At 40.0% G+C, this 72,089-nt stretch overlaps 1 protein-coding gene across 1 annotated transcript; it reads left to right on the top strand.

The window, feature by feature from the left end:
• Window positions 1-34,464: 34,464 nt before the first annotated feature.
• LOC121328955 (zinc finger protein castor homolog 1-like) lies at window positions 34,465-70,651 on the top strand. The gene is made up of 20 exons (XM_041274110.1): window positions 34,465-34,555; window positions 35,162-35,728; window positions 43,201-44,059; window positions 44,902-44,982; window positions 45,713-45,778; window positions 48,653-48,743; window positions 52,204-52,368; window positions 54,886-55,058; window positions 55,470-56,305; window positions 59,518-59,650; window positions 60,087-60,150; window positions 61,110-61,288; window positions 61,416-61,538; window positions 61,835-62,122; window positions 62,308-62,506; window positions 63,209-63,380; window positions 66,440-66,588; window positions 66,879-67,098; window positions 67,873-68,211; window positions 69,096-70,651. Exons 1-20 carry the CDS (start codon window positions 34,465-34,467, stop codon window positions 70,319-70,321), a joined length of 6,021 nt encoding a protein of 2,006 aa, XP_041130044.1. The 3' UTR covers window positions 70,322-70,651.
• The last annotated feature ends 1,438 nt before the right edge of the window (window positions 70,652-72,089 follow it).

The following is a 72,089-nucleotide window of genomic DNA, read 5'->3' as shown; positions in this document are numbered from 1 at the left end:
CTGTCCTTACCTGCCGTCACGTTAAGCAAGTCTATTTACAAGCGATTTAGCATGCCCCCCACAACATTTATAAGGCCACAGAAACCGTATGACCCTACATGGGCAAAGAAGAGACTTTTCAAACTGTGTAGTCAGAGACTAATTTAGCAAGTAGTCACTCTGGCAATCTCCACATGATAGGGACACGAGCCTTTAAAGCTTGAGAAAGAAAGGGAACTCTTTAATTGCTCAGAAATGTTTCTTATGCTCTTTTATGAAGATATGTAGTAAGGTATTTTAAATGTTGACAGCCACCCTGCTTGTAATTGTTGTTTTTAAATCTGGTTTCTGCTTTACACTGATTAGTGTTTAATTAATGATACCAGGTTCTCTTATGACACTGTGATGTGGTAAGAACGCCAGTGTTGGTAAACTGGCCCACATGGTCCACGCTTAATCAGCAGACAGCGGCAGGGTTAAAGTTAAGCCAAGGCCAGGGAGAAAGGGATGCTGTTATATGCAGAGCAGAACAGGCCAGTCAGTGCTCTCTCACCTAGCCATAAGGCAGCTATATGCAAGGGCTTCTATCTCCAGACTCTCCCCATTGTGTATTTCTGCAAACACCAGATCTCTTCAGCTTCAAACACATTTATACATCTTTCTCTGCTCCTCAACTTAACCAAACTCATACACCTGAAAACGACCCTGTTCTTCGCATGTTGTCATTCGCTTGCAGCACGTCCAGTTCAGGGACGATGGCTACTGGCAACAGTGTCCCTTTGCTCTCCTGGAGCCGCTTGTTGGTTTCTATCAGGTCAACTGGCTTAGCATCATAATAAGTGATTCCTAAATATAATGATTTTAATCAAAATGGCAATCCCAAAATGGTTGTTCAAATGGAGAAGGATCTTCCTTGTAAGGCAGCGCAATGAAAAAATATATATAACACTGCATTATAGTTTACAGAGGCATTGTTATTAACATGGTGTACAGTATTTATAAGACTTATTTAATTCTTTGCTTCTTTTAAACTCTCTCAAGGGTTTAAGTGTACTGTATTTTGCTCTAATATATGCAACAGTCTAAAGCCATACTGGTTGATAGTGGATAGTTAAGCTTAGGGCAGTTGTATCTTATTGATATCTAGTGTGCTCCCTGTTCTAAGCGAGTGTGTCTTTATTATTGAGATGACAATTAACCAATTGTATTGTAAGAGTTAGTTTCTACCATCAGTACTAATCTGAGTACAATGATTTTAAATAGAAGTGGCTAGCTAACCCTAGTAGGTTATTATAAATCAGTTGCCAGGGAATTTTTTATTTTTATTTTTTGCTGGTACCGCCACTTCTCCTGCTCACCTGAAAAGAAATGGCAGGAAAGCTCTGGGAAAAATAAAGATATAAAAAAATAAAAAATAATCTATTGATCTTTTGTCCTTTTTCGTGTTGTTCCACCTCTCCCATTTATGGTTTAGTTTTATAGGTCTTTTACGTCCCTTATCAAAAAATATTTGATGCAAATACAGCAGAACTGACCTGAAAAGCTCTTTAAGTAAATATTCACACGCCAAGCCTGGCGCTGACCTTGAGAAGAATGCAAAGTTATAATGCTTCATTGTAGGAAAACAAACCCATAAAATAATACCAGGGAAAGTGAGACAGTTTGGGTAAATATAATCAAGAAGGTTGGTTTGTATGTGCCATGATAACAAAGTACACAAAGAAAAAAAAAAAAAAAAAGGAAAATTTTCCATGACCTCATTGTCCCAGGTTTGACTTTTTTTAAAACAGTAATCCTGTCTTTACATTGAATTAAACATTAGCAACACAAACAAAATGATTATAAAATGGTTATTCTGGTTCCTAATTTACAGTATTTCATATCATAAAAAGACATGTAAGCTAAGGATCCCAGATTTTAAAATCCAAAATCCTGGATACCTTGGATATACGTGGACAGAAATTAATCTACACAGGCACCCACTGGTAAAAGGGTTTTGTCTAAAAGAGTCTGTCTATCTCCAGTGTCTGTATAGCTTTATTAAACTGTCTAGCAAGTGCATTAGCCTTATAAGGGGATATACAGCGCATAAAGGCATACATTATTCTGAAATCACTGCCCCCTTTACAGTATTCAATGCAAAAGAAAGGGGTATGTTTGGCATTTAAATTTACATTAACAATTAGACCCTGAAATTCTCTGTTTTAACAGGGATATTTCAAGTGCTAAGAATACAGTGCAGACTAACACGAATTAAATGCTTTTTTTTTTCTTTAAAGATTTTGTGAAAGCGCTTTAATTCAACCTGAAGAAAGCAGAAAGGGCTTTTCATTGTTATGAATAGCAGTTAAAAATGAACCCTGTTTCAAAAATACTATTCGATTGTGCTGAAGTGAACAGTGTTAGCACGAGTGCACAGTTTTGCAGAAGTCACTGAGTTGATCCACTCTGGCGCGTAACTCAACACCTCCCGGGGAAGCGGGCCTGTATTTTTATGTGTTTCAACATGATATACGGCATATTAGGTGGAGGGTTTGGGTTGCGTAGCTCGCTGACATTATCTCTAATTACATTCAACCACAGTTTTATTTATAATTATCTCTTTAGAACACTTGTGATGTGACACCCACAACTTGCCATTATATATATATATATATATATATATATATATATATATATATATATATATATATATATATATATATATATATATATATATATATACACACACACACACACACACACACACTAATTATATGGAAAATTAGCAACCCATTACATTTAAAGCAGTGAAACTGGATGTTTATTTTGTTATCTTGTCGTCATTATTTGTGTTTATAAAAAGCCCTTGTCTAATGATAACGTGTGCAAATTATCCAGCTTGTAGTTCTCTCAGTAGCTCCGGCTTGTGTTAGAGGTTGGTGGGTTTGAAACTTGGGGAGTTTCGTGTCCTCTACGCAAGCCCTGACCTGTCATCATAACCGACCAACAGCTGAAGCCTAGAAGAAAAATGAACAACTACTACCCCTGTATATAGTTAAATAAACAAGCTGAGCCTGTTTGTTTTACCATGGACCCTGGCATTTTCCTGGAAACCAGTTGCTACAACAGGCAAGCTTTACAACTTCATAAATAATAAATACATCATCTTCGGCACTATTTAAGCTTCTGTCTCGTGTAATACAAGAACTTGTTTTTGTTGTATAACAGAAGGGTGTGTCTGAGAAAGTGTATCTAGGGGGGGGGGGGGGGGGGGCTCTGCCCCACCTGTTACAAGGTGCTTGAACAGTTATACAACCCTAGAGTGTTTTAGTAAGGCCAATGAAAACACACAACAAAAAAATCTCAAGGTTAAATGAAAGTATCAAAATTCAGCAAGACTCGATTCCATAAAGAAAACAAGGCTAAGAAGCAAACAGGCAGAACCAAAAAAAAAGTATTTTTTTAAAAGTAAATGTTTGAAATAGTCTTTAAAAAGTGTGCAGATATGGTGAGACCGAAAAAAAAAAAAAAAACCCTAGACAAAACAAAAAATCATCTGTTTGAATTCCCCCTCTGGAAAACATGAATTGATCTTTTTTAGCAATCAGTTGTTAAGATTTGACATTCAGGGATAATGTCTGGCACTCCATATAAAAAATCCTGAGGTTGGGTAATTTCATCCGCCCAATCTGGACAGGACTCGATGAGTTAATATCCCAGTCAAACGATTAAAAATAGCAAGGGTCGAATTTCAAGGCTTGCAGTTTTCTGCCTTTGTAAAATGTTGCAGTCATTTGCTGAGATATATACAGAGCCAGCAAAATACATACTGTGCCTAAGGTATGGAATATATTGGTGTGCCGTGTGTTCTGTGCAGGGAGAGAAGATCCTCTGTTTAGGAGTTTGCATTTTACTGTACAAAATACTAATTTTGTCTTATTAATGCCATTAGTGTAACAGTCAAAAAGGATCAGATCAGATAGTGGACAAAACAGCCATGCTGTCTAACCCTGGTGATGAGAGATTGTCATGGTTCATTTGAGTTATTTAGTTTGATGGCCAATATTTGCATGTCTGTTGAACAATTGTAGCTATTGCATTTTAAACCCAGATTTTAAAAACACTATTTAAAACGTATTATCATACATACAACATAGATTTGTACAACATCTCCCAGCATTTGAAGTGAGGGGGTTCTGTCCTATTTACGAGGGGCTGTGTGGTTCAGTGGTTAAAGAAAAGGGCTTGTAACCAGGAGGTCCCCGGCTCACTCACTGACACATTATGTGACCCAGAGCAAGTCACTTAACCTCTTTGTGCTCCATCTTTCGGGTGAGATGTTATTGCAAGTGACTGTGCAGCTGATGCATAGTTCACACACCTTAGTCTCTGTAAGTTGCCTCGGATAAAGGCGTCTGCTAAATAAACAAATAATACTGTGCTAAATGCACAACGTCTATCAGTGAAAGGGCTGGAATTCTTGCAGGTAGTATTAGTGAAGCCATTTTGTATTGATTTTCAAACTATCAGTGTTTGAAATATAAACCTTGAACAAGTTCATCCAGGCAATATTGGCTGGATCTTCCTGGGCTTCGTATGATTATGGCTGACAGAATTATAGTTATTCAAACTTGGTCTATTTAGTGATATTTTTTTAAATGATCTTTTTTTTATTTTTGATTAAACCAAATTAAATATGATCTTTTTTTTAGCAACTCAAAACCATTAGACACTCTATTTAAATTGAAGAGAGAACAGCATTGTTCTATAAGCTATAAGGTGGTGTTACTGGATCATTTGAAACACTTCTGTAATAAGGCTTGGGCTTTAAAATATTGTATAAATTAATATCTGATAATAATTACAGTTATAGTAAAGTTGCCAGCAAATCAACAACACGTCTGCTGATGTGTCACAAAGGGAATGTGGCATAGTTAATAATGTATAAACCGAAGGAAGCTGTTAATGGACAATATTGTGATTAAAGATGACAACGAACGACATTTCTGTGCCGGACTTTGAACGAAGAGAACGCTGGGAACAAAGCTGTAAAGCAATGGCATTTCGCATTTGGTGCAGTCAGCACAGCCAGCTCTTTTCCCTGTGCCCCACTATATGCTGTCTGATGTAATTTGCTAAAAATTAGGATGGCATTTCAGTGTCCAGTTGCTCAGCTTAACAGGTGTAGCTCCTGCCTGTTTTTTTTTTTTTCGTTAATAACATTTTAAAAGTGACTCACTCGCAGGCTTAATGCCTTGGATTTAGAGCGATGGAATCACAACAGTTGCTACTCTTAATAAAAGAAAACAAAATGGACTACAACAGTTGTTGTCTTGTTAGGTGAGAAATGTGCAACCAGCTGGCTTGGGTGTTCTCGGAAGACTTGTTTTCTCTAATTCCAAAAAAAAAAAAAAATAGACATTTGTGGCAACTGCAGTGAAACAGCCAGCACATTCCTTAGCTGGGTAATTGAATGCTGTGGAGCTAGGGGACAGAATCCAGCTCGGGCCAAGGTGAGGGGTTGATGGCTTTTAAAGTGCTACTCAACAGAAATCCTTAGTAATTTAGTTAAACAGGTATTTTCCATATTATAAAAATCCATCAAATACTGCAAGTCCTTATATTTAAAAAGCTAAATCAATAATTGGCCCTCAGTTTCCTGCAGATTACTGTAATTCTAACTGTGGACAGTATCTGGATTTGTACATCACACCCCATCATATGAACTGAACCTCTTGCCCTTTGAAAAGTCTTTCGGTATCTGTCAGCAGTATATTTCCGTGTGTCGGTCTTCCTGTTGCATGAAAAACATTTCTTGATTCGTTCTCCATTCCCCACTCTCTCACTATCCATCTGTATCTTGTCTATCTGTCAGGATGTCTGTGTCTGTTTCAATTACATTTCGCTTAATACACCTAACCTCGATTAACACGCAATCAAACCCAGATAAATCACATTCCTTAGGATCCTCACCAACCTCCCCTCTCTTGTTGTTTTGCATCATGCATTTTCACATTGTTGCTTTATTTCCGGTAATGTTTTGTCACACTGTGTAAGATCATGCATTAGTGAAGACTGCATTGTTTCTTGGCTATATGACGTTTCTGACAGCTGGAGAGATAACAAGGACGGCATCTTCAGCAAAGGTTTTTTTTTGTGTGTGTGTATCTGCTGTGTGAGATGAGTTTTGACAATTGTGTATTTAAAGGAATGTCTTGGCGTTGCGATAATGTACTATCACTGGTTTAATCAGTGCCTGTCTTTCTTGCTGTGGTGGATTTCCTGTGGCTGGTAAAGACTTTGACCTGTCTGGGAGTCTGAGATGTTTGCCCCCCCAGGGAGTGTAAACTGGCAAGTGCTTTCCACCATTCCAAGAGAGCGCAGCCCTTCCAGCCCAGTGACCCCTGGAGTGCCAAGGGCAGAAATGATCCAGCCTGCTTGCCTGCCCTGCCGTCTGTGCTTGGCATGTGAGTGAGTGCAGGGAGCCTGGAGAAGATAATCGGTGGGGGGGGACAATGGGAAAGTGCATAACAACAATACAAATATGTAACAAATACATCAGATATAATATATATATATATATATATATATATATATATATATATATATATATATATATATATATATATATATAAAATACCAATGCAGAAAAAATAGCATTTGTTTAATTGGATATCTTTAATCAGATCAAGAATGGTTTTAATTATTAACCCATTGTGGGCGGGGGTGATTTTGAAATAAAAAGGTATAAAATAAGTTTGATGTTAAGCCAAGCAATCAAAAGCAGAATACAAAAAAACCCAGAAAAACACATTTTACGTGTGTAACCTTTTATAGAATATTTAACGTGTTTAAAACAACAAAACTTTTTTTTTTTTTTGGGGGGGGGGGGGGGGTGATCTGAAACAGTAATAAGGCACTGATTTGCACCCCAGAGCCTGGTCATGTTTATCAGATTAGTGCTGTAATTGCCAGAGGCTTAAAGTGCCAGTGCATCCCTTCTGCTATCCTGAGTGGCTGTGTATCTCCCCGGTCCTCAGAGCAGCACAGGGGCCCAAGTTAGGAGCGCCGCTCTCCCTGATACCAAGCTCTTCGCTCTTCTGGACTCTGCATGTGAGGATTCAGTGGATTTGGTTAGCTGCTTTCTTTGTAGAGACCTGGAGGGTTAAGATTAACTGGAGATCTTTACTTTTTTTTGTTTTCTTTTTATGCCACTAGTTGAATCTGGAGACAAAACACCTGTTTTAAATGACAAAACTGGAAAAAAAAACTCAACTTTTAAAAATAGGTTGTTTCTTACTCGCTTTGTACCGGTAAATGGCGTCGCGATGCAAATTACGCTTCCTTTTTGAATCCCCCCCCCCCCCCCCCCCCCCCCCCTCAAAAAAAATGTTGCTAGTTGGCTGTCACTTTGTTACAAATAAAGATGTGAGAATACTTTTGTTACATTTAGAATTGTACAAAGGTGCTGTTTAAAAACAGAAACTGTAGGTAGACGCTCCTCTGCGTACAGGAATAATTGTATTTCAATAGTCTCTTTTAGCTACTGTGACAAAACAGATAGCATGTTCATTTATCAGTGCACTAATTTAAAGTCCTATAATAGAAACATGTATGTGCGACAGCCTTGGAATGGTCAGTTGCCCAGGGCCCAGTATAAATATATTATTTTTTGTATACTCAGAAGCTTGGTTGTGTTGTATGTAACTCTTGTTTTAATGGAGCAGCTAGTCATGATTTAAGCCTTTCCCCAAAAAAGCATAACAAATGTAATATTGGCAGATGTGACTGACTTCAACTGATTTAGCTGTGAATTTTTGGTTAGCTAGCCTGTGGGAAAGATTTAATTTTTTTGGTATTGGGACACACCTACAGATAATACTTAATGGTTATATATGTATAATGAATCAGGTGAGGTTATAAATTTGTTATGTTGCAATCCGTGCCGTTTTAGAATTATTTTTGCAACGCAAACAGATTTAGTAATTTAAAATTAATCACGTGTCATTTTTTTCAGATCATCGCGCAAGGATGGAGTTATTTGGTGTATTGTGTAAATGGATGATTGGATAAAGTTTTTATCAGTTGCCATCGCTCTTCTGAGAAACAGTGGTCTGCTACAGTAGTTATCGCTGTTACTGAAATTCTATGCTCCATCCTGTTTTGTAGACCTATAGATAACCTTATGTGGTAATGTTAACTGAGTAAGATTAAATCATTGTTCTCTATAAGAGTGGACCTAATCCAGTTGTGAGTCATAATTTGTACATTTTTGTCAGTTTTTATTACACTACAGCTTCTGTCATTTTTTTTTTTTTTTTATCGTAGTGAAACATACACAAAACCCTAAACCTTGCAAAAGATATCTACTGCCTTTTACAAAACTAGTATATACACGTTTTGCACCCAATGCTGTGTTCCTTTTTGTTTCCAAATGCTTATTGTGGGTGAACATAGCATAAAAATAACGCGTTACATCAATTAAAAAGGCTAGACTGAGAAAAGGTCATAACAATTTCTTGAAATAATATTTTATATACATGTAAAATTCAGTTCTTTTTTTTCTAAAATCCGAGCTGTTTTTTTATGTGTGTTGTCCACCTTGAACAACATTTCTGTGTAACTTCATTGAATAAACCCCGGTGTCTAGACTAGTTGTAATAAAGTCTCAATCTAACTCCTGATGCGTGAGAAATGCAACACTGTCTCTTTAAATGAAAAACAGTTTTCAGGACAAAAAAGTTTTTTTTTTTTTTTGTTTTGTTTGTTTTTTTTTTCCCCCAGAGAAAAATAGGGAATAACGCTGATTGGTTTTTTAGACAGCGTCACCAATGGTCACTAATACACGGGCGAATAAATACCCACTTACATCGCCTAACGTTACCGGTGATTAGATAACACGACTGTATTGAGAAAAATTGTAGTGTTAATCTCTAGTGCTGACATCACTCTTTTTAACATGCACAATTAAATCACGGCTAAAATCATTTCAAACTCTCCCAGAGTCTGTCCAAAAGATTTGTCTCTCTGGGAAAATTAAAGGGGGGGGGGGGGGGCATTTTTAAAAACCCCCCCCCATATATTGACTGAGGTCAGCAAAATGTTACTAGTTCAGTTATTTGTGATAAAATGGTTAGATTTTATTTTTCTACCAACAAGCTTCAGTCTGCCATCGTAGTGTTGTGTGCAGTATGTGCACTTTGTTTTATTTTTGTAGAGAATTAAGATAAAGACTTCAGTTATAACTGTACTTTTATTTTGAGCTGGTTCTAGTTTTAGATTCGTATTTTACACAGCTCAAAATGGACTTAGTTAATAAATTGCATAAATTAAGCAACTGGACAGAAAGCATTGGCCAATTAATGTATGATATATTTGAAAACAGAATGGAAACCTTTTTAATGTAACATTTTGAGTGCTGATTTCTGTGCATTTTGCATTGGGTGAAAAGCAATGGCAATCCAATTTTAATTACAGTATGTGGCTGACTTGGTTAACCAGTGATCCTATTAAGCACCTGTTGTACTGCTTTCTGGTCCCCTCCTATAAAAGCACAGCTACCTTGACATTGCAGACTTCTCCCTGAGAGGAGTATGCTGGAGCGCTTTTAAAAAGCTCAGTTCTGCAGCACTTGTGAGATGTGACAAGATTACCCAAGCTGTACTGAGCATGACTGGTTTTCATTGAAACAGGCTACACAGACTGGTGATAAAAGTTGGACTATAGACTGGTATTACTCTGGCAGGACAAGCCTGTCGATGATGAACAATTGCATAGGCCAGGTCACAGCAACAAATCATAGATAGAAACAATTTGGAGAGGTTAAAATGTAACCCTGCAATGCTCATTCTGTATCACATCGCATACAATGCTTAGCCACTCCTCTGTAGTATTAGTTTTTAAATCCAGCCTCACAAGCCACCATTTTTTATATGCAGTGCATTATCTGTTGCCGGACAGGGAGGGGGAAAAAAAAAGGGTGTTTTGTACAAAAAGCTGAATCTAGTTACATAAATACAATTGCTTTTCTCATTTAAAAAATGCTTGGGCATTACAGAGTTAAATAAAGAGATGGAATCTATATATATCTACAACATTTGTGAAAATTCAATAAATAACCCCTTTAAACAGGTGTTTGCTTCACCCTTTCATCTGCCTAAACGCTTGTGTTAGAATGTGACAGCAACACAAACACAGCTGGTTTTGTACCTTGATTACATCTGCACACATAGGCTAAGGATGAAATTCAGAAATCCTGTGTGTCTGGGACAGGAATTAGACTCTGGAGTTCTTTCTTTTACCCACAGTTATTTTTGAGCACATGGAAGTGTCGCCAGTCTTGGAAATGTATCCGCCTTTACTTAATGCTAAATGATGCACAAGCATCGGGCCGTACGTGTAAAGAAACAAATCCGTTCTGAGTTTATACCAGCTGATTTCAAAGTGTGTAATACCAGCAAGCTGGCCAGGTTGGAGCAGGTTATAGCTACACAGTTAGAGCAATCAAATCCTGTTTCATTTTTATGCGTATGAAAGATCGAATGTACTTTTCTCCTTTAAAAAAAAATTAACACCAGAAAAAAAAAAAAAAAAAAACAAGCAATCTCATCAAGCGAGAGCCGTTTGCTTAGCAAGAGCTGACAGTCTTTGTGTATGTAAATGAAGAATTTGGACTAATGGAGTTGAACCATTTCTAATTTTGTGATGGCAAGAGGATTTTGATTGAAAGTAATTAAGCAAGCTAGCTGTAAAATTAATTAAAGCAAAAGGAGGGGAGGGGGGATTTTTATTGGATTGGATAGCGATATAGCGGCTGTCAGACAGGGGGGATGAATGGGGGTGACCTGAATTCGCTGCCCTCCTTCCCCCCACCCGGGACGTTTATGTCACTTTAATCTCCTTAGAGCGGCTGGTGTGCATTTGTTCGAAATAATCAAGAAAATATGGTCAGAAATTGTCAGCTTTCAGATCTAATTTACCTGACAGCCTTGTGTGTGTGCATGGCAGATTTTTTCCTCTTCTCCTCTGCGTTCTGGAAAATGCTTCTGACAGTTCTGAGTGGAGTCGCTTCCGCGGGGCAAAATCAATGGGGTTAAGAAGGTTTCCTTGCACCCCTCTATCTGCACACCCCACTCACGTTCCCGACACCCTGCACTGCACAAGAATGAAATGCACTTCCCTCACTACAGCCTCAGCAGGTAAATAAGATATAGTTAATGTAATGGACACCACTTAGCTACTGTTAACAACAGTGTACCTGTGGAAATACATCTTAGATCTCAAGGGTTTACAAAATGACTACTGGTGAAAGATAACACTTTAAACAACAGCTTCTTAATTTAGATATGAACAGCACAGTCGTGCTCTCTTGTGTTCTTCAGCTTCCATATACAGTAGTACTGGGCTTGTGACTTGTGACCCTAGCTATTAGCAGCTGTACAGTACTACACAGTATGTGACTGTTACGAAACTTAACCCTACTCAAAAAAAACAGGAATTCGATCACATGAATCAGTAAAGAGGATAGTGGTCTGGGAGGAATGCCTGTACTTACTACTAGATACATGTACTTGAATATTATTAAACGCAATCATGTAAAATAGCTGACAGTTATGTTTATTTACCTCATCCCATTACTCAATATGTCTATTGATTCAGCACTGACAGTAAGTTATAAGACCCCCTCAATTTAAATGCTAACCTGCAGCCCCTGATGAACCTGTTTTCAGAGTTTGACTAGTCTGTAAGGTGGTGGCTCATGAAACTGATTCATTTTGTCAGCCCATCCCTCTTGCTAAGAAGCCTGGAATTCTACCCATCCTGAACATGTTGGCTGCATTTTTCTTGGACCCCTAACGAGGTGCTTAATTAAAGTGTATTCAAGCCAGCTCTGTTGTAACTCATGCATATAGCCAGCACACCAGAATGGCTTGAAGGGGTGAGGGGCTGCTGCTAAGACACTTGTTTATATTGAGACTATCATTACAATTAATACACTGTTACTGCTATTACTAGAGTATTATTATTATTATTATTATTATTATTATTATTATTATTATTAGTATTAGTATTATTAGTATTATTATTACAGTACAATATTCTTATTTTTCTTAGAGCACCATACATATCATGACAGCAGCTTTCCTTCAACTCTTCCCATATCTAGTCCTAAGACAGCTCCTCTGTAAACGCATCCCAACACGGTGTTACACGGTTAACAAACCTGCTGGCCAACACACGCTAATACTCTGTTATATTAATAGCAAGCACTTTATACAAGTGCATGTGAGGGAGAGAGAAAAAAAAAAAAAACACTTTTCACATGCAGAACAGCTTTTGATAGAAATTAGTTTCGCACAATATGTAAATTTCCACAATTGAAAAAAAGGGGTCTTGAAGTGACAGGTTGATATGTGATTAGACAACAATTAGAGGACTGGAAATAAGCGATGGCAGCGGGTCAAGAGCAGTGTAATAGTGATCTATCTATTAATAGTAATAGACTATTGAGAAAACGTCTATGGGAAGGTCAGCAACAGGACCCAAAACAAATTAGTACAGAGAGGAGCCGTAACGCTGACTGTCAATAAAGCGACTGGATTAGCTGGGAATCGACAGGGCTGCCGTGGAGGGAAGGTAAAGGCTGCAGCTTGGTGGACTGTGGACTAGATTTCAGATGCATTTAGGATCCTGCTTCCATGGGGGTGAGGTGCCCATGAGGTCATGAATCGTGCACAAAACATACTACTCTAAAGCTCCAGCTCAACCAGCCTTTGCATTTCAAGCAATTATAATTAACAATACAAGAGGAGTGTAGAGTAAAATAAAACAGGTACTATACCTTGTTACAGCCCTCCGTGGCACACATTATATTTTCATGTTTAGCAACACAGAATAGCAAACTCTCCACCACCAATGGTAAGAGATGCATTAGTAAAATGAATAATTCCACAAAGGTAGGTTATTGGTTTCCTGGTAATGGTATTAGTATGCTGTTTTACAGTGTTGTGTTGCCAACGGCGATGTGAAACACTGCACAGACTCATTGTACTGGCATTTTTGTCTTTTTTGGGCACCAGGTTTGAATCTGGAAGAGATCAAAAAAAAAAAAAAAAAAAACTGTCCTGATGGCATTCTGTTGGCCGCCAACCAAAAGCAATGCAGCCTCAACTTCAAAAGTGGAAGGACCTTGAGTTGCAGCTTGTGTTATGTGTCTAGCGATGCCTCCTCCGAATACCCACCTTGTATACAAGCTGCTTATCTAATAAGGGGCACATTGGATCCCGGTTGGATCTGGGTAATTTGTTCTTTTTGCTTTCTTGCTCTAATGTGCACACACATGTATTAAATGGAAAATCCTTTTTCTCCTTTTTTTTTTTTTTTTTTGCAATTTATGCTAACGAGATATGGTCTGACCTGATCTTAGCCTGGTAGGATCATGTGAACTCAGTAAGGTTCAAGGACTCGGCGAGAAAGGGCCATTTACCCATGCGCATGATGAAAAAGGGCACAAGTTGTCTATGGAAGCGGATGGCTCCAGCTATCTGTTACTGCTGTAAGATCCCATACACAGCCTCACCCAACCTCTTAACCCCAGAGTGACCTGAATGTCAACGGAAAGGCTCCAGTGCTTGTCACTAAGCTACCTCAGTAAGTGTCATGGTCCTTCAAGGGCGTTGGGCAGCATTGCAAGCAGTCAGGGCACTGCACGCTGTCATTAGATGGTATTCAAGAAGTTTTCTACAGAAGATATTTAATAAGTGTGTGGTGAGAGGGTTATTCCAAATGAGAAAGAGTAAAGCAGCTTTGCAAGATCAAGCACTAGCACTGGAAATAACATCCTTCTGCAAGCCCTGACATGCCTTTTCATTTCTTTAACCCAGCTACCAAATAATCATTTTGACTAGCACTTGATTCAGACGTTTTAAGTTACGAAATCTTTTTGTAATACCGAAAGAAGCTAAACAGAAGTTTCTTCACCAGTGTCTGGAGTGGTTTTAGGCCCCAGGTATTACCTTAGCTGTAAACCTTCAGTGGATCAGTTCAGAAGGCAAACTTTTGTTTGTTTGACTGCTTGACTTTGCTTGACCTTAGAGAACCAGAATGCACAGGATTTCTTATATCAGATATTTGGTGAGTTAGCTGATTTATGCATGCCGGCAACCCAACACAATCCAGCGCCACCTAGCCCCCTCTGATGGCAGCTTTAAGCACAGGCATTTGAACACAGGGGTTGGAAACTTTCTGTCAATTTCTTTAAATGAGCAGAACAGCTGAGGTAGACCCTTCCAGGGCTTGTCAATTCGAAACCAGTGCACAAGTATTCTCTTTCTGTGAACCTGTTTGGGGTAGGTATGTAAATGAGCCGATAACCCCCCCTCTTACGTTATCCAGCTACACTTGCAAAAGCCTGAATTGATTTTTTTTTTTTTTTTTTTTTTCTGCGTGGGCTGACTTCTGGTAAACTCAGACTTCCTATGGAATTGGTTAACAATATACTTAAAATAACACATCATTATTTTAATGTGCTTGGTATTTTTTAATGTCCTAAAAGTAATGCAGTAATTCAAGCTGTCAAGTTACTTGTTTTAAACCAATACATATATTGATTCTGTCATTTATCATTTATGTGCTGAATCAGTGTAGATTCTGTATTAAAGCACATGTTTGTCACCAATACCTGCTGAGGAGCGACTTTCAAAATGCATTGCGTGGTTTTTAACATCAAGTGTATGGATGGAGGGTTTGTGTAGGAAGGGATGTCCTTCCTCGGTTGCATAAACAGAAAGGGGATTGTGAGATCTGTGGGACCTTTGATTCGGACACGCACAGCGTTCAATGGCAGCTATCACACCAGCCCAGCACACATGTACTTAATACATCTTATTAAATTCAAACAATTTACTTAAACATTCTCAGCAGCCTGGAATCACCTTCAGTCCTTATTCATTTTCACCTGTAAATGGAATCTGGGTTGGCTTTATTATGGCGAATCTTCATTTTTTTCCTCCCTACAACATTGTAGCAGAGGCAATAAAAATCACACATCCTTAATTAGATGACAGCTAGTTTAAAGTCAAGAAAGGTGGCCATTTGTGAAGAAAACTGATTTTTAGGATGGTTGGATAGCTTCAGGTCTGAAGTACAGTGCTAGTAGTACAGTTTAAAATGCCTGGGGATTTTCATCAATAAAAAACAAAACTCTTACTCAGTATGAGCAAAAAAAAAAATATCCCCGTATAAGTCCAGCACCTGGTATATTTAATCTAAACAACGTGTACTGATACTTAAAATGAACAGGAACACATTAGTTAGACCCCATACACTGCAGATGCTTTATTTAGTTTTTTTTTTTTTGCTGTTTTTATTTCATTGTTGTACGCTCTTTCATAAACCATGTTTTATTTGCTTTCTCCTCTTTCCCGAAAAAAAAGAAAAGCATTTATTGCCTTTACCAGGGTGTGTTCATTTAGACTGGCTGATAATCTGTTAGGGCCTACTTGTCACATTTTAACCAGGGACACCAGTAGAGCAGTGGCTGGTAGATACCCCTCCTGGGGACAGTTAACCATCAGAGCTCCCTCGTCTGGCCCTGCTGCAGCAACCCAAAGTGACATAAAAAGGTAGAGCGGAGGGCCAGACCAAAGCTTGGTTGAATCCTTGTTGATAGTTTTGGAGATATTTAATTTCAGAACAAGCTGCTTATTAAGTGCTGTCTTCATCAGTGGTCAACCACATTAGGTTCTGAGAGGGAGAGAGGTGGAGGAGGGAGAGGGAGAGAAGGATTGAAAACTGGGGTCAACACTTAAACGTTTTAATAATTAACTTCAGTCCAAGCTAATTGCACTTTTTAAGGCCTTTAAATAGAGACCTGATGGTTTATAACTGGCTACTACTGGGGCTGGCTGAGTAAAGACCTGATCGCAGCAATTATTTGTTGTGCAAAAAAACAAAATGGAATGTTGCACTGGATGCTATCCTTTTGGTTAGAAAAAAGAGGACTACTGCTCTAAGGTTAAATCCTGTGAAACTCTGAGACCTATAGGACCTTGAGCAATAGAGCTAAGAGAGGGAGCACCAGAAGTGAGCTGGTTCATCAAGTGATTAGTGATGCCGAAGGGACCAGTGCAGTTAGGGAAAGTCACCATTATTCACATCAAGCATGCCCTCCCCCACACACACACAGTCATGCCAACAGCAAACCCTCTAGAAGTGGCACAGCCACGCCACCCTTAAACATCCCTTGAGTTTTGTTGTGTTTTTAATTACTGTTTAAACTTGATTATAAAGTCGCTAGAGCAGGAGGGGCCCGTTAGTGACCATTTCTGTGTAAACACGGCGCTGATAAGGGATCTAGAATAACATAACTCATTATTCTGTGTGAGAATGTTTAGTTTGGGACACAAACTTGTTATTTTTATTGGGCTGATACCAGCAAGGGCAGGGGGGGTGGGGGGAGAATCCTATCCTATCAATGCATCAACATTCTGTATTCTATACAAGCCTGTAATAGCATAGTCTCATCTGAAATACAGCTTCATCATCAGCATGAGAAGTTGTTATTATTACTTGTCGTATGTTGAACATGCACTGAACGTTGCTTCCCCATCCTTGCCATGTTGCTTGGCAGTATCTTTAAGTGTTGTTGTGAATGTACAGTTTAAAACAGGAAAATTTTTCAAGGGGGTGGGGTGCTTAGCAATAACATGACATGGCTTTTAGAGAGCTGGGTTGCCTAGTTTTAATAGTAGCCTGGCAACAAGATTTCCTGACAGACACACCTGCACTCAAATAAAAACAATAAGATTATAGATTAGCTCATTTTACAGGAGTGTTGCTAAAAATGGCCATACAAATCTTTGTTCAGGTAGTGCTTTATTTGATCTCCCCCAAGCAGACTTAAAACAAGAAGATGTTGCGCCACTCATATAAATATTGGAGAGGGGGGCTACTGGGTTGCAATTGGTTTGCAGAAGGTGTTTTGAAATACTTGCTGTGTGAAGATGCTGAGCTCCACAGTATGATTTCTATCAATGCCTTGCAAAAATATAAAAAGTAAGAGTGCCACCCTCCACTGCTTAGTGGCAACAGACTAATCAGATGTTAAAGGTGTGTGATAAAATAAAATGGGGGTTTGGTAATCTTGACCTTAAGATCTAAGTGGGAGGCCTCCACAAACACCCAGCGTTTAAGGGATTTCATAACTGGCACTGTGTTGCAACACAGTAGTCTGATTGGGTGTTGGCTACCTGTAATTGGAAGGTTATTAATTTGCGCGCCAGTTCAGCCCGTCAAGGTGAGATGCCAACTGAGCCTTCGGAGATGATGGCCAGTGGGTGGGGAAAGAATTTCTTTCTGTTGATCTTTAACAAGTACAGTTGTTGCATGATCCTTGGCTGGCAAGGTTCTTAAAAGTTCAACTTAGTTGCATTTCTGTTGTCATGGCAAAACTACAGCTCTATCGTCAATTTTGGAACTGAAGAGTTAATTCAGTTTTCCATCTCCAAATACACTAAACAGCACTCCTGTGTTGAACTGAGCAGTGGAAATTGTCTTGCAAGGAATAGGTAATTTAAAACATGTCAAGGCTACTGTTGACCATGCCCATGCATTGTAACTGGTGGGACCCACAGCTAGCCCCAGCTTCAGTGGGATGAGTCTATCAGGAAAAACGAAGGTCCTTATACATAGATATTGCATTTTAGTCTTGGGGGGTGGGGGGGGAGGAGTCATCTCCCCTGATGTTCAGTAGAGCTCAGTATAGTCATGCATCAGCTAATGAGCTGTATATGAGCGGTGAGGTGGTAACTTTGTTTAAGCAAGGCAAGCAAGTGCAGGTTACCTGTGGCTTGTAGCCGTGCCAGCTGCCAGCTGCGATCCCCGTCAAGATCCTCTTGTTTTCGTCCCGTTTCTCTTCACCTTGATGTGGGTCGAAGGGGACACCCGTGGAGGAACTAAAACTTTTCATGAAACAAAAAAAAAACCTTTTTGCCAGTGTCTGCTAGCACTTGAACAGTTCCAATATGCTGATGTTTTCTTTTACACACTGTGTTTCCTAAATTGCCTTTGACGGTGTGCATTGGTAATGAAACTTTCTGTCCTTGCATGAAGGACAGCTAGTCCGTTTCAGTTAAGTCTGGGTCCATCTTGCCTTTCTGGCTCGTGCAAGACTTTTTTTTTTTTTTTTTATTATTATTATTTTTTTTTACCGTGCCCTGTCTTATGAATAAATGAAGCCTGTAAAGCATTTTTTTTTTCCATATTTGTGTAAATTGCTTTAAAAGCATTTTATCAGGTCATAAAAAAAAAAAAATGCAATTGATCTGCCGAGCCGAGCCCATTGGACAGCTGTGTATTTTGTTAATAGCCACTTTGCTCCGGGCGGCTTATTAAAAAATTTATACAGAAATGCTAAAATTGCATAAATTATTTAAATCCAAAGTAAGCAGTTTTTTTATTTTTTATATTTTGGGGAGGAGATAGCGAATTACCACATTGCACTTCCACACAAACACACACACACACACACACACACACACACACACACACACACAAAGTATATCTTTGTTGATGACTTCGTCTCTGCAACCATGGAATGTCACCCATATCCTGGTTGATTGTACTTTCGAGTTTTATGATGTTTTTGCATTGATTTGTTTCCCCGGCGCAGCTGCCGACCTCTATTGAGGGACGAACGTAATCAGCGCTGACGCAAATTAGATGGTTATTCGTTTCGAAAATTGACAGAAAAACAATAAAAAAGATGAAATGCTCCCAAATCAATAGATATAATGAAATTCAAATAATCCGAGAGATGAGGTCTCCATGGCAACTGATAATGTGGAAAAGAAAACAATTTAATAAAGGACAGACACGCTTTGAAAACAGATTGGGGGGGTGAGGAGAGAGAAGGTGGGGGGTTGTGATGGTTGGTTGGTTGTTGCTGCTGTGAAGGATCTGTGTCTGTCCCAAGGACGCTGGCATAATTAGAAAAGCTTTCAGGATAGAAAGTGCAGATTCAGGTTTTAATACACAAAATTATTTCAAGGGCAGTGAATTGGAAAACCATTTGTTGGTGACCTTCCTGAGGGGCCCCCTGGTGCAGGGCATGGTGGAGCTGCGTGGCTCAGCAGCCTGAGTTATAGCATATTTGTATTTTTATAGTGACTCAGGGATGGCTATGGGAGGGTTGCATGTGTGTGCGGCTAAGGGGTCCCAATCGCTGACAGCTGGAATGGGGGGGGGGGCGAGACAGGCAGAGGAGGGGGCAGTTAGGGTGAAGGTTAGGTTGCATTTACAGATCAATTATTTGACGAGCAATAGGAAAAGATAAGAAGTTCTAGTGCTTTGAACAAAGAAGGATGTAAAGGGGGAAGCAATGATCCCTTTTTCCTGCTCACATTGAAAGGTATAGCAAATAGGAGCCATGGAGGTTTTGTTTTCCTATTGTAACTCTGCTTGTATATGTGTTTCAAGTTTTTTGGGGGGATAACAGATAGAATGCAAAATTCTACATTTTCTTTTTATCAAAAATGTGCTTTAAATTTACGAATACTGGATGATGCCAGTCTAGCCTTAAAGTACTATTTGTAGGATCAGGGTAGCTTAATATTGCCTTGCACACTTTTGTTAGGTGTATTATTTGTAATGCAGTAGTGAGCAGCTGTTGAAACACAAGGGTTGTTATTTTTTGTAATTTTACCAGGAGTGTTGCGGGCCGTTCCCAAAAGAAATAGGTTTAGTTAAAACCTTTAAAACACAGTTTGTAGAGTTTCACCCTGAAGGAGTAGATTGAGCTCTGAAAAACATGTAGTAGCCAGAAGTCACCCTGCAGAGTTACCTGTTTCATAGCTTGACTAGGTCCTGTAAAACGGTGCGCTAATAATGTGCATTAGTAGTGTCTCCCCTAGGATCTGATACATAACGCTGCCCAAGAGCATCATTATTAAACACAAGAAACTGTTTAGACCAGCCAGCAGCAACCATTGACCTAAAACAAACTAACATTTACAGGTGCAATCAGCAAAGTCCTAAACATACTGGACAACAACCAATGCATTGAGAACACTTTATTATTCTATAGCAAGTAGACTCTTCACAGAATACAATGCAAGCATAGGATTTTACAAAGGAGTGTATTATAGAAAATGCATTGAAAAAAAATATTATTGAATAGCAAGAAGCAATCCAGGAGTGTTTGTCAATTCAGTGACTTGATTAATTATTTCATCTCTATTAGCCGCCTTGTCCGCTGAAGAGTTTAGGAGGGATGGGTTTCATAGCACTGTAGTGATGCCGGATACCTGCTTGTGTGACTGCCTGATTGAAAGGTACAACATCATAAGAGAGCCAGTGTATGCAGAGCCTGACTAGGTGTAGACATTGTCACACCAGCCTGTGAAACTAAGCCCAGAAAAGTGGTAATGAAACTTGAAATTCCCCATCGAAAAATAACGGAAAGCTTTTAAAAATTGCACTTTTGTGTGAACGGCTGAGCCATTTCTGCGTGCTGTAATATTTTTTTTTTTCAGCAGAACACCCTTTTGTATTCAATTCATACAGTAACTGCAAAACAGAAATAGCATCAGCACACCAGCAAAAAAATACAATTCATCTGCAGTGTGTCGTTACAGTCACCTGTTGTTAACAGTCAGTAATTCCCAGTACTGAAATATTTTCAATAGCAGCGAATGACAGAGGCACCTTGACTAAGCAGCCACCTGTCTTAAACAGCCATGGTCCCTTTGGTGACTGGTTATTAGTATTCTCACACAACAGCAGCAGGCGTGTGAAGGCATTGTGACACTCCTGTAACGCAGGTTGAGTGTGTCAATTTAAGAACTGGGTTAAGTGGCTCTTTCCCCTGCTTGTTGTTTCCACACCAGCTATTGAAAGCAGGAGGTGAAGGACCCCTACTGGTAAAGCGGGCAAACATGTACAGCCCAGACATCTGTGCTGAGAAAGAGTATTAAGCAGAGTGCAGGCTAGAACAGCCACACAGAGAAGGGAAAATGCCTTGTTTCGTTGAGAGAATTCCACCAGAAATGCAGAGAGAGGTGAGGCAGAGCAATCTGGACTGTCTCGTACAAGGTAAGGGGGCTTCACGAGCTGGGCTCAGCTGGGAATTGAGTTCATTACATGGTTAACTCGTTACTTACTGGCTCTTGTCGTTGGGAAGTAGAAAGGGGTGTGACATCACAGCGCGATGCAGTGTGCTGGGGTATAAACAAGTGCACTTTTAGTAACATACAAAAATGAAAACCTTAACGTATTGCTAAGAGCTTAGAGATCAGGAACCTGTAAATGTATTTCTGCTTTGGAGCACCTAGAGTGAACACTTCTTTAAGGACTGTATCTAGACTAGGCAAGTGATCAGTATTAGTACAAGATTTTCCTGTACCTTCACCCAAAGAAAACACTTTTTTATTAATGGAACAAAGTCTCCTTGACTAAACAGTATGTAATGCTGGCAGTTGATGATAAATGATGATAAAGATTAAAACAGAAATGAAAGTGATTAAGAACTCAGTACAGTGGTGTTCACGTTGTATTTAGGAAGCTAAGTCATAGCAAGACCACGTTATTTATATTCATATTAAGGATGTAATTCAGAATTTGTTTGGAAACTGAGTACAGGCCGTTTTGGGTTGCAGTAGCTAGCTTTTTGTGTCTGCATGTTTTATTTAAATTTGTTCTGGCAGCTGGCTCTGTATATTTGAGGATTTCCCTCTGTGTTTGTATAAACATGCACTGCCAATAGTGTGTACTTGACTTGAGTTTTTATTACAAGAGAGTTTGTAAACGTTAGCTAAGTTCCTGTTAATGAGGCGTCTCTGTTCTCAAAATTGCTAAATCCGAGCTGAGCACAAACACACACACTTCAAACACTCTAGCTTGCACAGCATGGGTCATATTAACTGTTGGGTGTCCAGGCGGGGTGGTGGGGGGGGTGGAGTGGGGTGGGGGATAACTCATTATTGAGTCAGTTCATTGAGTAGAAAGTTTTTGTTTTCAGTTCATGTTGTTTGTTTTTACGGCAAATAGAGCAGGCCTCGCCTGAAAGGTGAAGTCAGAATTGAGTTTGGCTTCTGTTGCCTTGGTGATTTGGCATCGTTTCCTGAAGGGATTGCACTGGCTGCTTTAATGCATCAGTCTGTGTGTTTTTTTTTTTTTTTAAAAACAAACCATTTTTTTTTTCACTCTGACCCAGTGTGAGATTGATGACTGAATTGTGGAATACATGTTAACAGTAACGGCTGATTTATAGAGATACTTAGGGTAAGTGAGGCTGCATAGACTTCTAGGGAAAAAAAAAAGATATAGGCCTTTTAAGCTGATGTAAAAACAAAGCTTTTTTTAAAGCTAATAATTCAGATTGCAGCAGGGAAAGGAATACCACTTTGGGCCTGTGGAGTTGTTCCATGTGTTTAGTTTCACAATGCTGATAGTGGCACCTTTTTATAATTATCATGTTATGTATCGTTTTGATTTGTAAGGAAGTACAGTACAAGCAGAACACACACATTAAGAATCGATATCCTTATTTGTGTAAGGGTGTTTTTTTCCCTTCTGTATATAAGCTGTGTTGTAATGAAGAAACCATGAATTCTTTAAAAAAAAAAAAAAAATTGAGCGGTTGAACTAGCGGTTGATTCACGGTTGATTCACGGTTGATTGAAGAAGGAAGTTTTGTCAGAACATTTGTTGACCTGCATTCTTTTTTTTAAAGTGTCGTAAAGATGTCACAATCAAGTTTTTAAAGTTACATTTAAAAAACTGTGCATGTTCTTGGGTAAAAAAAAAAAAGTTTAACGTTTATTTTTTTCTAGAGAAAATGCCATTTAAAGAGTTTTTGTGAACAATATGACATGATTCTGTAGTATATCCAAAACATTTAGAACAAATAGAATCACAGAGCCCCAGTTCCACAGAGCTTTGAAACAAGGGAAATTGCATCTTTAACGAGAAAAATGTGCTCATTTCCTCTTAACAACCTTTTTAGACTGAGTGAAATGTTTGGGAGGTCCACAAAGGACAACTTTATTTCTTACTTGGGATTTAGCAGTGGTTCAGCTCCCCTATAAATCCATACAGCCGTATAGTATCTGACAGTTTTGTCTCTCATTGGAAAAATCATAATTCATCTTCTAACTCTAAGGGCTCCTAAAATCCCAAATATGGTAGGAGGCTTTTCTCTGCCTTTTGGGGTAAAATGACTTCAACACAAGCCTAGAATGGAACTTTTTCTTCTGATGTTGTTGTTATTATTATTATTATTATTATTATTATTTATTATTATTATTATTATTATTATTATTATTATTATTATTATTATTATTATTATTAATACTACTATATATATATATATATATATATATATATATATATATATATATATATATATATATATATATATATATATATATATATATATATATATATATTACAAAAGTCTCACAACCAATTAAATTTAAATTCTATGGTAGAATTCGGGAGAAACACAAGATCTACTTTGACACCTGAATAGATATCCTGGTAATATTCCTCAAAAGCAAACGCAACACCTTTTAAAATCTCCTCAAAGAAAAGCCCCATGCGTCAACACCCCATCCTAGTAAATCCTGGTTTTCTTCTAATTCAAAGCCGTGAAACGCATTGCAAGCAGGATTCTATTACTCAAGCCAGGGTAGAGTTCTGGCTGTCCGCGTGCCATCCTGTAATATGCAGGCACATCCTAGACACTGTACACTGCCAAGCCTGCTGCCATTGGAAAACAGTGTCTTCCTGGCTGATACATTACATCTGTATCTGGCGTGTTTTTACTTTGAAAGCATGACCTGCAGAATGAAAACGGTTTGCAGGAAGCTTGCAGAGTCTGGAAAGTTCATCACTGAACCAAGCTGTAGTTTAGCAAGGCCCTCCAGGGCTGCTTCAGGCAGTAGCTATGTAAATTACCACAGTCAACAGGGAGGCTTCACCTGTAAATATGTTTGATAAACTTCCCAGAATGAGCTACTATCGTCAGCCTATACATCAGCCCTCATTTTCTTTTCTTTTTCTTTGGAAATTTGGTCGTTTCATAGGGTTCAATGTAGTTTATGATGTAGTTGATAAGTGAGGCACAAAATATTAATTTTAAATGTATTGCATGGGTGTGCTATATATGTATACCTAATGCTTTATGAGTTGGACCCACGCTGTTCTTCATCTGGCGCTTTGCATTCAGGGTGTGCTGTACTACTTAGCATTAGTTTGAATTATTGAAAAACCTTTACGGAATGCTTCGTGTTTGAAATTCTATTAGGTGACAATCCTGTTACATTTCTAGCTGGTTTTGAAAGCGGAATGTTAAAAAAAAGGTGCTTCGAGATATTAGCATCACTGTCAGCATGTGTCGGTAGTACAAGCTGTATTTTGGAGCCTTTCCTTTTTGATCTTTACATCAAGTCTTTTCTCATTTTCAATCTGGATCTCAGTCGTGGGTAGTAAATTAACCCCGTCCGCTTAAAGACGTTTCTGAAAACGTACTGTTACAGAGAGTCACCCATCAGAAAGACACCGATGTTTACTGTCGAAACATCATTATTTATTAAACTTTAAAGGAGCTGAGAAGGAAGAAAGCGAAAAGTTAGACCGTATCAATATTTGGAAAGCATTTTTTTGGGGTCTAAATCAGATGAGACATGTTAATAACATTGTGTGTTATGGAAACAGAGAAATACTGCATTCCTTAAAAAGGATTAGGAAAGCTGCTCCACCACTTCAGCCATGCACAGGATTGTGCACAGTAGTTTAGTCATAGCTCTCTTAGTTTTTGGTAACTATTATACGAAAGGATTTGCCTGGAAAATAGCTTAACAATTGCCACAGGACCCGATTATTTTCTAATTGAACTATCCGTGCTGGATTCCCTCAGTTCAGCGGAACTCTGCAGTACCTGCATTGTATGTCAGTGGGGTATCAAACTGATTTGGTATTTTTCAGTACCGTACCAGTCAGTGGCTACCATGTCAGCTGCCTGTTTGTCAACAGAGTCACAAAGCCCGGGAAGCTGTTGGCACTGTACAGAAGTGAGGCTTATTAAACAGATGTAGTAGGTAGGGTAATTACTGGCTATGCAAAGAAAACGGAGGATGATGAAACAGGCTCTTATAGGAATAACACAGAGTTAACGAGCGGATGACACACTAAATCTAGCAGAGAAAAGGCCACTGTGATGTCAGGATGCCCATGATCTTACATGTTCTGCGAACACTAACACTGTATACTATGTATCTATCCCAGAATACAGTAAATTCCGCCTTTTGCAATGGAAAAATAAAATAACGCTGAATCTAATAGTGTGGACAGCAGCTTTTACTGCTGCAATGTTTCAAAGGAGAAAAGTTTTCAGTGCTTTTATGTTTATTTGAAGAACTATTTAAGCATTGCTGATCTGAATATGCAAAGTTCCATATGGTTTGATTTACACAGGGACTAGGTGTGTCTAGAAGGTAATGTTATGTTGATTTTTTTTTTTTTTTTCTCTCTGTGATTGCCATAATGATAATAGGTGCAGTTTAAATCTTCTTCTTGCCTGCTATTAAACTACAGGTGCAAACTATAGCTCTGCCATAAAATACTATGTGGGATCCAAACTGGGATTATATTTTTTTTATTTCAATTGGTGCCCTGGCACAACTGTGATTAAAAGTGAAAATTCTGACACATTAGGATGCACACGGGAAGTAACCTTCTCCAAAGCATTCATTATTAGATGCATGACAGACCTGAATATTTATAAAATGTTCTTAAATAATTAATAAGAGCAATCTGCTACAGTAATTCATCAGATTTGCACTTCAACAGAGTATCTGTTTTCACTTAAAGAAAAAAAGAATATTAACATTCAAGAAATTTAAAATGGGAAAGACACAAGCCTCAGTATTTGTCAAGCTGTGATAAGGATGCTGTTTGAGACTCTGTTTCAGTTATCGATTTGCTAATTTCATTTTAAAATGTCACCCTGGCTTTAAGTGAAACGGCATTCTTTTCATCAGTGATGGCTATAAAAGCAGGCGCTGTTCAACAACGTGTAAGGATGAACTTAATCAACTCTGTTTTAATGTCCGATCTGCTGCCCATGCTGGTAATGCTGCATTCGTTTAAAATAATCAGCCTGATTTCAGTAGATATGGGAGATGCTTCTCAGCACACAGTATTTTCACACTTGCATGGTATTTCTGAGAAAGAGGTAAGGAGTAAACACCTTTCTGGTTAATTGAGAGATGATAGCATTACTGAGAAGAATACGTCTTTTTAAACTTAAAAAAGCATTTTTATTATTATTATTATTATTATTATTATTATTATTATTATTATTATTATTATTATTATTACTAGTATGAACTAAAATTACATTTGAATTGCAGATAAATTGCAGAATGAACTGCAGTAAACCACAGGAGGGTAGTAGCTAGACTTATTTCTGCACTGATTGGGGATTGTTATAATAGCATTCGAACTGTGCAGGGTGCTTTACCCGCAGTCTCATCATAATACACTATTTCTAGCAGGTTACTGGAGACTCCTGAAAAAGACAGTAATCGAAGCATTATCCTGCGACACTAAGAGGTTTTCATTACAGGTCTATTAGTCCTCTTCCATTTAGGTACTGTACAGTGACCTCGAGCCAACAGTCAGCTATAAAGTCTGGCTGGGAGGATCCCCTGGGTATTTGGGAAGTCCCCTGTGGAAATCCTGTGTGGAGCCCCAGTGATCGTGGGACTCGCAAGACGATGCTCACGGGCTCATTGCAACACTAGACAGGATCGGGAGAAAGCAGCCCTGTACCTCTCTAACATGTCATTGAAGTTAAAGCCATTCAAAGACTGTACTCACAACTCTGTGCACATTTGAAAGTGAAAGCAGATATTTCTATAGTGATTCAGGTACTATTTCTGTAAACCACAGCTGTGTAAATTTAAATTAATAAAATATTTTACAAAAATTTCCCGTTTGAAGCCTCGACTCCGTTCGGGAGCTCCCCTTTTTTAAACCCGACAGGTTAAGTTTATTGTTTAAATTCTTAAGCATTTCCACATGTTTTAACATTTTAATTATCGGCCTAAACATTTTAACCCTTGTCAAAAATACATGTGTCAAACGTCAGCTTACTGTAGTTTTTATACAGTGATGTGTGTACAGGGTACGGTCTTTTATTCAATTTTTTTTTTCAAAGGATTTTCCATATACACGTTCTCTACATGTTTCATGAGCATTATTGTAGTATATCATTATATAGGGTTGAGTACCAGTATGCCGTGGCAGGTTGAGGACACTTTTATCTCTTAGAAAGAAAAAGCCATAGCACTGAAAGCATGTTACTGTACTAACAGTCTGGGATCGATGTTATGAGCAAAACATCCTGTCTGCAGAATGCGTGTTTTTAGTTTGTGCATTCCTGTTCATCTGATTTCAAGGAGAAAGTGTAAGGATAACATCTCAACTGAACAGTTAGATAAAAAACTGAAAGGTTTTTCTTTTAAGTTTGAATTCAAATCAAAATCGACAGTTTCCAGACCAGTGAATTATTATACAGTGGTGCTGACACTATCTTCTCTGTGTTTCATATTATCACCACTTAGCAAATGCAGAAACGTGCTGTTCTTAACGTATATTAAGATTCTTCTTTATATTTATAGTTATTAAGAACTATTGTTTAAACCTCCGAATTTGGAATTGTGCAGAGAAATATGAATGTTTTAAAATTAAGAAAACAGTGTTTCAAAAATAACAAATTGTTCTGTTATTGCTTGCTTAATTTTATTGTTTAAACCTATACAAGCTGAAAAAAAAGCAGCACATATGCTGAAACTTTTTGAGTTCCCTTTTTCCTGTAGTAAAACGTTTTTTTTTTTTTCTGGGAAGAAAGGGGCTTGTCTTGAAACCCAAAGTGAATGCTTTTTAGGTTTCCCTTTAAGGTTAGTTGAGCAGCCAGTTTTCACGTTGACGATCTGCAATATGACGGTGCTTTTATATCAAGGCTGACGTACACAACCACTGGCTAGAAGCCGATAGGCATTGCTGGTTCCTATTAACCAGTGGTGCCAGGGAATATCAAGTGAGCGTTGTGCTTTGAGTGCGAACCACGTAGTGTACCTAGCTGTGCTGAACCAGCCAGGGAAGTCTTCACTTCTAATTGATAACTGATGGACCGGCTTCTGTTGGATTTTACTCTTGAGATTCCATCCTAATGACAGTGGCTTACTCAGCAGCTCACTCAAGAACTGGTAAATGAAAAATCAAAAGATAACGAGTTAGAGTGACAGCCCTTTTTACTTGGCTGTACTGTACTGCACTGTGATGAAGCCCCACTCTGCCACCAGCCTGCCTGGCCACTAACTAGGGCTCCCCACGACCACTCAGCCAGTTAATAGAGAGATATTAGCTTGGGAGGGGACTTCAGTCGCTACCAGTAAATCCATTTTTAATTTCTTATTGAACCACTTTTGCTGTTGTCCATTTGTGACACATAACTACATGATGGCACTGTGCCCTGTGCTCATTCCACTTCATGTGTGCTTTAATATCATAACTTTATTATTGTCTGACTGGAATTCATATTTCTGTCCAGCTAGTTAATCCCTTGTGCTGCATTAAAGTGGCATAAATAAAATAAAAAAAACAACAATAATATGTAAGAGCAGTGGCACAGTATATAAAGATAAACTACAGCTTGCATGTGTTTGCTGAGGGATGCACTTCACAAATCATGCAATAGCTCTTCCTACATGAAGACAGGCAGTTCCGAGACTGAAGATTGAAGTACCAGCTGTTAATCTTTTAAATGCGACATACATTTTTGGCTAACCAAGGTAGCAGTAACTATTTTGTTGCTGATGAAGCTCAGGTGAAGTTGAATCAAACTCAGAAAACTTAAAAATGAAAAGTAAGCCTGTGAGCTACTTACAGCATGTTACATGTATAGTAACTCTGTGGTCTTTTATGTCAGGGAGATGGCTGACTAATTAACTTGCAGATAACAGGCAGTCACAATACCGCTATTAGTATTAGAGCGTTTATCCTATTGTTTCTTTTTAATAAGCATTGTCTTCTAAAAGGAGAATAGGCTTTTCACTCTGTGGCTCGCTGTCACAGTGCAATAGCAGGCTAGTTAACTCATTGCTGCTTCCTGTGTCCCCTGCTTGCTGCGTGTTTGTTGTTGTTTGCCGTGAGTTTTGCACACACAGACTGCGAGGCTTGTTGTCCCTTGATAGCTGCACAGAGCATATTGCATTAAAAAGTCAGCCTGGGTTCCCCAAGGTCATTGCAAAGACAGAATGCAGCATGCAAGGTCACATTCTAGACTAAAAGCAATAAGTGCTTTATTGATAAAAAAAAAAAAGCAAGCAAGCAGACAATGCAGCTGATGTATTAATAATAAAATAGATTTTTTTTTTATGGCCTTTTTAAAATGTTTAATACAAAGTATCGGTTTTTGTTGAGCATTTCAGTTTACTACTTAGTTGTTGTTTTTTTTTTCTTTGTTAAGATGAAAGCTGTTTCATGAAACCATTCATATTTTTTTTTGCTATTATCTGACTTTAACTTTCAGGGATATTTTTTTTTGTTGCCCACATCTTGGCAACATGTTTCAAACGTTACTTGTAAATTAACCCAGTTGTATTCAGATTCTGATCCTGTGTATCAACTCTGTAGAGCAAGATAATTGTTACTTTTAAAAAGGCATTAAAAGTTAAATGTTCAAACAATACAGTAGAAGATTACACCGGAGCTGTATGCTCCCTAAAGGGACGTTTTTAATAATATCAAGCCATCTGCAAGAATTTCCCACACTTTAACCTTTAATAAACCGAAATAATTTAAAAGACAGAAGTCCCTTCCAGACTCTTGACTGAGAGAGACATCACAATGAAAATATTATTACATACCCAGGGCTATTGAACCTGCCAACCAATCTGCAGAGAGTGAAGATACTGTATCGCTTGTACAAACCTCTGAGCCATTTGAATTGAAACACAAGGGAATATGTTATAAATGAACAGAAATTGCATTTTTTTAAAAGAAAAAGATGCATTGCAATTGGTATGACAAGCCAACAGCTAATGGAGATTGAGAGGCGAGTAATTGCCCTGATCTAGTGTGTCGTCTTTATCCTTCTGAAGTAAATCTGACTGGCAGAACAGTAGGCTTTAAGTTTTTCTTTGTGTCAACACATCACTTGCTTGTTTGGCAGTTGTTGCTGTTTTTTCTTTCTTTTTTAAAACAGTAGCTCTCTATCTCTCTCTCTTTCTTTTTTTTTTAATGTAGTTAGAAATGGCATTGTTTTTAATTATCAGAACCCAGAAATTATTATTATCGCTTCTGACGCGGCAATTAAAACTTCAGGTCAGGCGCGCAACGAGCGGTGATCAGCAGTGAAGCTGAGAAGTTTTAATTAGACGATCAGAACCATTAATGCACAAAAAAAAAGGTGTGCGCAGGGAAATTAATGCGAACGTCTTAATCAGGGTTACCGACTCTGAAGAGGAGTCAAGTGAACAGAGAGCAAAAAACAAATCATTTCCACACCACTGGGACAAATCTCAATTAAATATGCATGCAGAAAATGGAAATTTTAGCATCAGCATAGACTGTTTAAAAAATACTGCAAATCTCACGACAGGGTCATGGGACCTGCTTATTGTTATTCTTGTGTAATGAAAATGAAAAAGAGGCCAAACGTAGGGGTCTGGGTTATGCTGTGTATTTGTCCAGCAGCCTCTTTCTGCTTTGCTAATTCTGGGCTGAAATGCAGCCCAGAAATGCTTTCTTTTTTTCTTCCTGAAAGCTGTAAATTAGAGAAGGAAGCTGCACTGAGTTTTGACCCAGATGCTACAAGCAGCACACAGAGTTCTTAAATGACACCTGACAGCCAGAGTCAAAGTCGAGGGGTGAACAGTGACAGTGAAACTGGAACAAGTAAACGGGGTCTCTTGACAGGACATTAAGAAGACGACCAGACTTTCCCAGATGTTTTTCTTTTTAATTAACTTTTTAAAAAATTCTTATTATAACACTGAAGTCAAAGAAGCCCTGCATTATTTCATTTTAATTTTAGAAGACTTACACTGCAATATAGTGCCCATCTTCTTCATTGGGGCATCCCTGTACCACCAAAACTCCAGCCCACACACCCAATTTGCTGGGACTTTTGGCTTCAATTAGTTACATTTAATTGTAAACAAAATTAGCTGCCTCATTCAGTTACACTAAATGCTGCTCACCCCTTCGTTGGTTCTCAAACATTCCCACGCCCCTGTAGCACCGCTTAATTAGGGCTGAATAGATATAGTAATGTACTCGACATTCAGCTCAGTGTGTTTAACTGGTAAGAGCCCCCCTGCTAGCTACTGTGTGCTGATTTATGAACAGGGTTGCGTGTGTTTGGAACGTGGCTCTGTGTGTATAGACTTTGCATGAATTAAGAGAAATGAATAAACCTTGCATTAGATGTTCCAGGGGGAGAATAGTCATTACTGGTACGTTTTTAAACAAGTGCATTTCTTCCTAATGTTGTGCATTAAGGGAAATTTGAAGTCCATACAGATATTAGTCGTAATCATATACAAGTAGTTTCTCCAGTAATCTTGTGATATTCGCTATGTAACGATATTTATAGTCAATAAACTATCCAATAAAGAACCGCAGGACGTTATTCGTATCATTATAACCTAAGGGCTCCCGCACTAAATAAATTGTGCGTAAATCTGTTCTTTTTCATCCTGTTTTCTTGGTTTTATTTACAGTAGCTTAATTACAGTTTTTTGGGTTTTTTTCAGCTGAGGTTTCAAAGTCATGTTATTTTTTTTTTCAGCCTGTCTCTCGAGTGCAAGGCTTGTTTTAGGAAAAAGTCAGAAAAATCTCAGGAGGAAATCCAAAGGGTTGCTTTTTCATGTTTATCCCAACTGATTTTTACATTGTGTATAGTGCACGTTAGCAACTGAAGTAAACACTGGGGTGTAACCATAGTAATTGCTATTGTGTGCTCTATAGTCAATACAGTAATGACAACTATATGATTAAACTGCATGCTGATTCTACAGCATGAGCTGTTTTAACCAAAATAGCAGTAATAATAATAATAATAATAATAAATAATAATAATAATAATAATAATAATAATAATAATAATATAGGGCCCTGTTCATAAAACTGTAAAGACTATTTTTAAATAGTGCTTTAAAATGTTAGAATACACTAGTAAACTCATTCTAAAACAGGTTGAAAAAGGCTTCTGAACTGCAGACTTAATTAATATAAATGTCTTAAAAAATTGTGAATAGATCCCATAATAATATAGCTTCATAACCCAACTTAAATTCAACAACCCCTTTACAATGCATCCTTGCTTTAACACAAATGTGAGTGAATGAGTGAATATTTAAATTGAGGGTCAAACCATACATAGCAAAATTATTTTGCTTCACAACAACGTGAGTGTGGGCAAGCAAACAGCTTAGCTTAACCAGTTTGCATTTGGTTTAACAGTACTGCACTTCTCTTTCAGCTCAGCTGTAAAATGCCTGTGTTAACATGGGCACAAGAGAAAAACAGGATTCCTTTTAGCCTCAATTACTTACAATTATGAACTGCAAACAATCACAAGCCCAGATTTTTTTGTTTTGTTTTCAGACAATGTGCTGATAGTTCCTCCACGTGCTTGTTTGTGAAAATGGGCATAGAGTTGCTAATGGAAAGAAAAAAAAAGCGTCTTGGAGGTCATTTCCTACAAGGAAGGCAAGATTGCCATGCAAAGGAAATCAGTAGTTATAAAGCATGAAATACAGAAAGCTGTAAACACAGAACGACCTTTGCTGTTACGCACAGGTGACCTCAATCTTGCTTCTGAGGTTTTCTGAGAAAATACTTTAAAGTTGATGTCTTCCACTTCCTAATAGTTTTTCCAGCTGATTTTTTTTTTCCAAATTGCTGTCCTCTAGACAGTGACCTTTTAACCCTGACACCCGATTGTCTAAAAAAAAAAAAAAAAAAAAAAAGTACAATTATCATCTGTTTAGATACGGCCTGCTAACAACCAACACGATTCCAAATCATTGTTTCAAAGGGAAGTCATAGATGTAAATACAGTAACTGAGAAAGTGTGTGCTGGGAACTGAATAGTTTGTAATTAGCAGGTAAGACTGAACCAAAATTAACTTAATCTGTTTTTTTTTAGAGCAAATGTTTCTTCATCCCTGCTGCAAAATGGCTAATGGTGTGCGTCTCAAGCAACAAATAACATGGCTAAGCAGAATAAACAAAACGTTCCTTGCGGGACTGAAAGTTCACGCAGGCGTGGCTGCTTGTTATTTCGTCGGCCTTCGTGCATTTTGTCTCGCTCAACCCGGGTACGTGGTTTCACACTACGCTGGATTGTGACCCGGGTAGCCAGAACCCGGTTCCGGACCTAGGTAGAAGTGCCAGTGTGAAAGGGGCTTTAGAGAGAGAGCGAGAGATTTATTCTTACATAGTATACCATATATAAAGTACACTGAATTCATTTAAGGTCTGGAAACTTTTTGTTGTTGTTATTCAAAGTGACTTTTTAAAAATAGCCTCGAAACACCAGAAGAAAAAACAATTCCAGGGGATTTAATGTGATATATTTGGCTCTTGAACTTCCAGGCCTTGATGTGCTATGAGTAATTTACAAGACGATAAAGATCTGAACTTAGAACAGGCTAGATGTTGCCCAGGAAAACACATTCAAGGTTGGCGTGGTATCAGCAGACAGTTCAGCTAAAGTGGATCAATTAAAAAAAAAAAAGGAAAGAATAGCGAAGTTATTGGACCCGCCTTTCCAAGAACAGGAATCATCAGATAATGAAACGTGTTGGGGAACTTACTGGTGTCGTGCAGGTTCTAGGGGATGTAACTGGGAACAGCTCTAATACGTGGGGGTGTGGTAGTTCTTGGCGTGTAGAAAATTAAACCTTTGTTACAAAAAAAAAAGGCCGCAATGATTAAAGTAAAGACTAGAAGACTGTAGAAATAATGAAAACAAGAGGGAAGCAACCTCAGTAACTCCTTATGAGAATATGTCACACACAAGATTAAATATACAGACCACCTTAAGTTTAACCAAAAAAAAAAAAACTTTTGAAACTGCTGTCTTTCTCTTCCTTTCTGTAAATATTTAAAGATTCATTACATGTGTTTTTTTCTGCTGTGTGGGGTTGGCTGCAGGCGTAGCGTTTATAAATAATATCGCATTTCTCAACTGATGGAAGACTAATAGCTTTTCTCTACCTTTTTGGATCAGGAGGTAGCGAACACAGAGAGGAGCTGAAAGTGAAAGCTGCCTTAGAGTTTTTTACGTAAACTGATATGTAGAAGGCAGGAAGGCTCCAGGTTTCAAATATAGCATGTATTTATCAGAGCCGTCTGAGGCAGGGAAAAGGTATAATGTTCAGGAGGTGTTGCCGTCCGAGCCCTTGTAAGAGGTTGGAGAGGTGCTCGATGGAGTTTGACAGGCGGCAGAAGTTTTGTTTGAAGCTGTCGGAGTTGAAGCTAAGCAGCTACGTTATTGGCAGATGTTCAGCTTCTCTTGGTAAAGAGAATATAAAATGTCACTGTGTTTTTATAAGCCTGTCATGTAAAGGATTATATCATGTCAGAATGGCTGCTGGGTACATTGTTGGGGGTCTGATTTATATCTAAAATGTGGTTTTCAGCTTGATTCTCCCTGGAAGGGTTTTAAAATGACTAGGCTGAAACGGCCAGGAAGGTGGCTGATAGGAGCTGCCGGGGATCAAAATAGTGGCTGGAAAATCTATTTGCTTTGTTGTTGTTGTTGTTGTTGTTGTTGTTGTTTTTGTATTTGTAATCAGGTGTTAAGGGGTTGTGCAGCTTCCAAGTAAAAATGTCTCTTCGCATCTGGAGTTGTTCTGAAAGCAATCCATTTCACCATTTAAATGGGATTGCTTGTAGGACAGTAGGGAGTTGGTAATAAGTACGAAACTTTCTTGGACTAGTGAAATATTCTAACAGATGATTTAATGAAGCCGTGATAAACTGGAAAGCTTCAGCTGCTAGACATTGGTTGGCAACGACGACAAACCGAAAATACATTTTTCAAAAGTGTTGTTTTTTTTTTTTTTGGCTTACAAACAATTCTAATTGTATTATCTTTTTTTTTGGCTACCTCCTTCAACAGCTGAAAGAACTTTATGCACTGAAAAGACCTCAGGTAAATCCAAGATGGCCGCCAAACGGAAAGGTGGCCTAAAACTGAACGCTATCTGTGCCAAGCTGAGCCGGCAGGTGGTCTACGACGATGTCTCCCAGCCTGGAGAGGGGGACCTGAGCATACAGGAGAACAGCGAGCGGGATGGCTCGCACCACGAAGACCTCGACAGGTCCGAGGCTGAGTTTCCAGACGGGCTAAACGATATCCAAAGCTTCGAGGAGGACAAGCGGCGGAGGGAGGCCATTGAGAAATGGGTAAATGGGGATTATTCGGACGAGCCCCCCATGGAGCACAGGGAGGTGAGGGTAAGGAAAGCCATCGCTGGCGAGGAGCGCCCCCCCGAAGGGGTATACATGGTACAGCCCAAGGGCTGCAGCGATGAGGAGGACAATGCAGAGGACCTGGAGGAGGTTCAGGGGTCACAGGATGGCAGTTACCACGATGACAGGGATTCCGAGGAGGCTGCCCTGAAGGAGGACAGCTACAATTCTTCTAGCGAGACTCCCGCTAGGCAGGTCCCCTTTGCTTCCCCAGGTACGTGGTGCATTGATTTAACACAAGTAGTTTGCAGTGACTGAGACACCAATATGTAGTCTGGAAAACTACAGCCATGTGGGTTAGTAAATACCTCTGCTCCACATTAGCAGCCTATTCAGACCTGATTCAACAGAATTGCGCTGATTGGTTTTCAGTATGCCGGCCCATAATGGGTTTGTTTTGGTTAAAGCTTGCATGACCACTAGAGCGCTAAATTCATACTCAGTGTATTTAATCATGAAATGGTGGGAGCTGCTACTTCCTTGCATTGTAGTGGAGTTTTCCTTCTTGAACAAGTGCACATCTGTGTTTATCTTGTTTCCTGGGAATTGGTCATTCCAAGAGCTTAAACTAAAATCAGGTACACTTATCCTAAAAACAGTTTGTGATCTCGCATGAAACACTAACAGAAAAAAGCTGCTTTCAAAATCTGTTTAAAAAAAAACACAATAAAAAAAAACGAACAAAAAAAAGCAGTAGATTCATGAATTCATTACAGCTCCCCAAGAAATCAATCTGCTGGATTGAAACTGACAAAGAACCGTTTACTTGCAAATTTTTAGTAATTTTATCTGTATTTCTGTAACTGTTTTGAGTGACAATTGAATTGAAACATTGTGTTAACAGCCCCATAGAGACCACTAACAGCCTGAGTGCATGCAAAGTACACAGGCACTGCATGACAAATTCAATTCTGAATCCAAAGGCAACTGGGAGTGCAGTCTGTTTTAAGAATAGCACACACTGGTCAAACATTATAAAGTAATACTAATTGCGCCAGTCTGCAGTTTAAAAGCATTATAATCCAAACTCATAACAAAAATGAAACCGTGATACCATCTTAGAAGTGATTCAGTACCGCCCAAATGTAGTGATGCAGGGTTTAATCAGAAATTATAAACTTTTAAAGGCGATAACACCGCACTGCATTCCATAACACTGCACTGCATTCCATTGTGTTTCTGTGTAACACTGCACTGCATTCCATTGTGTTTCCTGTGTAACACTGCACTGCATTCCATTGTGTTTCTGTGTAACACTGCACTGCATTCCATTGTGTTTCTGTGTAACACTGCACTGCATTCCATTGTGTTTCTGTGTAACACTGCACTGCATTCCATTGTGTTTCTGTGTAACACTGCACTGCATTCCATTGTGTTCCTGTGTAACACTGCACTGCATTCCATTGTGTGTTCCTGTGTAACACTGCACTGCATTCCATTGTGTTTCTGTGTAACACTGCACTGCATTCCATTGTGTTCCTGTGTAACACTGCACTGCATTCCATTGTGTTTCTGTGTCACTGCATTCCATTGTGTTCCTGTGTAACACTGCACTGCATTCCATTGCACTGCATTCCATTGTGTTTCTGTGTAACACTGCACTGCATTCCATTGTGTTTCTGTGTAACACTGCACTGCATTCCATTGTGTTTCTGTGTAACACTGCACTGCATTCCATTGTGTTTCTGTGTAACACTGCACTGCATTCCATTGTGTTTCTGTGTCCAACGCCAGGAGAATGCCTCAAAGATTGGGCCAGTAAACGGAGTTGGCAGTATTCATGACTCCTTCCTTTTGTCATAAAATTGCCCTCCCATCCATTGAAAAAGTGTCCGAACCCAGATGATTTGTCCTGCCCGGATGTCAATCTTTTTAATAGCGCCACGACATTCTGCCACACTGCTGGTATTCTCATTAATAGGACACCAGGCTACCAGGTGTGAGATCAGAATGAGTATTGGGGTTTGTACCTGGTTCCAGATTTTCAACCTTTGTCAACAACAACACCTCACCACAGCACTAGCACAAAGAAAGTGATCAGAATGTGTGTGTGTGTGTGTGTGTGTGTGTGTGTGTGTGTGTGTGTGTGTGTGTGTGTATATGCTTGTGTCCTTTGTGGTTTTCTCAAATGCAGCAAGATGGTATTGGAGATAGCAGATTGCATCTTCTTTACTGTTTTCCCATCAATGTATACATTTTTTGAAAGTTTCTTTTTCACACCAGTTAATACGCAGTAGCTGTGGCCTGTCTTATGGAAGTGGGACCAACGGTTCTCAGAAAATACAGCATTTTACTCCGGGAAATGTGTTCTCTGTGGTTTTTATTAGTCATGTTTTGTTTATTTCATGGTTAAAAACAGAAATTCTGTAAATGTAGTTTTTTTGTTGTGAAGCACACAGCACCTCAGTGTTGGCGTTCGGTTTAAGCGAGCAAGGCTATTTGGTTTAAAAGCTTTACTGGCAGGGGCTAAACGTGAGAGAGAGAGAGATTAAATAATTAAGAGGACGCACTATTTTCTGTAATTGCAATAGTTTTTCTCTCTTTGTGCTGTTACAGCGAAGTAGGGCACCTATATTGCCACATTTCAGAGCAGCTCAAAATTAAGCCTGATTGTTTTTTTTTTTTTTTTTTGTTCCTGTCTTTCAAAGGCTGATTCAGTGTGCACATAATTATGCATATAAACATAGTGGCTTAATTATCTCTCACAACATCAGTGACAATGTAATTAACAAACATTGCAAGATCAATGAGAGAAACTGTGACCTTCAAAACATTTAACTCCTCACATAAAAACGCTGTGAGGATGTCACCCGAACTGTGGAATATTCCTTCAATAATTTAGATATTGCAGTTTAGAAAGCACAGTGGCAATTACAGAATAAAACTAGGAAAACAATGTATTTTGAGAACAGCTAATTGGCGTGCATGATTTGACTGTAAACCCAGAGCCACAAAAACAATATTGTTTATATGTAATAGACTCTGTGATCCTTAGCAGCTTCCCACTAACTGAATGAAAGCTCTTCAGATGAGCTAATGATAAATAACCGTGAATGGTGTCACTATATTATGCATTTTAACAAATCAAAGACTTTCATAATGTTGCAGTTTACCTGAGATTATTCTCAAATATTGCTCAATGTGTTTGTTTCTATTGCAACTAATTCTTTGCCAGGTATCAAGGACAATATGTGTACGTGGCTTATGCCCATGTTTGGTCAATAAAAGGGAGATGTAAAGCCCATTTGTTATCACGTTGTTGAAGAAAAATGTGCCCTAATTGCTTCAAGCATAGACAAGGCCTGCGCGTTGCATGGTGGAATTTGTCCACATGAAATGCAATGATTAGTGGCACGTCTTTTTATACTCCTCCAGTGACGCTCGCGAGCCACACAGGCCCTCGCTCCTCAATCCAGGGATCTCTGTGTGTCTGGGGGCACCAAAAACACACACACACACGGTATCATGAAATATGATAAGGTTAAAAACATACATGCAAGCAGCCTGTAAATGTACTACAGGTGGGGAGGAAAAAGGTTTGGTACTTATCTTTTATATAGATTTCAAAGAAAGAAAAAAAAACAGTATTATTATTATTATTATCACAAAACACAAAACTCACTTGAAATGAGCTGAAATATGGCTTCAGTATAATTGCCTTATTTATAAATGTACCCAGTTCGTCTTAAAAATCGATCCAGGTCAATCTCTTCTGAAACGTTGTTATGAAGGACACTGCCACTTTCACTTTGCTTTGTCAGTTGGTAATGGGGGTGTTCTGTATTTCACTTTAGATGGGGATTCATTTAAGGGACTCACGATTTCCCCTGTACAAAGCAAGTGGCTGGTAATACTGTACTGTAGATGCCAAAGTTCAAACTACAGTGTGTAAAGTGCCTGAATTGCAACATTTAAATACAAAATCTGAGACGCCAGCTCAGATCGTTCGGAGCGGAAATGGCTAGCATTCACTTCCCAGAGTGCCGCTGGAACCACAGGGAAGTCTGTCTGCATCAACAGTAGGGGATGAATTCCTGGGTGAAATCTGAGATCAGCCGACACGCTTTTCATGCAGGGTTTTCAAAATATTTTGTCAGCCATCAAAACTACAACTGCTTCTTGAGTTACCCAGTGAAGTTACTCTTCGTACGCTCTACTCAGACAAGGCCTGCGGGCTCTCTCTCTCTCCTTTCTCTCTCTCTCTCTCTCGTCTTTTTTGTTGGGTTCCACCGAGGCAGGTTAATGACAACTCCTCCAGGAAAAGCTTCACTCAAAACCCCCTTAGCCTTCAGTCAGAACTGTTGCAACTTTAATTCACAGAAAAACCTACAAGTGTTGCAACCTGTTGTTCCAACCCACCTGGTTTGGCACGTCTGAGGTGCTGCTAACAATGCAGGGCGATGCGGAACCTAAAACACAAGCTTTCTTCCTCCTATTAAATACCAAGAAGAAATACTTCCACCCTCTTAGAGATATAACACAATTATAATACTGATAAGTATTATAACCTAAACTGATAAGTTTAGGTTGAACCAAAGTACAGGTGAATAATAACAGCAGTGCCACATACTCACCTCATTATACAGTACAGTGCAGTGTATATATAGAACAGACACACTGATGAAAAGAGGGAGTGTTGCCTTGCTGTAAGACAGAACATTTAAAATATAAGGAAGATATTTTCTTTGCTTCCTCAGAAAATATGCATGAGGAGAAGAGAGTTGAGGATATTGGTATGGTCTAGATTAACTTTTCACACCATTTTTTGTGCACATATATATATATATATATATATATATATATATATATATATATATATATATATATATATATATATATATATATATATATATATTATTTATTTTAGCAATACCAGTTTATTTAAATAATATAATTCCAAATGTTGTTTAACTTGGAAAGGGAGACATCTATAATGTATTATACTGTAGGTTTAAGTGTGTAAAACATTCAAACTCTGCTACATTTTTCCATTTTTAAAAAAAAAAAAAAAAAAAAAAAAAAGGTCTCAAATTGTGTTTACTTTAACTCCATGCTTACATTTGTGGTTAAACAGAGCTGAGTAATAACCTACCTGCAGATACTGAATCAAACCATATATGGAATGGTGGTGAGAAAAATGCCCCATTGCATTATTATGAGTTTGTGGGTTCCTTCCCTGTCCAGCTTTAACTCAATCTAAACCAAGTGTGCTGGGATTACAATTACTGTTGGTACCTACACCAGCCAGGACACTGGGGTTCTGCTGAGGTGTTAAAAGCACATCCATTGTAATTGGAAGTAGACTGTAACTGTTAAAAAGCTTAATAACATTAAGAACCGCTACATTTGTTTGACAAACACCCACAAAGCATTCACCGCCGCCAAACAGCAGGCAATCTAACAAAGTGCTTGTTTTAAAACTATAATTCCTCTCAAATACCTGATATATTTCTTTTCAATTTTTCATGTCCTTTCGATCTGACGGGATCTCATTTCATACTGATGTGCCACCAAGTCAAGTGAGCGTGATGCCATGATGGAAAGTCAAGGATTATTTTACAGGCCTGGAGGAGAAATGAAAAGCACAGGAGAGGCAGATTTAGCAAGAACACAGAAATCTGAGACCAAAGATGACATTTTGAGTATTAATTACCATCGCACCCAGCTAGCATTACACCACTCCATCTAGAGCGAATGCTCCTGAAAAATAAAAAAATAAAAAGTCAAATAAATGAAGAGAAGTCTCTTGCAAAGGCTTTTTTTTTTTTTTAATAAAGGAAATGCAGCCTGCTTTTGTTGATTCCAAAATAAAGGTGTGAATCTGTCTTGAAAACATCTAAATGTAAAGTCTGCACAATAGGTGGGATAAGAGATTTGTTGCAGGACTAGACGTTCCTGTTTTTAGACAGATGATGGAAAAATACAGATTACACACCCTCATGTTGGTTGATATGTGTGGAGTGTCTGTACAACATGTGGTATAAAATATAAATATTTGTCCTATCTATCTATCTATCTATCTATCTAGGGCTTGTGTGTGTGTGTGTGTGTATATATATATATATATATATATATATATATATATATATATATATATATATATATATATATTATTAATTTCTTAGCAGACGCCCTTACCCAGGGCGACCTTACAGTTGTAAACAAAAAATACGTTTCAAGAATTACAGTGCAATTAAGAGCAAGATACAAAATGCAGTGACTTCAGTCTTAATAAGAGCAAAATACAGTGCTTGGTTCTAAACAGCAGCAAATGCTAAAACTGCCTCTCTCAATGGTGTACCTCTTTCCTCCTGTATTTCTGTTTTATTTGATGGATTTAGGGAATAGTATAGTCATTAATAATTATTCAGGAATAGCGTAGATTTGAAGGGTGGTGGTATTCAGGCTCCCACCCTGAAGTCTGTTTCTTTTTCTGTTTTAAAACACACACGGTAGCTGTTGCCCTGAACTGGTCCAGAATCGATTTCTGTGTATTGCGATTTAAACTTGACATTGTTCCTTTTCTTTATGTCCTTGATGTAGGGGACAGCCCTGTGTGTTTTTATGGCCTGCTATAATAATAACCTAGATTTTAGTGCACAAGCAAGCGTTTTCCTTTGCCTTATAACTGAGATATTTTAATGGTCCACATTAAGGAGCAATGCAGTAGTATATTTAAAGTAAAACTGTGTATATGCTATGTATGTCCTGCAGTATATGAGAACAGACTGATATTTATAGAGAGGAACTAATAACTTTTCATTCTGTTTACATTGGGGAATTAAGGGGAAGCACCTAGCATATTTCAAACTAAACAGGACCTAAATAACAATAATTAATTCTGGAAATCCCTTATAAAGCAAAAACAAAAGGATCCCATAAGATGAATAAAAATACTCAGCAGCATAGTCATATAAATAAAAATACTCAGCAGCATTATATATATATATATATATATATATATATATATATATATAATATATATATATATATATATATATATATATATATATGACTGTGCTGCTGAGTATTTTTATTTATATGACTATGCTGCTGAGTATTTTTATTCATCTTATGGGATCCTTTTGTTTTTGCTTTATGAGGGATTTCCAGAATTAATTATTGTTATTTAGGTCCTGTTTAGTTTGAAATATCTCCAAATAGCTTGGAAACTCCCTAAAATGGATTCATAATTGATGCTGCATTGTGACAGGGTTCAATAGTAATAGGATCTCTAACTACATTTTCTAGTGAGTTAGCAAGAGCAATACAGTTCTGAAAACTTTGCTTTATGTACTGAGAAGCCGTTGACAAGACCATTTAGTGAAATTGATTTGGGTGACGTTGATGAACTCCTTTTTATTTTTCTTCCAGTGTTAATTACTTTAATTTCCAAAAAGTCAGAAAACCTAAAGTAGTGAGCAGAAGAACACTGCAGGATTGCGTGCACTGTAAAAAACAATAAAATAAATGCCTTTATTTGTGGCTCAACCCATTCATTGCCTTAGTGTGTAGGCATCCTATCTGATCAGTTTAAAAACAGTTAAAGTGTAGCAAAACTGCCATTACGTTACAATAAGCTGCAGTTTTCTGTGATGTCGTTGATCGGAGATGGTAAAGCTAGTTACAAACACCAAATGGTAGATGCATCCTTTTCACTCTGTCTTCCTGTGACTCATTCCACAGGGGAAGCCTCTGCTCTCCGTGACTATGCAGCAAGCACCATGAACGAGTTCCTGGGCATGTTCGGTTACGATGACCAGCAGGTGAGGGATGAACTGGCCAGGAAGATAAGCTTCGAAAAACTGAAAGCTGCTACCTCAGAGTCCTCCCCCCTTTCGAGCGACGAGGTCACCCGGCGGGCTCGCTTCTCCAAGTACGAGGAGTACATCCGCAAGCTGAAGGCCGGCGAGACTCTACCCTGGCCGGTGCACGCCCCCAAACCCGAGGACTTGAATTCCAGACTGGCACAGGAAAAGGGGGCTGTACACCAGCCGGCTGGGCGGCTGCAGAGCCCCGAGGGACAGATTCTCCCATCGGACCCCAAGGGCGTCACCCTGTCTGTACCTCCCACCAGCTCCTCCCAAATGCAGAACCTGGCTTCCCGGGCTTCAAAGTACGACTTCTTCATCCAGAAGCTGAAAACGGGTGAGAGCTTGCGTCCTCAGAACGGCAACACCTACAAGAGGCCCTCCAAGTACGACCTGGATAACGTCAAGTATCTGCACCTGTTCAAGCCTGGGGAGGGCAGCCAGGACATGGGGGGAGCCATCGCCTTCAAAACTGGAAAAGTGGGAAGGCCTTCCAAGTATGACATCCGCAACATCCAGAAGCTGATGCCGGTGAAGACGGAGCCAGCTCTCGTCCTGCCTCCGCTCTCGGGAACGGCAGGGGCACTGGGAACGGCTGCTACTGCAGCCTCGGCCACCGCTGCTGCTGCTGTAGGGGATCAGTCTCCACACCTCGGCTTCAACACCCCTGAGCACATGAAATCCAGCTTCTCTAAGACTGACTCCATCACCACTGGAACCGTGTCTACAGTCAGGTAAGCGTCTATTAGCTGTAGATGTTGGTTCCCTTTAACTTGACAAGAAACTAAAATACAGAGCCATTTATAACTCCGGATTTAGGGAAACGTTATGTCAGTCAGGTAAACTCTGTGGGGAAAATACCTCTTGGTAGCATTCTAGATTGGCATGTAAAAGCAGAAATACATTGTGTTTAAGCTTATAGCAGTAACTGGCAGGTGTTAAGTTAATAGATTTTTGCCAGTGAGGTCAACTCATGTTTAGGACACTGTATATTTAACCTGATCATCATAAACTGAGAAAATGTTTTACAATGCTGTTTTCCTCTACATATGTATATTTTAACCCTTACACAGTGGAACCAGATTCCATTAATGTTAATGCAGGATTCCATCTCTGTAATGTTTGCTATATAATACCCACCTGTTTGCAATGTGCACCTTTGTTTGTCATGCATTGTTCCAGTAATACATTATTTCTACTGTATAATATTCACCTGTATAGAATATGCATTTTGTTGTAATTTCTGTAACTAGCACATTGTATAATGTGGATTAGTGTACAATACAGACTGGGAAACGCTGTGCATCGTATTTGAAAGTATTATCTTAATTGTTATCCTAACCTTATCTCACTAACACTGACTTTAACCCAGATGCACCCTGGTTTGCATTCTGCTAAATAATGATTAAGTGTCATACATATAATACATAATAAGTAGCTGAAGCCCATGAGGCTTTAGTTTAATATACTCAGAATTGAAAGAAGCTACTTGTCCTGTATTAAACATGCACAGTAATAGTAAAACAACATGCATATTTCAACCCAGGCCAGTAACCCACTACCCTCTTGTCTGTAGCATGCACCTTGTGGGCAAGAGATGTGTAGCAGCGGAACCCAGTACAACCAGTCAGATCGGACAGGCTATTCATCACAACATGTAGGTGTGAGTTTACAGAAATAAGTAGAATACAGTCACTTGTGGGTCAAAAGGTAACAGGTGTAATAACAGTCTGGGGATAACCTCGCCACGCACGGTCTAACCTCATCATGACTGGAGAACGGGGGGGGTTTTAGGGAGCTCTCCTGCGGGAGCTGCCATTGTCTATGTCAGTCCGAGGTACCTTCTGCTTTGCAGACAGTTCATATCTTGCCCTGCTTGTCTGTATAAAAACACATTCTCAGCTTGGGGATAGGATCTCTTTTTAGTCCAAAAAAAAAAAAAAAGTTGGCAACCACAAATCTTCCGTATTTTGGCATCCTCAGTATAATTTGATGTCACATTTTGTACTATGTGTATGGCACATGACAGCCGTCACCAGTGACAGAAACGACTAACCCAAGATCTTATTAAATACATTGTGAAGAAAGGGCTAGGGGGCATTCTCTGAAGAGCATTTGACCTTTCACTCGCTTAGATTTGCATAAGTGCACCCACCAAGAGAGCATTAGTGATTTATAACTCGTTTTTCTTTTTATATGTTGGGAGGCCATGCATTATAATGCGCTTACGCTCCCTTGATTCATTTGTACATGAAAACGTTGTTACACCTTAGAAATGTGTATTGATAGCCCCAAAGTTTGAAATTGCATAAATATCATGTCAGCTTGTTTTTATTAACAATGGAGCCGGTTCACATTAATCCTTTTTCTTTTGTGTGGTGCATTAGGAATGGATTGCCAGCAGAGAAAACAGTCATTGAAGATGTCAATCTGTACCAGAAATATATTGCCAGGTATGCAAATCTAGCTGCTTTTTTTTTTTCCAAAATTTAAAATCACTTCTTTACTTGACGTAGTGAAGTTGCAGCAAAGTACAGTACTAACTGAGGGCAACAAATGATTCCTTAAAGATAATTCATTCCTCTCTTAAGATAATAAATAGTTATTACAAATTTCTGACCAACAAAGCTTTTTAGTATTCCTCATTTACTCTGAAAACTATAGAAGCGTATTACATATGTGTTAAACAGTTTTTCTACCTACAACACTGGAGCCAGAAATCAGTGCCTGCACACTGATAGACATACAGTATTAACACACACACACACACACACACACACGCACACACAAAACCTCCTTGGACTGATTACATTTAGCAAGAAGATTTAATTAAGGAATTTTTAATGAGGCTTCTCCTGGCACTGCCAAGAAGTGTTTTGATATTTGCGCTGCATAATGCATAAAATGTATCTAAACATCTCAGCAGTTGATGCACAGGGTGGCGGGAGATAAGCTGCTATACTGTTTCAGTCTCCGGATTGAGAAGAGAAGCACTCAAAAGAGGGCAAACGAAGCCTGCATCTGTGGCTTATTCTTCCCAGGATTCTGATCTAATGAGCGAGGTTGGTGGCACCAGTTAACCAACCCCAACCCCCCTGTTCCAACCTCGCCCTTAAAAATAAAAATAGGTACTTCATGTACCTGGGTGTTTTGATCTTTTAAAGATCACCCTGCAACTATTTAGTTGATCTGTTTTCCACTTAAACGATTTGCTATTTCTAAGCACTTTAATCCAAATGCCTCTATTGTAACATGAGATGCACGGCAATCTGTGTATTGTTGCAAAATTAATATTTAATCTGCGAGTGAATAGCAGCGGACAATTAGGCCTGTGCAGGCTGAGCAGAGTGGGACAAAATAGGAAGAGGGGGGGAATAAAACATAAAACCTGCAACAGCCACCACACCCCCAACACCCACCCCTCAAAACACAACAGCTTTGCTGTTCAATTAGCTTAATGAACTCAGCAAAGTGATCGCTAAAGGCAGCCCTGGGATAATCCAGACTGCTCTGGAAAAACATTGAATGCTTAGATCTAATACTATTTTTTGTTTAGGATTTCTGGTTTTTTTTGTGCTTTAGCAGATGGTGCTTTTGGCAGCAATAGTACAACTGTTTATTTCTGTGTGTTTTTAGCTGTAATTGAAAGTTTTTAATAGACATCATTGACAAGGTTATAAAGAGCCTCTAAACACACACACAGAATGTGTCGCTTTAACTATGGGATTGCAGGGACAAATTATCAATGAATAAGCAGATTTTTTTGTTTTTTTTCACAAAAAGTTAATCGTTAATGATATTTATCTGATCCCTTGTGATTAGCAAACTGTTAACTGGGAAAGCTCAAATACGTTGTGGTGAGACTTTAAAGAAAGTGTTTGTAATAATGTTAGAATAGTGTTTAAAATGAATTGTTGAATGAATGAGTACTGCATATAAATCCAATAGGAAATTATAGCAGTGTGTATACCTAATATGGCTCATCCCATGGTAAAGGGGTACACATGTTTTAACTCAGAACTCAGTACATGGCTGAGTAAAATGTAATTATTTAAATTACATGCAGTGACAATGTTTGACAGTATGGCACTGGATATTGGATTACTTTTCATTTGAGTTGAACTTGCAGTGGTATGTCAAAGCAGCCTCAATTAAAAAACGTAAAGGGCTGAAATTCAATGTGCTATGCAATCATCCAGGCACATTAACATTAAGTATTGCACAGCAGCAGTCGATCTGAACAGATCTAATGCTAGTATTTTCCACACAAACAAGTGGCAAACCCTGCAGTTGCTGTTGGGATGGTGGAGGCAGTGGCTCTTGCTACATCATCAGTCACCCGTTGTGTTTTTTTAACGCTACAAGCCAGCCTCGTATTCTCAACCTGTGCTGTGGAGCTGCCGCAGATAAGCGGACTGGAACATTTCCGCCTCCTTGCCAGCTATTGAAACACTTGCCATTCCAGTTTCCTGGGGGGAGGTAATATCTAAGTGATAGCACTTAGCTTAAAAAGCAGTCATTTAGCCTTCTAACACAGTGACAATTCAATAAACGCTTCCTCTAAACTGCGCTGCACTTTAAAAATCACTGCAACTGCTGGGCGGCCGCTACCCATTGACCATTTTCACTGGGGGGGGGGGGCATAAACTATTATATTTTACTGGAATTCTTAAATCTCCTGCTTTATAAAGAGCAGTGATTGCTGTATAGCCTGGGCAGCACGAAGAGGGAGTGAATGAGCCATTGTCTTCAAACTGACATCTGAAGTTGATAAATAGGCTTGAAAAAGGCGAATTAATAAATGAAACAACGGTTTCAGATATGACAGAACATTGTTAAAGAGGTTGAACTTTGGATATGTGTCTTGCAATAAAACCAATACTTGCAGCCACCTGCTCTTACGAGTTAGTGAACCTCAGAACTAAATATGCAGGCACATGTCTTACCCAGCTGCAAATGTTCGGTCCCTTACCGATGGCAGTGGACACTACTGTATAGGATTGTTTCATTTCAGATACAGATGGGTCTTACTGCAAAGTTTTGAATACTGTGCATATACTGTATGAGAACTACTGTATATGGTTTCCAAGCTAGTTTACACTGTATCTTATCTGTATCTATGTCATTTTAGCACAATTAATAGTGAGTTTTCTATGACAACCACTGTTTTGTTGTGGTGTTTCGTTTTACTCTGGGGCTGTCGTCATTGCAGCCACTCAAATGACTAGACTGTGGTAACCTTATATGACTCCCTGGTAACAGGTGTTAGCTATAACAAAGCTGTAAAGTACATGTTTTAGGGATGATTGTTTGTGGATTGCTTGCAGGTTTTCTGGCAGCCAGCATTGCGGACACCTGCACTGTGCTTACCAGTATAGAGAGCACTACCATTGTCTGGACCCTGAGTGCAACTACCAGGTAGGCAAGGATGTGTACACTAGATATTGCAAGACACATGCTGGACCTCTGCTGAGGAAACAGCACACCCCACAGCAATGCTTCACTGTTTTACAGTCAATGTTGTTTTTTTTTTCTCCTTAGCAGATTTTCCAGTAGCTTTTAACTTTTCACGTCAACTCATGTAATGTATTTTATTCTGGTAAGCGTGTACAGGGATAAGAAGAAGCAAGCCTCAAAAATGTACCTGCTAGCACAATATTCTCTCAAGTTCCTAGTCCATTTTGGTTTGGTTTGGGTGAAGCCACACTATAATTGGACTTCCTGTGTAACAGGTATAAGGACCCCTCCTGACCCCACAGTACTTTTGTGCAGGAAGTGAATTTATAATATACAGTGGTGACTGGATAAATTGGCTTTACCCAAGTCAAATGGAAATAAAGTTTGACAAACAAGCAGAACAATACAGGGACTTGTGAGAACGCTGATGTGCTTGATTAAGGGGTTTGCGTTTACTTTACAGGTTCACATAGACACTGCTTCTGAAATGGATTCCAGCGTGGTTAGTCTTTCCATTTCAGTGAGATATGACTTGCCATTTATTTTTAAAAGAAACAACAAACTTTGCTCTTTGTTATCACAGTTCTTTAGTCTGATCTATAGAAGAGGGGGAAAAAGACAACAGGGTAAGGTTTAAAGAAAAGAGCAATCGAAGGGTACAAATGTATAGCTCCTTAACCTGATAGTTTTGTTTTTAACCAAGCAGCCTATCATAAGATTGTGATTGTGGTGCTATTGAAATAAATAGGCTGAGTGCGTTGCAGTCCATTTCAGTTAGTACTGTTCGATGAGAAACCAGCATGAGAAGAGGAGGAAACACACAATGAGAATGCAATTTCATGAACAAAAATAAGAAACGATTTTTTGTGAAAATGACTCACACAGTTAACAGACCAGTGGTCATGTACTTTATGAGCATGAAAGCAGTTTGTCTAATTGTATTATATTGCATTGATCTATTTGTTTTGGGTGCCACAAGATGTGGTTTAGTTGGCAGGCATTGAGCATCAATTGTTTCCCGGAGACAATTTTTTTTTTGTAAGAAAATAACGTTGAAGTTTTTGGGCCGCAGAGTTTCATGACCAGAAACTGGCAGTTTTGTTTGCCGTGCAAAGTATTCTTATTTCAAGGCAACAAACGGGTACAGTCAAATCTAGATACCGTCTTTATTTATTTATTTATTTATCCCCCCCCCCCCCCCCCCTTCAAGTCCCAGATCGTCTGCTTTCATAAAATGAGTATATACTAACGAAATGGATACAATTACTCAAATCCCTTTTTGACATTCTAATCTGAACAAGCCTGCTTCTATCTTGACAATTACGGAACAGCTTTCCCTATCGGTTGGAATTATTGTATAAGAGGTCATGGCGCGTCAAGCGATGTGCATAAAGTGCTAAAAATATCTGTTACAGTTCAATTACAACTGACAACGGGTAACCTAAGGTGAAGTACATGCATAGTATAGGGACACACCTTAGCTACTGGAACATACAGTCTCGCTAATAAGAAAAAGAACATGTATAGGCATTGTTTGAGCCGGTTATGGATTCTGGAACACGTCCAACATTCCCACTTCTGTTTTAAAAAACAGTAAAAATGGAATAGAGATCGTAGAAACATGACATGGTGTTGGGACAGGTTCATGAAAACACTGCATTAAAATATTAGATTAGCTCAAGCAATGACTCGCTTTATATCGCCAAGTCAGAATTATTGTTACATCTTGCCTTTCCTTGACTGGCCGAGGAAGGTGCAGGCTAAGAAGCAGCCCAGAAGCAGGGCTGGGGTAGAAGTAATTGCCCTGCATCTGCTTTAAATATGGCTGTATTTTGCAGGCATCTGCTTGTGCTCTGGGGTTGTAGTCTGAATGTTTATAATCCACAATCACAATATTAATCCTTTCCTATCCATGTCCTAGTCATGTGCAAAACAAATCTAATAAATAAGCAGAAGGCGATTTAAACCCAGGCAGTATTCAGGTTGTAGTATGTGTGATAAACACAACACCCTTGCTGTATTCAAAGAAGTGCGTCTTAGGAATGAGGCCAGTGCTCACTATACCCGCTCGTCACATGCTTGGTTTGTTTTGTATAGTCTGTAGATTAACGTCTGCATGGTCAGACATTACAGTCCATTGCTACTTAACCTCTGTCGCAAACCCATTTAATTCTGTCTCTATTGGATGTCATGAATCGCTCCAAAATCCTCTTGCTTTAGCATGTTTTGCAGCAGTCCTGGGACTTACTTGTCAAACTGGCAGTTCACCCTGTGCAGTCTTACATCTTGCAGCTTACCTTCTGTATATAACTGAAAATCCAGATTGACTTTTTCATGATGCATGGTTTACATCTGCTTTGCCTTACCGTGTATACAACATCAAGTGCTTGTACAGTACTTCATATTTCAGAAACGGGGAAGGACGGGGTCATTTTTAATGTGTCCGCCAACAGCCATTCCACAGCCAATATAGTGGAAAAATAAGGTGTCACGATAGTACTAAAATGTAATAGGAGCTTCTAAAACAGTGGTCAAGTTGACAAAGCTAAAGTACATTGAAGCAGTAATCAATTCAGAACTTTTTTTTTGTAATCAGTGAGTTTGATCACAATGACAATAGATACTGTAAGGTTTAAGGAATGTAATCAGTTGAGATTGGACAGACACATTGATTTGCACACAGAGGCTCTTGTTTCAGTTCCTGTAACACCAGTGCATGCTTATATGATATCATGTGATGTCATGCATATGCAACAGTGTTACTGGAATTAAGCAACGTTCACAATGGTTAGGGTTTCAGTTGCTGGGAGGCTGTGTGCTCTGGGTTGGAGATTAGAACTGAGAGCCTGTAAAACTGCATAGGAAAAGTGCCCTGCTGGGGGAAAACAAAGGAGTAAAATCTGAAAATCTGTAAAGAATCATATTGTACATACGTAACATATGTATGTACATGCTAAGTGTTATTTTTCTTTTGGGTTAAAGGGTATTTTTTCCTTGCACTTTAAATAAACGCTTACTGCCTGGAATTGGATTTTCTAAACACAAAATAAACACTGGAAACATGATACGGCATCCCAAGCGGGCTATCTAAATTGAGGGATTATTCTTAAAAAAAAAAAAAATAAAACACGTCTCGTAAGCCCGTGCTGGGGAAACGCCTTGCAGTGTTCAGTGTGATCCTCCTTCCAGCAACACACACACCCCCCCCCCCCCCCCCCCCCCCCCCCCCCTCCCCCGTCTTTTCACGAGAATGAATTTCAGAAAAAAAAAAGGCTAAAATGAACTGGGACCGCTCTCCTGGCTTCGCACAGCGCCTCGCACTGCCAGTTGGCTTCTGCCTTACGCAGCTGTTGCCAGAGTGATAAAAAGACCTGTTGCTGGTTCTCAAAACCTGTTGCTGTGTCTGTTCTGTCCCTCGCAGAGATTCACCAGTAAGCAGGACGTCATCCGGCATTACAACATGCACAAGAAGCGGGACAACTCCCTGCAGCACGGGTTCATGCGCTTCAGCCCGCTGGACGACTGCAGCGTGTACTACCACAGCTGTCACCTGAACGGCAAGAGCACGCACTACCACTGCATGCAGGTAACCCTTACACACTGACGCAAACCCCCTCCCCTTCACAGAGCTGCAGAAGGAGGGTGGGGAGGGAAGGGGGTGAATCAAGCCGACAGCCAATCAAGAACAAGAGAGAAAGCAAAACGCCACCAGCACCACCAACACACGCACACAAGGACAGCTGTGGCACCTCTCCGTTCCCAAAGGACTTTGAGATGTTGTACGGTTAAGGCAGCAACTGTTGCCAAGTAGTAGTCATCTCTCTTACCTGAAAGTGTTTGGATATTCATGACCTCTTATAACTCCAACCAATAGGGAAAGCTGTTGTGTAATTGTCAAGATTTTGGAGAATTGGCCCACAGTTATAACCGATGAAAGCCTTCACGCCCTTTTGTCGTTGTGTTTGTGTTTTTACATGCCTAGCATTATACAGTAGTACATCCAAAAAGCATGTTGTGCAATGCCTGCCTTGCTGCACGTTATACTACTATGAGATGGTCTGTATTTTGCAGAGACCGCCAGTGTTTCAAAATCAGTATTATTTTACTGGAATGCATTTTCTTTTATATCATGCATTCTAGACAGAGAGCGTAGACCATCAGCCAATACTCCAACCACTCTCCCAAGCAGATCCCTTTCTGTCTGTTCAAGCACTAGATATGAATCGTCAATCCAGTTTAACGAGCCCTGAGGGTGTACATGTGGTTCATGACCCTATAGGCCAGGGGAAGTGGGTTGGAGGAGTTAAAATATAATACCTGCCTTTTTAAATCAATAACTCTCCCCTTTGATTTTTAAAAGCTACACTGCTGTCATGACTACAAATACACAGAGGGCTTCCAGAGCAGTTTAGAAGCACAGGGTTTAACTGCACCTATAAAAGGAGTTTCAGTTTCTTTCACTTTTTCCATTAAGGCTAAATTACCATTTAAGAGCAGTTTTCATTTGTTTGAGAAAAAAAAAAAAAGGTGTCATAATATAAATAAATTTTAAAAATGTAAGAATGAAACGCTAACCAGCACCTTGTTCCCTTAAGCCTTTTTCTCCATAATTGGCATGGATGAGATTCAGTTAGTTGTTTATATAAACTTAACATTTTTCATGTTTTAGCACCAAGGACTGAGTTGCAAATTATTCCCTACCAGTTTTTGTTTAATTCTTTACGTCTGCTTATTTTCAAGGTGTCACTCCTGAGAGTTAATGTTGGAAAAAAGGGGGAGAGGGTGTAGATTTAAGATCTATTCTTTTTAAACCCCCTCCTAATGGCGTAATTGTTATTAGATGCCTCAGCGCTTGTTTTAACAGCTCTGAGAACGAGCAGATGTTGGCACAAGTTCTTGTGATTCAGTGTGAAAAAACCAGAGTGGCATTTTTTTCATTGTTTGACTCAATATGGTGAAGTTGCCCACTTTGCTCAGGAGAAAAGTGCCAGGGATGATATACATTTGCTCTTTTCAATTCAAACATTTGCTCTTTCTATTAACCCAGAGGGCCTCTAAGTGCTGAGGAACAGAATATTTTAAAAGGCACCAAGTGACAGCTTCCTCATTTGGTTAATGACATAGAAATTACAGCATAGTAAAGGAATATGGTCAACCAGCAAAGATTACTAAGTGGTTTGCCTATGGGTGTCTTTTAAAGTGGCAGTACACAGGTTCAAATCATGACCAGGGGTTGCAGGTTGGAGATACACAAGGGCTAACCACACCAAGTTGCTGGACCTTTAACCTTTTCTATATAGGCGATACCTCAGCAAACAAGAATTTTGTCTGTATGTTTGTTTAAAAATGTATAGAAGCAGGAATGGTGCAGAAATATGCTCTTTTTAAACTGTAGCAGTATCTTCTATCAGTGCTGCATGCTATACAGTACAGAACGCTCCATGCCTTGTAAACGTGACACATTTTATGGTTTATAGAAGCTACACCACACAGCAGATTTCAAAGCTTTTCTTTTTCTGGTGTTACACTTCAAGTTCTCTATGAACAAAAAAAAAAACGGGGGTGTTCTGCTCTGTAACGTCTTTTCAGCATCAAACGTGTGCCGAGTGCAAGCCCACAGTGATGACCTCCTCTAGTGCAGTGACCTGAGGGGAGATTGCAGGGGCTGGTTTAGCTGCAGGTGATACAGCGGTCAGTGTTTACCACGCTTGCTAATGGACTTTGATCTGAGCCCACGAGATCTCCTCATCTTGAGTTACCCTGTAAGAGTGCAAGCCCCACCCCCACTAGCCATTTCAAGATGCAGTTCATCAGATCTTCCTTTAACAAAAAACAGTCATCCATTGCCCAGGCATACAGTGCTTTCTTCATTAAAAGCCTGTGTTTCAAATAAAGCCAGAGTCATTTACGCCGTAATATATTCTTTACTTTACACATCAATTAAAATGACTGGACTGGTAATTGATAAGAGTTAGCATTTAAGGTATTACTGTGATCCTTATGTATAAAAAGGGTTAAACCCGAACGCACAACTTTTTTATGAAGCCCTTGCAGTGTTGTATTTACTCTAACGTATTTTTTTTTTGTTTTTGTCGTCCGACAGGTGGGCTGCAATAAAGTGTACACCAGTACTTCAGACGTGATGACTCACGAAAACTTCCACAAAAAGAACGCCCAGCTTATCAACGATGGCTTCCAGAGGTTCCGGGCCACTGAGGACTGTGGAACGGTGGAGTGTCAGTTCTACGGGCAGAAAACCACACACTTTCACTGCAGGTGAGCCAGCCAAGAGTTCAAAAAACATCTATAGTCTGTAAGTCTGTAAGAGAGCTTCAGTAGATTGTTTAACAAAAGTCAAGTGACTATTCTAATAGAAATTAAACAGAGCTGTTAAAAAATACACTAATAGCCAAGAAACCAGCAACGAGAAAGGAAGGGAACTTTTTTGTTTGTTTGATTCAAACAAGGCGACTGTAAAGGTTGAAATTTATAACCGTTGTCTTCTAAATCGTGTACTGAAGGACTTCATTTCCATCCTGTGACTTTTGCCCTTTATCGTGCATAAAACCGTTTTTGCATGTCGTGTAATAAAAAAAAATATTAAAAAGCAGTTTAGAGAAGGTGAATGTCAGTTGATGAAGGCTTTAATTATTCAGATATATGCATGGGTTTTCTCCTCTTTTGCAGACGTCCGGGCTGTACCTTCACTTTCAAAAACAAATGCGACATCGAGAAGCACAAGAGCTACCACATCAAGGACGACGCATACGCCAAGGACGGCTTCAAGAAGTTCTACAAGTATGAGGAGTGCAAGTATGAGGGCTGCGTCTACAGCAAGGCCACCAACCACTTCCACTGCATCAGGGCGGGCTGCGGCTTCACCTTCACCTCCACTAGCCAGATGACCTCCCACAAGCGCAAGCACGAGAGGCGCCACATCCGCTCCTCGGGAGTGCTGGGCCTGTCCTCCTCCTTCCTGGTGCCCAAGGAAGAGCCCGACGAGTCCAGCAACGATGACCTCATGGACTTCTCTGCCATCAGCAGCAAGAACTCCAGCCTGAGTGCCTCGCCTACCACTCAACAGTCCTCCTCCATGCCCCACATGCTTCCGACGCCCACCACCGCCATCTCCTCCAGCCAGACGGTTAAGCCCACCACCAGCCTCCCACTGGCCGGCAAGATGTCCAGCCTCCTCGCCCAGGCCCTCCCCAGCAGCATGCCCGTGGCGCTGGCTCTCTCCGGCTCCAACCCCTTCTTCCCCATCATCCCCAGGCTTCCGCTGCAGCTCCCTGTCTCCGCTGCCAGCTTGATCTCGGCAGCCTCTTCCAATGCTGCTTCGGCGCCCACGGAGTCCCTCCCCCAGAGTGGATCAGCCTCCGAGGATCCAGCTGCTGCTGTCACCTCCTCGTCACATGCAGTGTCCTCCATCATGGAGAAGATCTCGGCCAGCAAGGGCTTGATATCCCCTATGATGGCAAGACTGGCAGCTGCTGCCCTCAAGCCTTCTGGGAACCCAGAAACAGGTAGGAAATATGTAAGCTGTCTCGCTATGGCTTTACCAAGTGAGCTAAAAGAGCTGCCCACAGTCATAATTGCACCATACAACACAGTACCATACCGTATTACAACAGCTTATTTCTTACTACACGGTTCTGTATTCTAAATCGAATGTGGTAGCATGCATGGAAAACTGGTGACTGTACAAAACTGTAAAAATAAATGGAAAAACATTCAAGGCTTAGCTACAGGACTCCCTTTTTGCAGTAAGTCAGCTCTACCTTGAATCAGTGTCATAAAATCCTATTAGTCATTTCCATTATAACGTACACCTAGCTATGATGTGCAAATAGCTCGTCTCTCAAGGGCACCTACAGTGCAGGTGGATTGTAGTGAATGCTTATAAATCAGCAACTGCTTCGCTGGAATGGGACATGTGTGAGTGGGTCTTGAATGGACATACAGAACATTATATATATATATGCACTGTACGTACAATATGAGGAGGTGTTGACTGGGACCAGCTAAATGTTATAACAGGTGCCTTTGGATCAGAAGGTTGTGGATTGATGCATGTTGATAAGGGTGAAAGAAAAGAATGCCTGAAGCGACCAGAGGCTAGATCCCATTGCAGCTGTTCGGGAGAAGGTGGGTGTTGCCAGTCACATTAAAGCCAAGAGATTACAACCACAGTGCCTAGATACTAGAGATGTGCAGTGTCCTGTACAGAACAGTACAAATTCTATTGCATGCATGTGGTGCATCTGAGAGTGTGTGTGTTTCTGTCAGTCGCTCACTGTCGTTGAGACTGCAGTGCAGCGAGAACATCTTGTCATATCGCTGAGACTGTATTCCCTCAAGGTTTTTACAGTTCTGCAGGCATGAAATGACTGCCGATTTTCCAGTTGTTTTTAATTTGAATTGTATTATTATTCTTCGCTGGGTGTTTGCTTCACAAACATGCAATGACAGCTTGCACAATCCTTAAATGGTGTGTGTGTGTGCCCCAGTGACATCACAGAGAGGTTAGAATGAGGTTTCAGTACCACGCTGGCATGCCCATTACACAGAGGGGGTGTCATCAGGAGGGTACGCTGGTGGGTTATTGGCACCTCCCATAAAATGCTCAGGTGATGCCGCAGCCCGTGTGTGTCTCTCAGGTGCTAAACCTGCACCTTTCCATAACTTCATTGTGTGTCAGTTTCATCAAAATGAAGAGGAGGTGGTTAGGAGAGGTGATGATGATACATGTTTGTGTGATCAAGGTGTGAATATTGACCCTAAGGGACCTTTAGACATTATTTATTTGAAGTTCCTTATTACACTTGTTTTTGAGGTTTGTGTCAATTCTAACAGTTTAGGTCCAGCTTGACTGCAGTTGCAGTATCTTTAGAATTAGCTTGGTTTATGATGTTTTGTGATCTAGTGCAATCTTTTGATCACAGCTGTAAACACTGTCAAACATATTACAGTATATTTCAGTTAATTTGATATTGTAAAGCGATCTCATAAAGGGATCAAGCAAAAACAACCTGGGACTTTTAATGATAGCGAGTTCCTGGTTCAGTCAAGGTATTTGTCGTTTGAGTGGTGTGTTTTACACTGATTCACCCAAATTTTCTAAGCTGTGTTTTCTTTTTTTTTAAAATCCAGACATCCTGAAGGATTTACTAATTAGACATGCTGTTATAATTGTAATCACATAGTAGAGCATTATTCCTGGATATATTCCAGAAAGAACATTGCTTTGAGATCGCAACTTCAATTGTTCTGGATGCTGTATCTTGCTAATACAGCCCAGACCCTGATACGTGTTTTAATGGTTTTCTATTGCCTTCAATACATTAAAACAAACCCGCCATGGACAGGAGATTTCAGGCTCTTCTATTAAGTGGGGGTCTTCTAGTAGCTTAAAAAAATCATTAGAGCTCCGACTCTGTTTATTTAGGATTATACTAACATCTGTTCAGTAAATTTACAATGCCCATCCTTTTTAAAAGATCCCATGTCAAATGGTCCATTTCGTTCACAGTGTTGTCCTGAAGCGTGTTTTACAGCTAGGAACGAGACACTCCAGCTGTTTGTCCCAGGGCTATGGGGCTGATGAGTGACTGAGCTTCTATGTGACACCAAGACATTGTGGATCCCACTTAGGTCTGACAGCTAAGCCACACAGCATGTCATGCATACCCTGTCTTTACACAACCCTATCTATATCTATATCTCTCGATAGAGATAGATAGATGGATAGATAAATGGGGATAAAAAAAAATCAGTGGTGCTAAACAAATTGAAATTACTTTTCCATTATATACCGTAGTTTAATGTCAGTGTCTCTGCAATAAACACATGAGCACTGTGGGCAAACTTTTTATTAAATAACCTCTGGTAAGTGCATAGGTTTTTCTCCCTCCCTCCCAAGCTCGAGTGGTACCTAACGTGTGTTAGAATACAGCCTCTCAAGGCAGCTGTTGACTTGCTGCTTGTTGTAGTTCCTCAGCAGCCTTTTCAAGAGCTTCTGAAGCCAATCACTGCTGATGCACAAAGTATACGATTCAAAAGATCATCACAGGGACTGCTTTCTTATTCTTTTCTGTTTTTTTTTTTTAATAAAATACCACTTACCATCTACAAAAAAGAACAGCTCTCTCTATATAGCCTCAGGGCAAATTAATATTTCAGTCACTTCAGGATTGTGGAAAGAGCCAGAATGCACACATACCTGTCAGCGTTCCCCCTGCCCCATCTTTTTTTTGTTTTAATTCCTGTCGCAAACCACACATCCACAAAATACCTATCCAGGAAATATGAGTGGGAGGTCATGCTTTTTGAACTAATCTGATTGGCTGTCAAGTTCAATCTCAGTATAACAGCAGATGTTCCTTTTAGGCATGCTCAGTTTTGGCGGCCCCGGACGTTGCTGGGGTAACCGAGATAGAAAAAGATGGAAGGGAGGGCGACGACCAGTCTAAATCTGCCACTTTTCCTTAGCATTAGCCCTGAGTTTAATAAATAGTTAAGAGGCAGGCCTGCAAATAAGTTGTGACAAGCGCTGCTGAAAAAGGAATATTTCCCCTCATTCCTCCCATCACCACTTAAAAGCCTGGTAGTCATGAAGGCTTGACATTATTTTGCAATAATTATCACTCTCAGTATTCTTTTTGCTGGGACGGAAGTCAGGTCGGATCTCGTCACAGAAAATAATGCTGACCAACAATAACTCGCTGTCTCTCTTCAGGGATTGGCCAGCAAGCTCTGCCAGGGCGGTTTAATCTGGTTCAAGTGAAGCAAGAGCCCTTGGATGGCCCCACTGTGGCTTCTCAGGATTCCATGCAGGAACAGAGTTTGGATCTCAGCAAGAAGGACCACAGGTACAGCACAGCCCAAATCAGTAACCGTGGCACCCTAAACCACAAATATAGTCAGTGTCTTCAGGCTAGCGGGGTTTATGAGCCATGTGTTGGATGCCTGTGCATTTAACGACGCTCGTGTAATCCTTAACAAAGTAGGGCAAACCATACATGCAATCACTTTAAGTGTATATTCCTAGCATGCATCATTTATTAAACGCATGTGTTGCTTCCTGTCACACTTCTACAGGATGGTCAAGCTGGAACAGATCCTACAAACTACATTTCAGTTTCATTTCACTGCTGATTTGACTTTGAACCTTACCTTGGGTTCTTTCTTTTTTTAATAAGCAGCATGTTTTTTTTTATTGTGTTTCCATGAAGTCTGTGATGAATGTTAACATTTACTGTTCTCATGCAAATCTAGACTAAACATTGTTCATTTTCCTTGTTCCAGTAATGAATCAAACGGACACCCTGCACCAGCAAATACATCTCTTTTATCCTCGCTTATGAATAAGGTAAGATCCATCCATCAAACAGCTTTCATCCCAAGACAAATTAGCAGGACTCAGAGGGGGCTGTTTGTTTTTTAATGTTTCACCGCTAATAAGATGAGTCTGTACCATTTACATTTTCAAGCCATTTTTCATACAGCATAATTCCAGCCCACCACTCACAGATTAATATAATGAACTGATAGAGGGATGCATTGCCAGATATATGGATGTGTTTATTTTTTGATGAGCTTTTTCTGAACCCTGCATTTGATTTTTGTTTATGGACTTTGCAAATTATTTACATTAGTGGGGGAAAAAAGAAGAAAGAATGAAAGAAATACAGCTTCATTTTTTAGTGTTAAAAAATTAACAGCAATCTTGGCCCTGAAGCCGAGAATATTTTAATATTGCATTTTCTGGAAATGAAAATGTATGCACGTTTAATCATATAACTTTCCAGATTGAAATAAATACTGTGTGTGTGTGATGATTTAAAGAGGCATCATTTTCCATTGCCGTGACCACTTTTACAATTGGGTGGTTTACCGTTGCCTTGTTTTGACAAATTTATGAGCGCAAAAAACACTTCTAGGTATTAAAGCATCCTGCCTGGAAATGGCCATAGAAGAAACATAGAAATTCCAACACTGCCCAGTGGAGATTAGCAGATGTACAGCTTATCATGCTGGATCAAAAGATTAGTGTGTTGCATTTCCCAGCTGTTGCTGGAATTGCCTACAGGGCAATATCGCAGCCCAGTAGTCACTTTTGGAAGAATCGTGGGACTGACACTAGCCAGACTTGTTGAGTTCAGCCCCTTCCCTAGAGCAATTGTGGTCTTCCTTGAATCTGGCTGTTCATTGATCTGGACCACCAAAGGTTGTACAGTATAGTACAGCACTGTGCATGTCTACACCTTTACCACACTCACACACGTTCTTTGTTAAGTTCTCTCTAACAGCAGTGATGACCCTGCCTAGTTTTATCTGTTGCAGATGTCGCAGGCGAACGCAGGATTCTTTAACGCAATGAACGTTAAGGCGGAGGCGGAGAGCAGCCAGATGGGAGATGGCTCGGAAATGGCCCAGTACCTAAGCAGAGTGATGAAGACCCCGGCCCAGGAGAAGCCAGTTGAGTTCTGGAGGACCTACCTGAGGAGGTACAGCCTGCCTGTTCCCCAGCCGACACTGATCAAGGCATAACCTTTTCAAAACACAATAGTAGAGTATAATGCAAAGGGTTGATGGTGCAGTTCATAGGAGCCGTATGTGTTTCTTCCCTGCTAGGTTTGACACTGAGGATTACTGTGAGACGCGGTGTGACTTTCTGCATAAAGTTCATTTCCACTGTTTGGTGGAGGACTGTGGGGCCCTGTTCAGCACCCTGGATGGAGCAGTCAAGCACGCCAAGTGAGTTCAGAAATGAGTTAACGGTACGCTAAACAAGTTTTGAAGTGTCGTACTAGAGAATAAATCAGGATCATGCTTACTTCCCTGTCATGTAAACTGGCTCCTTCACCTGGACACTGAATGGCCAATACCTTGATCCTCTAGCCATGCTGTAGCCGCTGTAAGCTTGACTTGTTTTTTATTGTTCAGTGGAAACTATCTGATCCTCCAATTCAAAAGCATCTAGATGCTCTGATAGTATTACAGTGTAATTTGTCGTCCCTGATCTGACAGCAGCTTGTTGCTTCTGTTTCCAGCTTCCATTTCAGAGCCACATTGAAAGTGAAGTCAGAGCCGTCTCAAAACCCTTCCTCAGAGGCAGGGCTCCCCCAGCCGCCCGCCCCTGTCTCCATATCCTCCACTCCCAGCCTAGACCTACCCACCATGAGCCCCGTGGGCAGCTTCACCTCCGCCCCTTCACTCCTCGCCTGGAAGCAGCTCCCAGCCTCTGTACCCAGCCTGGCTGCCTCCTCGCCCTTGGCAACCACCTCCCTGGAGAACTCCAAGCCACAGGTCAAGCCAGGATTCCTCCAGTTCCAGGACAAGTGAGTGAGACAGCAACCACGTTGCAGTGCAGGGCTTGCCTGTTATTAGGACCAATACCAGTGCTGTTAGAAATGACTTGCATTTATACCTTTTTTTATTTGTTTACTTACACAAATAACTGGTAAGAAGTAATCCAGAATCAAAAGGTTACATGTTTCAAGTAAGTACTGTTTTTTCTCCTCAGTGATCCTTGCCTTGCGACAGACTGCAAATACTCCAACAAGTTCCACTTCCACTGTCTCTTTGGGAACTGCAAGTACGTGTGCAAGACGTCCGGCAAGGCCGAGTCCCACTGCCTGGACCACATCAACCCCAGCAACAACCTGGTGAATGTGCGAGACCAGTTCGCATACTACTCCCTGCAGTGTCTCTGTCCCAACCAGGTAGGGAAACACCGTCGCTCCACACAGGGGAACTTAGTAATATCAGCAGACACAGCGTGCACAGCAGTGAAGTGCTGAAGAAGGCTGCGTTCTTGCTGTGCGCGGGTCTTTAGCTGTCTCTAGGCTTCTAGCTGCGGAACCCAGTTTCGTTTGTTTCTTATCTTATTCTGCACATGACACGGTGGCCCTTCTGTTTTATAAACGGGCTATATTAATTCATTGTAATAATCTATCTGGAAAAACCCTCTTGAGATAAAAGTAACTCATTCTCAAGAGTATCGTAGGGAGGACTCCCAGGCAGTTAGAAACAGGTTACAGCACAGTCCTAGCAGCAAAATGCATTTAAAAAAAAAAACAAAAAGATCCGAGGCCAGGCTGGAAATTCACTCTTCAGAATTTGTCTAGAAGGCCCACGGGTTGGTGAAGGCTAGAATCTTGTCAGGGGAATTCCGCGAACATTGTGCTCTGTAATAGAGCTGGGCTTAAAAAAAATGCTACTGCCACATCAGGAGACACTGTTGGGGTTTAATGCTTAAAAACATAAAAACAGGGTTCAATCCAAAGACGTTTGGAGGAAGCTGTGGTGCCCCTTCTGTTCACGCTCAAGCCCATAGAGGCTGAGTTAACCTCAAGTGCATGCACCTCTTTTGAAACTGTGTCCGTGGCTTGTTTACGATTTATGCTTTTATTTCTCCCCCTCAGCACTGCGAGTTCCGAATGCGAGGGCACTACCACTGTTTGCGGCCCTCCTGCTGTTTCGTCACCAACATCACCACCAAGCTGCCCTGGCATGTAAAGAAGCACGAGAAGGCAGAGCGCAGGGCGGCCAATGGCTTCAAGTACTTCACCAAGCGCGAGGAGTGTGGCAGACCAGGTGAGCAGGCACAGCGGATCGATGCAGAATTAAACCACTTCCTTTAAAAACTGCTACTGTAGGTTTTTAATAAAAACACCTGCACGGTTCTATAAAGCAACATACTCTTAATTTATATAAAAAAAAATAATAATAATCCATTAGAAATGTATAGAAAGCTGAGCTATAATTTGGACAGGTAGAAACTAGTTTTACAATTGTTGCATCATTCATGCCAGTAAGGACTTCAGAGACCTAGACTCTGCAGAATGGTTTTGTTATGTAGTCCCACCAGTGCGTGTTTTTTTTTTTTTTTTTTTTTTTTTTCTTTATATCGCAGCATATAAAATAGTGTACTGTTGAAAAAAATAAAAAAACAAGATCAACAATAAGCCCACAAAGAATCATAATATTTAACTTTGATGCTGTATGGGGGGGAAATACAGAATTTACACTTAAAATTAACATGATCTATATTTGTTGTATTTATTTTGGTGTAGCTCCAAAGCTTGTATGTTATATTAAAATAATCTTCAAAAGAATGTAGTTACAACTCTTAATCCCATACAGTTAGAGATTTTATCTATCTATCTATACACACACTCTATAAGCTGCAATATGTACAGTAATAGTTCAAACCTGTCAGACCTTCACAATTAAAAGGAATTGGTTAATTATTGTGCTGCTTTAGCTTGGCATGTATGTGTCGAGACATGTCTGTGTGCGGAATCATTAAAAAAAAAAAAACCCTTTGCTGGGGGTATAAAAATAAACACATTGCTATGCAACTGCTGCTGTCTGTACCTTTCCTTGTACCGTTCAGGATCTGTGGGGAACATTCTTAAAAAAAAAAAAAAAAAAAAAAAAAAAAAAAAAAAAAGTTATCAATAGATACAAAACCTGGTATTTAATCAAATAATGTACGGCTTACCACCAAGTAGAACATGGTATCCATGACAGCCACTGTAAACAGGCCCTGGATGTTACCTGGATCTCAGTTTACAATCACTCCTGCTATTCAGCAGCTACTGTTATTTACTCAGGTTAGCATGGTTAATTTGATACCCTGCTTAAACAAAGCAGCCTGAAGACGCATCATATTGTACCCTGGATGGGTTCCATGGCAACAGGCGGGCCGCCACCTGCCCTTCATGGTCCCATTTCATTTATTTTACTGTGCTTGATTTGTAATAAAATTAGAACTAGCTTGCTACAATATTTAATTAAACTTACGAAAACCAGTGCCTTAATATTAATTCATGTAGCAATCAGAACAGGCCTGTGTGTTATAAAAAGCAACAGGAAAAGGAATGAAAAGATAACATAAAAATTAATATAAGGTAATATTGCATTTATTTAAGTAGAGCCTTATTGCTCATCTGAAGCTGTACATTTATTGATATTAAATTGTTTAAAAACAGAAAGTAGGATAAAATGGTTTCCAAATAAATTCAATTTCAGCTTTAAAAACCTGTTACATTTCTTTTCTGCATTCCCTGATGACGATATACAGAACTGCTGAGTTATAACCAAACAAAAGTAAACATTTCCAGGTTGCGATTACATCTCATTGTTCCACCTAAGAATAGGTTTGGTTTATTGAAGATGTCCTATGTAAAAAAAAAAAAAAAAAAGACAAAGGCATTGTAGGCAAAGGATAGTAGAAATTGTGGTTTGCTATATGAGAAAGGGGGAGATTGATAATTACAGGTAGCTCTAAAATACAAACCAGTTTCAATAAGGAGACAATTTGTGGCATCCTGCACCAAAAGCATCGCTGTCATTTTCTGTATTATTTCCATACATACCCATACAAGTCTGGTGCATCAACCTCACAGCACTCAGTAGCATTTCAGACGTCCGCACTCATGAAAAAAAACTCAGAGAAAGTACTTTTAACCTCCATCGTCAATGAATAAAAAAATAGAGATGAGGAAATTCTGAGCCATCTGAAATGCTGCTGTATATGAATGAATTAAATTCATACAAAATGATTAGTACCTACACAGTGACTCGAGTAGTGCCACAGTCAGAGAGGCCTGTCGCACTGGTAAATGAAACCACAGCCAATCTCAGTGCTGATAAACCTCTTTGCTTTATTATAAGCTGTTGAGACAGGGAACCCCCAAACTCACTTAGACATGTTAATCTGATTGAGCCCAAACTTCTACTGCTGCACACATCTGTGTACCAGTCTCCTGCAAGCTGGCGGACTGCCTCAGCAAGATTGAAACCTTTCCTACCCGCATGCATGGCACGCCTGCAGCACAGCGAGGGGAGAGTGAGGAAACGCTTTCTGATGCTGTGTCGTGTGTCTGTAACCAAACCTTGCGGTGTGTGTAATCAAGAAGAAAAAAAACCTTAACTAAACAAAAACAGCAATCCTAGGCAACAGCTTCTTAGTACCAGTAAATGAGTTCCTGTTTCAGTTAAAACCGCTCTGAAAACACAATTTATTAAACTGTTTACTCAGAATTCAGGGGTCTGGAATCCTGTGATGGAATTTGAAATGTTTTGTAAAACGCCATAAATAATTGCAAGCCATTTATTTTGCGTTTTTCGAGTATGAAATAAAATGGGTGTGAGTCACCAAATATTTATGGATTTACAGTATTTATATTTGTATCCAAATTTTGAAACTAATATTTGAGCCTATTTTTTCCCCCAGTCATAGTTTCATGTTTTTTACAACTGTACCATAGTGAAGTCTGTAAAAGGGTCAAGCTGTGTAGGGATCACATATTAGAATGACTTTGCACTTACAGAATGAGTAATTGCATCTGACTGTACAATTCTCATTTTCAGTTTTAATGAATATTCCTTCCCGTGCTTGGGGTGAGGCATTTAGCACAAATTGTTAGTTACACCTTCTTTCTTTGGTTTAGTACATGACACATTTGTATTTACGAGACAGGTATGATGTACAGCCATGCCTAAAACTAACACAATATTTACGTTCAATTAGGAGGCGTCTGTCAGCTGTAATGAGAATGATCTGAATTGATACCTTCGGATTAATGCATCCACACATTGTGAAATCTGGGAATGCTAATGCGAACGCTTCTCTCTCTCTCTCACAGGCTGTAAATACAACCAGGTGAACAGCCATTTCCACTGTATCAGAGACGGGTGCTTGTTCTCCTTCCTGCTCAAACACCAGATGACCTCTCACTCCCGGAAGCACATGAGAAGAATGCTGGGCAAGAACTTTGACAGAGTCCCATCCCAGGTAGGGGCTGGCTAAGGGCGTCATCTGCCAGCACAAAATGGTACAAGAAATGCACACAATCCTGTATGAAATCAAATATCTGTAAATCCTTTGATATTACACTGGAATTTAGATGTTAAACATATGAATACTTGACTGTTTAAAAAAAAAAAAAAAAAAAAAGCCTTGTTTTGAAGGTTCATCCTCCCTTCATTTCCATACAGTTCAGCTTGTAACTCTGGCAATATATACAAGTCCTATAGAAAATGTACAGTGTACCCAACACCATCTCTCTCCCCCTATCTCTGCAGATGGCGTCACATTCTCAAAGGCAGGAGGAAATGCACCACATGGCAAACATGTCGTCCGGGTCAGTGGGCCAATCCGGCCTGGCCCAGAGTTTCATGGATGAAACAGACGACTACATGGACTACATGGGGGGCGGGAGCCCGCTGGGGATCTCGTCCGAGTCCTCAAACCAAGACCGCAGCTGCAGCAGCACTCCGGTGGGCAACGAGAGCTCCTCAGCAGGTAAGGGGAAAAGGGAAGGATCAGCCTCCGAACACACCCAGCGTACAGAAGGATCACTTCTACCTCCGACATGGCGAGAAGGCTGCGCTCATTTCACAGGGATGTTTTCAATCTTTAAGTCTTTCAGTGTCACAACAAATGTCATAACAAACATTGTTCAGCTGCCTCCCTCCTTGGATTTGCAGAGAAAGTGTAGAAAGATCCTTGAAGAAACCAAGTGGTACGTTGATTTCATCCCCGTGGTTAGTGATCAAATAGAAATTCACACCTGATAAGAGGGTTGGGATTCGTGGATCCCAAATCAAAGCCTCTGGAATATCAGGTGGACTAACTGTTAGACATCCGTCCATGTTCCCCAAAACAAGCAGTAACGTTTTCAAAAGCTGCAGAACATTTCAAAAGTAAGCAGACATTCGACTGGATAGTGATCAGCATCAGGCCGCAGACTTGCTAGTGCAGTGCAAATTCGTTGTGGTGAAACCACCAGAAGTAGGGGAAAGGTGTCAGGGTCTTGGAACCATGCTGCACACTAACAGTGGGCGAGCTGAACAGTTTTCCATCTGTTAAGTTCATCTCTGCCTCTAAGATGCTTGCCTCCATTTGATTTGTGTCTTCTCTGTTTTATTTTTCAAATTATACATTTAAGATGCTTTTTTTATGTTATTTTCATCTTTGGTTGCTTTGGCTGTTTGGGTTTTTCATTTGGTTTCTTTTTTGTGTTTCTTTTTTTTTTTCTTCTCCCTTTTCCCTGCTTGTTGTCCTGTCAACGATCAGTAAACGGACTAGGCTGCCTGGTCACCTATCCTGCTGCTGTGTATGCCATGGCCCCTTCCACTGACGCTACAGCCACCCACAGTGCACTGCAACCTCCGCCGCCTTCTCAGTCACTGCTCCAAACTCCACCTCCATCTTTCCCACAAGCCCTGCTCAGGCCTCCTCTTCCTTCCCTTCCATACCTCCTCTCTCCATCCTGTCTCTCATACTCTCTGCTCAGCGCCACTCTGGGAGCCGCACGGAGCGTTGTCATGCCAAACAGTACGCCAGGTTTCAGTCCAATCATTGCCTCTCCGTCTCCAGTTAAAAGTGATGTCCCAGTAGTACAAGATGCTGCAGGTACTTATCGAACAACATGCTCAACCGTGATTGTGGTGTAGGAGCTTAGCCCATTCTCAGCTCACCCCTCCAATCTGTTTCTTACGAGGTTCAGTTGGGACTGTACACTTTAGTGCGGCATTAGGCTGTGAGTATTTGCAGAGACAATTACAGAAATTCTCCATTAAATGGATAGTCGCATATCCAACACATCCCTAGTAGAACTAACTTCTTAAAGTCTTTTGGCTCAATCAGGCTGAGTAAATGCAAGTTGGAAAAAATATTTTAACTGTGCTGTCTGGGAAAGACCTATTAAGCGGTTGCTCCTGCTATTTACTGTATTACATACATACCCTGTGTTTTCCACCAGAAGTGTAGCTCTGCTGCTGTCCTCCCGATTATCTGATGATTTTAGTTTTCATCAATCTGCCAATAACAGGATGAAAGCGCACCTCATAAACAGCACAACGTTACAGCATCCATTAACAGTAATTCATTGTGATCGCATTTAAAGTTTAAGTCTGGTCCAACGATTCATACACTAGGCTCATCAAAGGTCACATCATAACAGATTCTGACAGGTTAAGGAGGTTTTGTGTGGTAAAATATATATATATATATATATATATATATATATATATATATATATATATATATATATATATATATATATATATATATATATTTGTTTTAAATCTGCTATGCATCGGCTGTAACCATTAAACTACCCATCGCTATATAAAAATTATAAGTGCTACTATAAAGTTTGGCAAATCCAAACAGATCTAACAAGGATGGTAGGTGTGCATTTAATTAGTCTCAATACAAATAAATACAGGACAGCAGCACAGGGCTCACACAGGAAATCAATATCTGTTTCCTTTCCTCCTCCCCCCCCCCCTCAGGCAACACCATTTCCATGCCTACCGCATCCGGGGCAAAAAAGCGCTTCTGGATCATCGAGGACATGTCGCCGTTCGGCAAGAGACGCAAGACGGCCTCGTCGCGGAAGATGCTGGACGAGGGCATGATGCTGGAGGGCTTCCGTCGTTACGACCTGTACGAAGACTGCAAGGACCCGGGCTGCCAGTTCTCCCTGAAGGTGACCCACTACCACTGCACTCGAGAGAACTGCGGCTACAAGTTCTGCGGGCGCACGCACATGTACAAGCATGCGCAGCATCACGACCGCGTCGACAACCTGGTCCTGGACGACTTCAAGAGGTTCAAGTCCTCCCTCAGCTGCAACTTCCCTGACTGCCAGTTCTCCGGCAACAGCACCCACTTTCACTGCCTGCGCTGCGGTTTCCGCTGCACCGACAGCACCAAGGTGACGGCTCACCGCAAGCACCACGGGAAGCAGGACGTGATCAGCGCCGCCGGCTTCTGCCAGTTCAGCTCCAGCGCGGACTGCGAGGTGGCCGAGTGCAAGTACAAGCTCAAGTGCTCACACTTCCACTGCACCTACCTCGGGTGCAAGCACACCGTGGTGGGCATGTCCCAGATGGACTCCCACAAGCGCAAGCATGAGAAGCAAGAGCGGGGCGAGCTGCTCTCCATCTCCCCGAGCCGAGATGGTCCTGTGGCAGGAGGAGCAGTTATCCCCCCGGACTCTCCCAAAGAGGAAGGCTCCCTCGGTATTGCTCCCTGCTTCCCCCCTGCCGCCATCTCCTCTGACTATGACCCGCAGGTGTCCTCGATCAGCCTGGACAGCTCCCTCAACCTGGGCATCGACACCAGCAGCTCCCTGTTCTTCCTGAAGAATGCCGCAGGCATTGGCCTCAATGACTCCCTAGACCTCAGCAAGAAGTCCCACCACGGTGCTCTTGAGGTGGCCACTTCCACCCCCAACACCATCAACATGCAGGCACCTCACGATGAGAACACAGCGACTTCAGGGGACGTGGAGGACGAGCTGTCCCCCGAAGAGGAGGATGATGATGATGATGAAGAGGACGAGGAAGAGGAGGGAGAGGAGGATGACGATTTGAACACAGACTCTTATGAAGACTCCATGCCCGAGCCCGAGAGCTTGGCTGGTGGAAAAGACAATGGAGAGAGTTTCGATGCTTCCACAAACTACACAGATGCTTCCGGTCTGGCTGATAACAACATAGCAGCTGATCCCTAAACATTTAGATAAAATAAAAACAAGAAGAAGTCGATATGTAAATCCATATGAAATGAACAAAAAAACAATAAGTGGCTTCAGTTAACATGTAAAAGGACAAAACACAAACTATTTACGACGGCCCAAATTCATTATTATAATTATGTTTACAAGACGACCAACGTTACTGCTTAAGAAGAAAAACAAAATGGAGCCCGTCTTCACACAAGGGCTGGGCGGAGTGTTACGCGTTTGCTACACATCAGTCGTCCTTTGCGTGTGTGCATGTGTGTTTTTTATTTATTTTTTTGTTTGTAATTTTTTTTTTCCCCCCAGTGTGTGAAAAAAACAATAGGAGGTTGGGGTCCCACACCACACCACACACACCTCCACTGGTATGACATGACAAGGTTCCGTAAAATATCGTCTGAAAATCCTCCCTGACGCATTTATAGGAATAATAGTGACTTTCCCTTAGTTTATATTATAAAGGGAATCAATATACAATTATATAATATATAAATATATATATATATATATATATATATATATATATATATATATATATATATAATATAAAATGATGCGTTAGGATAATTTATTTAATGAAACATGAATGCATTATTACAGGAGAGCAGGCATGTCTGATCAAACCATGGGCTGCATCCTTCCATTGACCCCTGCCTACTTTATATTCTGTTTTCCCTGTATGCTAATGTGACCCCAGTCTGATAAGGTACACTCACAGACAGTAGCATTTCTGAGACTAGTCTACCTTTAAGAATGCTGTTCTTCCTATTGGCTAGTGCAATGGTTGAATGCACAACAGTAAATTCCCTTTAAAAGAAAGGCAAAAGTAAGGCTGCTGTGCTGAACCCGTGGTTTAGTAAAAGCCTAGAGGGTTCCATAGATACTGTTGGGATGAGGGGCCAGCAAGCTCCCTCCCTGTAGGATAATCCAATCCACAAACTACATGTGGCTGGTGCCTCTCTTCACATGAGGACAGAAAATACATTTTGTACAACCAATCAATAATATTCGCAAGGGCATCACCTATTGACTTTTGCAGCAATACCAAATTGCATTACAAAACAGCGAGAGAAAGCATAGCTCAAGTTGAAATGTCTGCAAAGAGATGCTGGATGGTCTTAAAGGTATAGTCTGTGGAAGCTACTGCTCAACAGTAAAACAGAACAAGACGCGACTGACTTGCCGGCCTTCACTCCTCCTATTATGTTGAGAATTTTAACAGATCCATGCTACTGACCTGAAACGTGTGTAGATAATCAGCAATCCAAGCAAATACATGTTGAACAGAAATAGATTACAATTGTAATATCTTGCTAAGTGGGAAGCTCTAGAATCAAAATAATGATAGGGTTGTGCTGGCTGTGCTTTACCCAATACAAGAACTCACAAGACATAAAGACGGGTGATGTTCTATTGGAGTGCAATTCAAATGGAATCCCATGCTGCAGTTGTGATAACGGTATTGTCCTTTTTGCAGATTGTTAGTGTGGATTTGTGTGAAGGTCTGCACGTTGTATCTGTAAAGAAACGGCACATTGAACTCTTCAGTTCTGAATCACTGAAAAGAAGTCTGGGGGAAAAAAAAAAAAAAAAGGGTAATATGTACAGAAAAATAAAACATTGTATTTTTTTTTTTGTTTTGCAAAAACCACAACAGTTGAACTCAAAATGTAATGGTTTTATTTAATATTTATGTTACATTGCATTGAGAATAAGGGTTTTTTTTGCACTTTTTTAAGGGTCCTTTTAATGTTTTTAA

Source organism: Polyodon spathula, chromosome 16, assembly GCF_017654505.1.
Source record: "Polyodon spathula isolate WHYD16114869_AA chromosome 16, ASM1765450v1, whole genome shotgun sequence".
Classification (NCBI taxonomy): Eukaryota; Metazoa; Chordata; class Actinopteri; order Acipenseriformes; family Polyodontidae; genus Polyodon; species Polyodon spathula.
The sequence above is the reverse complement of the archived record's forward strand: the minus strand, read 5'-3'. Positions and strand labels throughout refer to the sequence as shown.

Excerpts from the sequence above, each read along its gene's own strand:
- LOC121328955 (XM_041274110.1), top strand. The coding sequence starts at position 34,465 with ATGGAGTTTGACAGGCGGCAGAAGTTTTGTTTGAAGCTGTCGGAGTTG. Across the intron at positions 35,729-43,200 it reads GGTCCCCTTTGCTTCCCCAG|GGGAAGCCTCTGCTCTCCGT; the intron begins GTACGTGGTGCA and ends CTCATTCCACAG. Across the intron at positions 52,369-54,885 it reads CGCACTACCACTGCATGCAG|GTGGGCTGCAATAAAGTGTA; the intron begins GTAACCCTTACA and ends GTCGTCCGACAG.